This window comes from Cervus canadensis, chromosome 18 (genome assembly GCF_019320065.1).
Source record: "Cervus canadensis isolate Bull #8, Minnesota chromosome 18, ASM1932006v1, whole genome shotgun sequence".
NCBI lineage: Eukaryota > Metazoa > Chordata > Mammalia > Artiodactyla > Cervidae > Cervus > Cervus canadensis.
In genome coordinates this window covers 6,611,543-6,683,631 of record NC_057403.1, presented here as the reverse complement: position 1 = coordinate 6,683,631, position 72,089 = coordinate 6,611,543, and the positions used below count along the sequence as shown (strand labels likewise).

General features: G+C 43.8%; 1 protein-coding gene and 1 pseudogene across 1 annotated transcript in view; one reads left to right on the top strand and one right to left on the bottom strand.

The window, feature by feature from the left end:
- Nucleotides 1–4,413, bottom strand: part of LOC122420438 (zinc finger protein 501-like) — a 30,575-nt gene extending 26,162 nt beyond the window's left edge. Inside the window, 1 exon segment of the mRNA XM_043435576.1 lies at nucleotides 4,257–4,413. Coding sequence (XP_043291511.1) covers nucleotides 4,257–4,413 — 157 coding nt within the window.
- Nucleotides 4,414–35,381: 30,968 nt separating this feature from the next.
- Nucleotides 35,382–61,083, top strand: LOC122420437 (annotated as a pseudogene).
- Nucleotides 61,084–72,089: the final 11,006 nt, after the last annotated feature.

Genomic DNA, 72,089 nt, shown 5'->3' with positions numbered 1-72,089 from the left:
TAAACAAGTTATTGACGTGGTGTTATAGCCACGCTTTCCGGGAAACAGACTCACTCAGAAGGACAATGCAGATAGTGGAGTGCAGTTTATTACGCCGGCGGGCCCAAGGCAGAGTCTCCTCTTAGCCAAGGACCCCGTCCAGCATTTGTGAAAATCTTTTATACCCCATGTGTACGTGTCTAAACCCACCACCTACCCCATGTGTACGTGTCTAAACCCACCGCCTACCCCATGTGTACGTGTCCAAACAGTCAATAGTCAATAAGCCCGCATTTACATTCCAACCAGTTAATAATCGATAAGCCTGTGATTACATCCTGATAGATACGAAAAAAAGTTTATGACCTGTCTGGAGACAGGGGTGATTACGGTATGCTTCCTCTTAGGCAATGAGTAGCCTGGATGTGATCTTCAATATTCCCCTGTCTGGAGGGGGTCTTATCCTTCCATTGTCGTCCCCACAGGCACTAAGCAGAGAGTTCAGAGTCCGCTGGAGAGGCAGCCGAGCACGGCCAGCACGGACAGGCCTGAGATGGAGTCCAGGCCCTATGAATTCCTTCTTCAGTGGGAGTTTAGAACATTTCCCACAGTGCTTTTTTCTGATTGTTCTTCACTATTAAGCTTATAGATTATTTAGAGAAATCTTTTTTTCTTTCTTTTTTTAAAATTTATTTTATTTATTTTTTTTATTAGTTGGAGGCTAATTACTTCACAACATTTCAGTGGGTTTTGTCATACATTGATATGAATCAGCCATAGATTTACACGTATTCCCCATCCCGATCCCCCCTCCCACCTCCCTCTCCACCCGATTCCTCTGGGTCTTCCCAGTGCACCAGGCCCGAGCACTTGTCTCATGCATCCCACCTGGGCTGGTGATCTGTTTCACCATAGATAATATACATGCTGTTCTTTCGAAACATCCCACCCTCACCTTCTCCCACAGAGTTCAAAAGTCTGTTCTGTACTTCTGTGTCTCTTTTTCTGTTTTGCATATGGGGTTATCGTTACCATCTTTCTAAATTCCATATATATGTGTTAGTATGCTGTAATGTTCTTTATCTTTCTGGCTTACTTCACTTTGTATAATGGGCTGCAGTTTCATCCATCTCATTAGAACTGATTCAAATGAATTCTTTTTAACGGCTGAGTAATATTCCATGGTGTATATGTACCACAGCTTCCTTATCCATTCATCTGCTGATGGGCATCTAGGTTGCTTCCATGTCCTGGCTATTATAAACAGTGCTGCGATGAACATTGGGGTGCACGTGTCTCTTTCAGATCTGGTTTCCTCAGTGTGTATGCCCAGAAGTGGGATTGCTGGGTCATATGGCAGTTCTATTTCCAGTTTTTTAAGAAATCTCCACACTGTTTTCCATAGTGGCTGTACTAGTTTGCATTCCCACCAACAGTGTAAGAGGGTTCCCTTTTCTCCACACCCTCTCCAGCATTTATTGCTTGTAGACTTTTGGATAGCAGCCATCCTGACTGGCGTGTAATGGTACCTCATTGTGGTTTTGATTTGCATTTCTCTAATAATGAGTGATGTTGAGCATCTTTTCATGTGTTTGTTAGCCATCTGTATGTCTTCTTTGGAGAAATGTCTGTTTAGTTCTTTGGCCATTTTTTGATTGGGTCATTTATTTTTCTGGAATTGAGCTTCAGGAGTTGCTTGTATATTTTTGAGATTAATCCTTTGTCTGTTGCTTCATTTGCTATTATTTTCTCCCAATCTGAGGGCTGTCTTTTCACCTTACTTATAGTTTCCTTTGTAGTGCAAAAGCTTTTAAGTTTCATTAGGTCCCATTTGTTTAGTTTTGCTTTTATTTCCAATATTCTGGGAGGTGGGTCATAGAGGATCTTGCTGTGATTTATGTCGGAGAGTGTTTTGCCTATGTTCTCCTCTAGGAGTTTTATAGTTTCTGGTCTTACATTTAGATCTTTAATCCATTTTGAGTTTATTTTTGTGTATGGTGTTAGAAAGTGTTCTAGTTTCATTCTTTTACAAGTGGTTGACCAGTTTTCCCAGCACCACTTGTTAAAGAGGTTGTCTTTTTTCCATTGTATATCCTTGCCTCCTTTGTCAAAGATAAGGTGTCCATAGGTTCGTGGATTTATCTCTGGGATTTCTATTCTGTTCCATTGATCTATATTTCTGTCTTTGTGCCAGTACCATACTGTCTTGATGACTGTGTTTCACTTCTTCTTTTCCTATCTGGATTCCTTTTACTTCTTTTTCTGCTCTGATTGCTGTGGCCAAAACTTCCAACACTATGTTGAATAGTAGTGGTGAGAGTGGGCACCCTTGTCTTGTTCCTGATTTCAGGGGAAATGCTTTCAATTTTTCACCATTGAGGGTGATGCTTGCTGTGGGTTTGTCATATATAGCTTTTATTATGTTGAGGTATGTTCCTTCTATTCCTGCTTTTTGGAGAGTTTTAATCATAAATGAGTGTTGAATTTTGTCAAAGGCTTTCTCTGCATCTATTGAGATAATCATATGGTTTTTATCTTTCAATTTGTTAATGTGGTGTATTACATTGATTGATTTGCGGATATTAAAGAATCCTTGCATTCCTGGGATAAAGCCCACTTGGTCATGGTGTATGATTTTTTTAATATGTTGTTGGATTCTGTTTGCTAGAATTTTGTTAAGGATTTTTGCATCTATGTTCATCAGTGATATTGGCCTGTAGTTTTCTTTTTTTGTGGCATCTTTGTCTGGTTTTGGAATTAGGGTGATGGTGGCCTCATAGAATGAGTTTGGAAGTTTACCTTCTTCTGCAATTTTCTGGAAGAGTTTGAGTAAGATAGGTGTTAGCTCTTCTCTAAATTTTTGGTAGAATTCAGCTGTGAAGCCATCTGGTCCTGGGCTTTTGTTTGCTGGAAGATTTTTGATTACAGTTTCGATTTCCTTGCTTGTGATGGGTCTGTTAAGATCTTCTATTTCTTCCTGGTTCAGTTTTGGAAAGTTATACTTTTCTAAGAATTTGTCCATTTCATCCAAGTTGTTCATTTTATTGGCATAGAGCTGCTGGTAGTAGTCTCTTATGATCCTTTGTATTTCAGTGTTGTCTGTTGTGATCTCTCCATTTTCATTTCTAATTTTGTTAATTTGGTTCTTCTCTCTTTGTTTCTTTTTTTTTTTCTTCTTTTTTTATTTTTTTACTCCTTGTCTCTTTTAAATACAAAAGTGAACTTATAATGGAAGTATTCTCCCAAAGAATACACACGTGTGGCCTGTAAATACATAAAACTTACGGCACAGCATTTGTGTGTGTGAAGAAGTCATCATAACCAAATAAACATCATGGTCGTTGTCTTGACAACCTTTATTATAGAACCTTTTTAAAGTGTTTAACAGAAAATCTTACCCATATTTTTCAATGTTCTGTTTGCAAAGTACAGGTAAAGGTATTGATTAAACCACACTAGACTACTATTATGCTTACTTTTCCCTAATAAAGAATCTAAAGCTGGAGAAAACAGGCAACTCTTCAATAAAAGATATTTCTCCTGTTGATTAAACTTTTATCCGGAAAAAAACCCCCCACAAACTTCAGGACTTTTCCATCCCTATAGATCTATATAACTGCAACTAACTCGATTAAATTATTATAACTACAACTTGTCCTTATTTCCTCATCCATCAGGCAAAAAAAAAAGGCTGTTGCAAGTTTCACTACTTTTATAATACTTTTTATTTGCTTGAGGGGTAAAGTAAAATTCTGGATACCTAGAGAGATGTTTTCAAAAGAAAAAAAGTAAAGTAAACGGAAGTCTTGAAAGGGATACGCCTCACTGCTAAAGAATATAATACTTAAGGCAACTTTGAAAACCCAGTTTAACTCCCAGGGGAAGACGATTCGTCTTCTTTACTAAGACCTCACTGGTCTAACAGCGAGCATCTTCTAAGGCTGACCTGCCTTGCAACTTCCTAATTCCCTCCCTACGGCCCTTGAGAACAGGCTCAATGCCCTTCTCCGCGGCTCACGTTTTTCTTTAATTGCCCAACAGTCTGGTTTGTCCGGGAAGTGCCCGAAAAACTGGAGGTCAGAACCACGCTGCTGTCTTGACCATCTCTTTTACGGAACCGCCTCCTACGGCCACTAAAGACACCGCGGGGCCCCAGCCCGACGCCACTCTCCCGGCTCCGAGATGTAAACACTGCCCTTCTCTTCCCCGCCGGCTCCCGACTTCCCTCTCCCGACCCCGGCTTTGCGGGAGCTCAGTGCAAAGGGGAGACCACATACCCTCCGAAGTGAGGCGAGAAAAGGGCTTAAGCAACTCCGCGAAGCTAAGGTGATTGAGACGAGTAAGCCGCTCGGCTCCGTCGCTACACAGCGCGGCCACACAGGGGACGAAGGAGTCCGGGATGAGCTCCTGCACTGATTGTACACACTGGGCCATCACCGCGGCAGAGGCAGCGGCGGCGTCCGCCCTCCGGCCCACCCTCGGAGGCTGATCCTGCGGCTGCAGCAGCTACCGCCGCCGCCCGCCGGCCTGGCCCGGCCGGGCGGGGCCGGGCGCTGAAGCCTTGAGACCAATAGAACGAACAGACGCTGCCGCCTTGGCTCCCGGAGCACCCGCCACCGACCCCTCCCCGTCACCGCCGCTCCTCAGAGCTCGCCCCTGCGTCCTCGCATTCCACCCTGATAGGTGGAGAGGCCGGCAGTCGCCAGTTAGTCCTCTCGACAGCAAAGCCTTGGTCACTGCCAGACTGGGACCGCCATATTGAGGCCGAACCCTGACCCACCGGCGTACTTATCCCGGCAGCCCCCCTCTCTTTGTTTCTTAATGAGTCTTGCTAATGGTTTGTCAATTTTGTTTATTTTTTCAAAAAAACAGCTTTTAGCTTTGTTGATTTTTGCTATGGTCTCTTTAGTTTCTTTTGCATTTATTTCTGCCCTAATTTTTAAGATTTCTTTCCTTCTGCTAACCCTGGGGTTCTTCATTTCTTCCTTCTCTAATTGCTTTAGGTGTAGAGTTAGGTTATTTATTTGGCTTTTTTCTTGTTTCTTGAGGTAAGCCTGTAATGCTATGAACCTTCCCCTTAGCACTGCTTTTACAGTGTCCCATAGGTTTTGGATTGTTGTGTTTTCATTTTCATTCATTTCTATACATATTTTGATTTCTTTTTTGATTTCTTCTATGATTTGTTGGTTATTCAGAAGCGTGTTATTTAGCCTCCATATGTTTGAATTTTTAACAATTTTTTTTCCTGTAATTGAGATATAATCTTACTGCACTGTGGTCAGAAAAGATGACTGGAATGATTTCAATGTTTTTGAATTTTCCAAGACCAGAGTTATGGCCCAGGATGTGATCTATTCTGGAGAAGGTTCCGCGTGCACTTGAGAAAAAGGTGAAGTTGATTGTTTTGGGGTGAAATGTCCTATAGATATCAATTAGGTCTAGCTGGTCCATTGTGTCATTTAAGGTTTGTGTTTCCTTATTAATTTTCTGTTTAGTTGATCTACCCATAGTTGTGAGTGGGGTATTAAAGTCTCCCACTATTATTGTGTTACTATTAATTTCCTCTTTCATACTCGTTAGCGTTTGTCGTACATATTGTGGTGCTCCTATGTTGGGTGCATATATATTTATAATTGTTATATCTTCTTCTTGGGTTGATCCTTTGATCATTATGTAGTGTCCTTCTTTGTCTCTTTTCACATCCTTTATTTGAAAGTCTATTTTATCTGATATGAGTATTGCGATTCCTGCTTTCTTTTGGTCTCCGTTTGTGTGAAATATTTTTTTCCAGCCCTTCACTTTTAGTCTGTATGTGTCTCTTGTTTTGAGGTGGGTCTCTTGTAGACAGCATATATAGGGGTCTTGTTTTTGTATCCATTCAGCCAATCTTTGTCTTTTGGTTGGGGCATTCAACCCGTTTACATTTAAGGTAATTATTGATAGGTGTGGTCCCGCTGCCATTTACTTTGTTGTTTTGGGTTTACGTTTATACAACCTTTCTGCATTTCCTGTCTAGAGAAGATCCTTTAGCATTTGTTGAAGAGCTGGTTTGGTGGTGCTGAATTCTCTCAGCTTTTGCTTGTCTGTAAAGCTTTTGAATTCTCCTTCATATCTGAATGAGATCCTTGCTGGGTACAGTAATCTAGGTTGTAGGTTATTCTCTTTCATTACCTTCAGTATGTCCTGCCATTCCCTTCTGGCCTGGAGGGTTTCTGTTGATAGATCAGCTGTTATCCTTATGGGAATCCCTTCGTGTGTTCTTTGTTGTTTCTCCCTTGCTGCTTTTAGTATTTGTTCTTTGTGTTTGATCTTTGTTAATTTGATTAATATGTGTATTGGGCTGTTTCACCTTGGGTTTATCCTGTTTGGGACTCTCTGGGTTTCTTGGACTTGTGTGGCTATTTCCTTCCCCATTTTAGGGAAGTTTTCAGGTATTATCTCCTCGAGTATTTTCTCATGGCCTTTCTTTTTGTCTTCTTCTTCTGGGACTCCTATGATTTGAATGTTGGGGCGTTTCACATTGTCCCAGAGGTCCCTGAGGTTGTCCTCATTTCTTTTGATCCTTTTTTCTTTTTTCCTCGCTGCTTCATTTATTTCCACCATTTTATCTTCTACCTCACTTATCCTATCTTCTGTCTCTGTTATTCTACTCTTGGTTCCCTCCAGAGTGTTTTTGATCTCATTCATTGCATTATTCATTTTGAATTGACTCTTTTTTATTTCTTCTAGGTCTTTATTAAACATTTCTTGCATCTTTTCAATCTTTGTCTCCAGGCTATTTATCTGTAACTCCATTTTGTTTTCAAGATTTTGGATCATTTTTATTATCATTATTCTAAATTCTTTTTCAGGTAGATTCCCTATCTCCTCCTCTTTTGTTTGACTTGGTGGGCATTTTTCATGTTCCTTTACCTGTTGGGTATTTCTCTGCCTTTTCATCTTGTTTAGATTGCTGTGTCTGGAGTGGGCTTTCTGTATTCTGGAGGTCTGTGGTTCCTTTTTATTGTGGAGGTTTTACCCAGTGGGTGGGGTTAGATGATTGGCTTGTCAAGGTTTCCTGGTTAGGGAAGCTTGCATGGGTGTTCTGGTGCGTGGAACTTGATTTCTTCTCTTTGGAGAGCAGTGGAGTGCTCAGTAATGAGTTTTGAGATGGGTCTATGTGTTAGGTGTGACCTTGGGCAGCCTGTATGTTGACGTTCAGGGCTGTGTTCCTGCGTTGCTGGAGTATTTGTGTGGTATGTCTTGCTCTAAAACTTATTGGCTCTTGGGTGGTGGTTGGTTTCAGTGTAGGTATGGAGGCTTTTGGACGGTCACTTATTACTTAAAGTTCCATGTAGTCAGGAGTTTTCTGGTGTTCTCAGGTTTTGAGCTTAAGTCTCCTGCCTCTGGATTTCAGTTTTCTTCTTCCTGTAGTCTCAGGACTTCTCCAACTATACAGCACTGATAATAAAACTTCGAGGTTAATGGCGAAAAGATTCTCCCCCGTTAGGGACACCCAGAGAGGTTCACAGAGTTACATGAAGAAGAGGAGAGGGAGGAGGGAGATAGAGATGAGCAAGAGGAGAAAAAGGGGGACTCAAGAGGAGAGAGACAGATCTACGTAGTTGTCTGTTCCCAGAGTGTTCTCCGTAGCCCAGACACCCACAAAGATTCACAGAATTGGATTGGGAAGAGAAGGGGAAAGGAGGAAATAGAGGTGTTCTGAGGTAGAAAACAGAGAGTCAAGATTGGGAGAGAATAATCAACACACTCCTGAATGAAAATGGGAACTGAATATTGGATTCTTAAATGTTCACAATTTATATCATATACTGAAAAACAAAAATTAAAAATCTAGAGTAGAGGTTAGACTCTTAAAAATACTATATTAAAAACAAAAACCTAAACACACACAAAAAATTTTAGAAACATATATGAAGTTTGGTTTAAAAATAGGGCTTCTCTTTTTTTTTTTGTAAGGTTATAGTGTATTGAAAATGAAAATTAAGGAGTAGTAGAGGAGTACTACAGGACTTTAAAAGAAATAAGAGAAAAAGAAAAATAGAAAATAGAAGAGAAAAAGGAAAAAAAGAAAGAAAAAAAAATTTTCCCTAATTAAAAAAATCGTAAAAATCTATGAAAACGAAAGTTAAGGAGTAATGGGGGAGTAATAGGGAATTTTAGAGGAAAATAAAAGAGAAAAAATAAAAAAGAAAAAAAAAATAAATTTTTTTATTCTTTCTTACTTAAAAAAAAAAAAGTGAAAATATGTCTAGGAATTTCTCTGCAGCTGTTGCCGTCAGTGTGGGTTCGGCTCAGTTTCAGATAGCTCCTCGTTCCAGCTTACACTTCTCGATATCTACAGGCCCCTTCCGGTGTAGTCGATGTTTTCTACAGGGATTTTAATCTGTTGCACCGGTCCCTTCTGAAGCGGTTACCTTTGTTTATTTGGCTTCTGTTTACCGGTCTCTTCAGAGCCTCATTTCCGCTCTGACACAGGCAGGCGGAGGTGGTCTCTTATTCAGGTAGCTAGTTCCGTCGCGCTGCGGGGAGAGGCTGGCGCTGCCTTCTCCGTCTGCGCTGCTCGGGCTCCGAGCTGCTCTATATGGAGCGCGCCCCACGCTGTGCGCGGTTCCAGCCCTCGGGTGTTCCACAAAAGCGTGGAGCAAAAAGCTGCGCCTGCTCTTTGTGCCTTCCCCGTCAGAGCGGTCCAGGCAGCCAGGGGCTTGACGGGCGCACCCTTCCCGGGTGCGGCGCGCCCACTCCCTTCCGCGGTCCCAGTCTGTTTCCGCTGGCGCCAGTCGGGTGCATGCGCCTTCTGCCCTCCGCGTCCCCAGCGCCAGTCCCCGCCCGTGCAGGTCGGGTGCCTGCGCCCTGTGTCTCGCTGTGACCCTCCCGGCGGTTGTCGACCATCCAGAATCTCAGGAGGTCTTTGATTAGAAACTGGAGGCCTGTTTGCAGTGCGGCAGGGGATGCGGTCCTTGGGGCCGAGCCTGCCCCCTTCCCCTCCCCCCTGCCTCCTGCCTCCGGTGGGGCTGGGCCGGTCCGCAGCCTGCGTGCGAGCTCTTCTCTGGACTTTCTCGGTCCCTTTGTTCTGCGAACGGCCGGCAGTGTGTTCAGGCCGGTTAATTTTCTCTCTCTCTTTTGCTCTCCCACAGTTCAAGTTGGCAACTCACAAAAGCTCCCTCCGATTGTCCTCAGGGCACTCAGGCCCGGACCCTACCCCAAGCAATGCCTCCCGCCCCTCTCCGTTCCGCCCCCACTTGCTGGTGGCAGATGCGGGTGTCTGGGGTACTTTTCTGCTGGGAGTTGCTTTTAGGCTCGTAATCTGTGGGTTTTATTTATTGTTTACCTCCCAGTCAGGTTGCCCTCCGAGATTCAGACACTTCCCCCAGGCCCGCCAGTGCGAGGGTTTCCCGGTGTCTGGAAACGTCCTCTATTAAGACTCCCTTTCCGGGAGGGATCTCTGTCCTTAGCGCTTTTTTCTCACTTTTTATCTTTTATATTTTGTCCTAGGTCCTTTCGAAGACAATGGGCTGCTTTTCTGGGCGCCTGATGACCTCAGCTAGCAATCAGAAGTTGTTTTGTGAAGTTTGCTCGGGGTTCAGTTATTCTTTTGATGAATTTGTAGGAGAGAACATGGTCTCTCCGGCCTACTCCTCCAACATCTTGGCTCCTCCCGCTATAGAGAAATCTTTAAGAAGAAATTTTTCTGTTCCAATAATGCTATTTTACAATGTTATGTGAGTTTTGCTATACAGAAAGAATAAGTGATACATATACTCATTTCCCTTCTTGAGTAGATTTCCTTCCCATTTAGGTCACCACAGAGCATTGAGTAGAGTTCCCTGTGTTCTCACCATAGTTTTCAAGTCTCACTTCTCATTTGATTTGTTAAGAACTCTTACCTTATTAAATCTATCTTGCTTGTTATGAAACATCCCAGGACTTTATTGTTTATGCCATCTATTTCTGATTAGTTCTAGGTCAATAGCATTTACTATTTTAGACTCTATTAGAACATGCTCAGATAACAACATGAGCGGTAAGTGGGTTAAATAATAAGTAGGCATTAGCATTTGTGAAAACGATTTGTTTGTACATTTGATTACTTAAAACAAAAATTACTCATTACACTGCTCAACTGCTACTCGCTTCATTGTTCCTGTAGGTTTCTATCTTGACTTCTCCTCTGCACCATACTGCTTTGTCATCTCATCTTGTCCAATGTTTTGTGTTTGTGGTCTCTGTTCTGCAGGCTGCAGATCCTAGTTCCTCTTGCTCTGGTGTCTGCTCCCTGGTGGGTGAGGTGGCCCAGAGACTTGTGCCCTTATGCCCTTGAGAGGGGGTCGATTGTTACTATGGTGACCACAGCCTGCCCGGATCTTGAGGGCCGCTTCGCCTTTCCTCTGTGGCTGTCACTGTCTGTGGAGGGGTCTGCTTCCTGATTGGTGGAGCAGAGGCCCCAGATCTGAAATGAGCTCTGCTCTGGTCTGTGGTGCTTCTGATCTAGTGGGACTGGAACACACCCAGCAGGAGGGAAGCCACTGAGTGTTGCTCCTCTGGGGATGTTCTCCTCGGAGAGTGCTCTGCGTGTCATCTTTCATGTGCTGTGCGAGCTCTCATGTGACCCTGTGTTGCCATTGATCCTGGCCCCACCTGAACCATGGGTATGCTGGCACTTGACCCTGGTGTCTCTCAGATGTTGTTTTCACCAGATCACCAGCAGAGATCCACTGTAGTCATATCCCAGGTGTACATTCATTGTGGAGCTGGACCCGCTGCGGTGCTATGGGGGCAATGTAGACTGTGACCTGGCCCAAATGCCTCATGTGCATGCCTACAACGTCTACAGTTGCTAAAGCCAGACTGGTCTTGACTGCCAGAGACTCATTTCCATCCAGATGTTCTGTTGGGGCTGAGTTTACCAAGCCAGTTGTGGGGTGTAACACCATGGTTTGTACAGATGCAAGGAGAGATCTCAGCTCTTCTTGCTTAGTGGCAGGGCCTTGGGGCTCAGCTGTGGTTTCAGCACCACCTGTACATTGGGACCACCCACAGGCGTGTGCTCTGAAGGTGCCCCTGGAGCCCATGAGCCTACCCTGGTGGGGAGGAGGCTGGGGAGGAGGAAGCAGCTGTGGGGGTCGTGAGATCACCCACCTAGGTGGGAGCCATTCCTAGTGCCTGGAGAGGCAGGGACAGGCACAGGGGCAGAGAGGCTGCAAGGAGCTTCTTCCTTTCGGGCATCACTCAACAGCCCCGCTCTGCTTCCCTGGTGGTTCAGGCTTCCTCCACAAGCATCCCATTTGCAGAGCTCCTCCGTCCCTCCCGTCCACTCAGGATGTCTCCTCATGGCCAACCGCAGTCCTCTGCCTGGGTCTGCTCTCCGAACCCCGCGTTCCAGCACCCAGCCCTTGTCTGCAGCGGAGGACACCCTCTCAGGCTGGGTGGGCACGGCAGGGGTCAGTACCCTGCGTACAGGTCTCACTCTGTCCTGCACGCTGGTTGCCGTGTTCTCTTCCCACAGAGAACGAGGCTCCCCTTCTGTCCCAACTGAAGTCCCCCCAAGTGAGGGGCTTCCCTGGATGTGGAGACCTCTCCTCTCCTCAGATCCCCCCAGGGTTTTGTGGGTCCCATCCTGCTTCTTTTCCTCTCCCCTTTCCTCCATCTCTCCCTTGTCCTACCTGGCTCAGCAGGGATCTTTCTTGTCCTTTCAGGTGTCCAAGTTCCTCTGCCCGTGTTCCTCAGGGCTCTGTGAGAAGTTTTCCACTTCAAGATGTATTCTTGATGCTTTTGTGGAGAGAGATGAACTCCACGTCTTCCGAATCTTCTGCCATCTTGACTCCTTCTGTCTCGGTTTTAGGCTTAATCTAGCCAAGTGTATGCCAATTTTATGTAAATTGTAAACTCTATTCCCCAAGAATAGTAAGTAGAATAACTTATTATTTGATATCTTTCAGCTGTGTCTTCTCACGACGCCCAGGGTTTGAGGACCCAAAAGCCAGGCTTAGAAGATTTACTCCTAACAGCAAAGCTAGGAATATATGAGAGATTTCACCTTGGAAATTTACATTTAACAAATGACTGGGAATCTATGAGGGCATATAAAGAGCGGAGAGCGTGTTATGATGGACACAACCAAGTTGGTTCCGTTTCCCATGAAGTAAACATTACCACCGAAAGAAATCAAGGATGTGAATCAAATAAGGAAAAACCAATTTCGGATGACCAATTTCAGTCATCCACATCTGCAGTTAAGTGTATATTTGTCAGCAAAGATCCACTTCATCTCTTGAAACATACATGTTCTCTGAAGGGAAATGTGGAAAATCTGGAAAGTCATCTAGTCTCTACTGCAAATACTCATTCAAACCTATACTCTGAGCATAGCTGTCTATTAAATATACATTCAAACATGTCTGGAAACCAGAAACTTAAACATGAGGGGGAAAATTCCCAATACAATCAATTTGAGGGGTCTTTTAACAAGGGTTCCTTGTTCTTTAACCAACAACTATTTTCTCCTTGTTCCAAAATCTGTAATATTGATAATAATGGTAGAGACCTTATTCAACCATCATTGTTCAATACATATGGAGGTATAATTAGTGTGAAACAACATTCCAAGTGTAACAAAATGAGTAATACCTTAAGCAGGAGCTCTACCCCCAATAATTACAAGAGTATACATGATGGAATGAGAAGCTCTTCATGCAATGAAACTGGACATAATGTTGACCAAGACTCATATCTCGTGAAACAACAGGGACATCAATTTTCAGACAACAATTCTAAACATAATAAGTGTAGGAATGTATTTTATCAAAGCGCAAATCTTACTATTAATACTTATGAGTATGGATATTAGAGAGAAGACTTATAATTGTTATGATTATGGTAAAGTTTTTAAGCAGTCTTCAAAACTTATTCAACAGCAGAATATTCAGACTAAGCGGAAACATTGCAAGTGTAGTACATGTGGAAAAGTCTTTAGTAACTCACCAAATCTAAGTAGACATAGGAAAATTCATACAGGAAGGAAACCTTTCAAATGTATAGCATGTGGCCAAACCTTTAATCAGAGTTCATATTTAACTGAACATCTGTGAATCCATGCTGGGGAGAAACCATACAAATGTACAGAATGTGGCAAAGCCTGTATCTGCTCTTCATGTGTTACTCAAAATCAGCAAATTCATACTAGGGAGAGACCTTATAAATGTACAGCATGTGGCAAGGCTGTTAAGCAGAGTTCAACTTTGACTCAATATCAACGAATCCATACTGGGGGAGAGACCTTATAAATGTGGAGCATGTGGCAAGGCTTTTAAGCAGATTTCAACTTTAACTGAAGATCAGCGAATCCATACTGGGGGAGAGACCTTATAAATGTGGAGCATGTGGCAAGGCTTTTAAGCAGATTTCAACTTTAACTCAACATCAGCGAATCCATACTGGGGGAGAGACCTTATAAGTGTGGAGCATGTGGCAAGGCTTTTAAGCAGAATTCAAATTTAACTCAACATCAGCAAATCTTTTCCGGGGATAGACCTTATAAATATACAGCATGTGGCAAAGCCTTTATCAATTATTCACTTCTTACTCAACATCAATGAATCCATACTGGGGAGAGACCTTATAAATGTACAGACTTTGGCAAAGCCTTTTCCCAGAGTTCAGGTCTTTCTCGACATTAGAGAGTTCATACTGCAGAGAAATGTTAGAAATGTAAGGAATGTGGCAAAGGATTTCCTCACAGCCATCACCTCACTCACAATCAGAGAATTCATACTGCAGAGAAACCCTAGAAATGAATCAGTGATAAAAAATTTGGTCCTAAATATACAATTTTGAAAAAACGAGTGTTTTCTTTGGAAAGATACATGAATGAAATAAAAAAATGTAAAAACTGCTTAATCAAACATCAAAAGTAACTCAATACCAGAGAATTCATACTAGAAAGCATGTCATTAGTACCACTTTTGTTGAATTAGTCGAAGCAGAAGCACTGTAGGAAGTATTCCATAAGTAAAACACAAACAAAATTGATAAGTTAGTATGGATCACAAGATGAAGGGGTGGATATTTGCAGAGGTATAATAATTATTAATGTATCCCTGTTTATGCTAACGTTATTTGAGATTATTAAGGAACTGAAATGAATGTAATTCAACTCTCAAATTACTACATGCTGTGATTTGTTTCTACTGTATGTATGAACTTATGTTTTTGATGGTTGTTGCCCAATGGTAAGAGAAGCCCTTCTATGTTAAGTGGAAATCATTTACATTTATTCTCCAATTTATAAGAAAAAGAACACAGTCATGTTATATACACACTAAACCTCTGAATGGAGGTATTTGTCACTGATGTCAAACACCTCTGTGGTCACCATGATGTAAGTGTTCAGGGAATAGTTCAAAGTAAGACAGAAGTTTGCTCTAAGTTTTCAATAATTATGTCAGTTGCTTTTTAAGCATAAAACAAGGATAGTTCATGAAAATCTAAGGTATTTATAACATCAACATAGAGAAACCATGCATATTATCTGGCAGGCTTGAAGTAAGGACCCCTTCTCTTCTATCTGATGTAAGTATAGAAAACTCTTTCTGGAAAAGTCATATTAATATAATGAATGTCAAAAAAAAAAAAAAATAATGAATGTCCATCCATGTTTACTAAATTAGCCTCCATTTTGTAAACCATATAAATCACATTCTCAGATCATTTCATCAGAGAAACAGGAAAGATTTAGAAGTTTGTAATGTGTATTTTAATCAAGGATCAAACAAAAATTGTAAAAGGTTTTATTCCATCTGTGTAAAATTAATGTATCTTAATTAATAAAAGTGAATGGTTTTTCAGTGTTACAATTGATGTGGAATGAATGAAGGGTCAACGCACGACCAGCATTAACCTCTCCCACTTATTCAAGGTTGCAGGAAAGGTAACATAATAAACTATTTGTAGCACAGGGGGATGGCATCTGTAGAAATTAGTTCCTTACTGCCGTTAAATCTCTCATAACTTCATATATTTCCCACCATTTATATGTTGTATCTCCTCTCCCATTTTTATCTACTTGGACATCGTGGTGGTTCTAATAAGAAGGATCATACAGAGTACTGTTGAGAGCTCCCCTGAACTGCTCCACGCTGTTGCTGCCTCAACATCTGTCTGGGGAGCAGGCAGCCTGCAGGTCCTTGAATTCACACCAGCCAGTCCTGTGAGCACCTGCACTAGATGACCCCTTCCTTGGGACCAGCAGTCTTGCTGAACCCCAGGGTCTACTGCATAGGCCTCCCTTCACTGATACCCTCAGAGCTCACCAGAATCCTGCTCATCTTTCTTTGAATGGACCCCTCCACACTCAGCCTGTGGGACCCACAGCACTTCACCCAGCATCAGGTCTGAACCCCAAGTACTGGAATTTTCTCTGCCTGGTTCTAGCCTTGACCTTCCTCAGGGGCCCTCAAGGCTTGCTGTGAATTCTCTGAGGACCTAGAGTCATAAACTCACCCGCTGCAATTGTCCTTTGTTCTTCTGTTAGTTAAAACTTTTCAGGGGCTCATTTAAGCAAATGTAAGTTTAACAAAGTCACAAAAAGAATAATCAAAAGCCGTGATGGGAAAATTCTGAACCAAGATTTATAAAATCTTACCTTGTATCATTCTTAGCACATGTGTCTTGTAAGGCTTAAAGGAACTGTTTTCTCATGGCTTTGGCATACTTTGAATGCAATATATAAATATCTGAAGATATATACATAATATGATTTATATAACACAGATTGAATACAAGATATAAATATCTGAAGGTAAGCATGTTAGCAGTGAGAAAACCAAGAAGGAATATGTGAGTGTATGTGTATTCTTACACATTTAACTTAGAGAATTTAGAAATGCTAGATCAAAACTGGTCATTTCAGAATTGCAGATGATTTGCTAAAAAGTGTAAAACTTGTCAATTTGTTGATTAATCTGTTTTGTCTACTTTCCATGGTATTCATTTCCTTAAATGTCAGGAGGTTATGTTTTTTAAGGAACTTCCACACGGTCCACCCAAGTGACTGCACCAGCTTACATTCCCTCCAGCCATGTAGGAGGTTCCCTAATCTCCAAGCCCCTTCAGCGTTTATGATATTATTAGTGGGCTTTTTGCGCATTGTTATTCTGAATGGCATGCGGTGATACATACCTGTAGCTTTGTTCTGCATTTCTTATTATTTAGCGGTGGTGAGCGTCTTTCTTTTGCCTCCTGCCCATGGAAAAGAATAAGCTGCCCCGCCCAGCCTCAGCAGTTGTGGGGCATAGGCTTAGTCGCCCCACAGCACGTGGAGTATTCCTGGACCAGGGATGAGGCCCTTGTCCCCTGCACTGTCAGATGGATTCTCCACCACCGAGTGACCAGTCTGTTTAGCTTTTTTTCCTTTTGAAACATATATATATATTTAATATTTTATTTATTTATTTATTTATTGGAATATAATTGCTTTACAATGTTGTGCTAGTTTGTGCTGTATGACATCGTCAATCAGCAGTAAGTATACATAAATCTTCTCCCTCTTGGCCCTCCCTCCCGTGGTCTCCGTTTCACCCCTCTGCTCAGCACAGAGCGCCAAGCTGAGCTCCCTGAGGTAAATAGGAGCTTCCCACCAGCTACCTATTTTAATCATCAGTTCAGTTCAGTTGCTCAGTCGTGTCTGACTCTTTGTGACCCCATGGAGTGCTGCAGGCCAGGTCTCCCTGTCCATCACCAGCTCCTGGAGCTTGCTCAAACTCATGTCCATTGAGTCAGTGATGCCATCCAACCACCTCATCCTCTGTCGTCCCCTTCTCCTCCCCCTTTCAATCTTTCCCAGCGTCAGGGGCTCTTCAAATGAGTCAGTTCTTCACATCAGATGGCCAAAGTATTGAAGTTTCAGCTTCAACGTCAGTCCTTCTAATGAATATCAGGACTGATTTCCTTTAGGATGGACTGGTTGGATCACCCTGCAGTCCAAGCGACTCTCAAGAGTCTTTTCCAACATTTTACCCATGGTGGTGTATATATGTCAGTGGTACCCTTTCAATTGGTCCCCCTCTTCTTCTCTTGCTGTGTCCACGTCTGATCTCTATATTTGTGCAAATATTGTCTTAACAGATATGTATGGAGTTTCAAAAATGGTATTGATGAACTTATTTACTGAGCAGGAATATAGGCGCAGCGGTAGTTCTTAACCTTTTGCATGTTAAGCTTTCAAGGCATAAAATACATTGACAATCATTCCATGCATTTTACGGTTGTAGCCACGTGTTCTGGGAAACAAACTGACTCAGAAGGACAATACAGATAGTGGAGTGCAGTTTATTACACCGGCGGGGCCAAGGCAGAGTCTCCTCTTAGCCAGGGACGTGGAACAGTTTTTGTGAAAACTTTATATACCTTAAGTGTACTTGCTCAAGCCCACCTCCCCAAATTCCTTGAAACTAGCCTGGACAAGATAAAAGAGAGATACGATCAAAGTTAACCCATGATGCATGTGTCACAGGACTAAATAAACAGTGGATATTTATCAACAGGCCTGTGGTCATATCCCAATAAACAGAATGGAATTGACCACTTTGTTCTGTTAGAGAGATAATTAGCATATTCTTTTAGGCAACAGAGTCCAAGTCCAAGTCCTGAGGCTCTTTTACGGGGGCGGGGTGGGATCTGATTTTCCATTGGTTTGCCATTTCTATAGACCCTTGGTCGCAAAGTTCAGAGTCCACTGGGAGGGTGACCATGTGTTTAGCCTAATGCTCACAGCCTGGCCTAAGACGCAGGCCAGCTCTGTCTGTTTCCTCCTTCTTTCCTAAGGGAAAGAAACCCACTTGAAAATGCTACAAAAAGTAGGATTTTTACAATATGACTTTTTGGTGTAGGTAAATGTTCTTATGTGTGCTCAGTTGTGTCTGAGTATTTGTGATCCCAGGGGCTGTAGCCTGCCAGGCTCACCTCTTTCCATAGATTTCCCAGGAAAGGATACTGGAGTGTGTTGCCATCTCTTCCTCCAGGGGATCTTCCTGACCCAAGGATCGAACCCGCATCACGAGGATGTCCTGCATCGGCAGGCAAATTCCTTACCACTCCATCACCTGGGAATCTAGGAAGAAATATAGAAGAGATAAAAAATGTCCATGATTACCGTGGGTTTCAAAGGAGGGACTATGAATATCCTAAGTCTAGAGAACTTTCAGGACCATGAAATAATTTGTGCTAAACTGTCATGATGGACACATGTTATTAAACATTTATCTAGAGGTATGGAGTGCAGATTCTTAAAAGAGGAAACAGGGGTAAACTAGAGACTTGATCTATTTACTGCCCATGACGATTCATCACTGGTAACAAATGCCCACTCTGGTGGGGAAAGCTAAGTAGGGAGATTGTCCACATGTGGGAACAAGAGGTATATGGGAAATGCCTATACTTTATTCTCAATTCTGCTGTGAAATAAATCTTTTACAAAGTTGGTACTGGTGAATGCAGACTGAATATTTTTTAGAATACATAATATGAGAAAGATGAATATGCTTCTATCTTCAATTTTTCCTTGGTCATTATACTTTAAAGATGTGGGAAAATAGAGCTCTCTAAATGGAGCAGACAACGACCTGTAGCAGTTGATTCATAAAACCTAGAAAAACACACCCCGGAAGTAGAGCAACAACATTCTCAGGTGTTAATTCATGTGTGATGTAACTTATGACAACACGGATCATTACTTCTTGGTTGGTCATCAGATAGCATTTAGGGCATCGTTTTCAGAGGCATTTGACTCCGCCCATACGCACTGTGAACCTAGCGTGTCCTGCTCAGTTCAGTTCAGCTCAGTCACTCAGTCCCCGTGGACTGCAGCACGCCACGTCTCCTGCTGCCCCTGGTTTCTTCTCCAAGAAAGCGGGGATGGACATGCCTCCAGGCTCCTGGTCTCTGAAGTTGGAGATGCCACGCCTGCAGAGAGGTGGTCACAAAGCAAATCATTTTGTGAAAACCTATGTCCCCAGGCTGCAGAGGGGGGTGAAAAAAACTAAGGACGGGAGATATTTGGGAAGAATTCTGCAAGTCAAGCCTGGCAGGAACCCAAGACCCCCAGGTAATTCCCACCAAACACTCACCTCTCCCCTCCCAGCCCCCAAGGGTACAGGCAGGCTGTGGACCACCACACCCATCCTAGAAAGAGCCCCTCCCCAGGGAATCAGGTTGACCTTTGTTTCTAGAAGTTCCCTCCCTAAACCCTCCCTTCCTGAGGTCTCAGGTGTGAGGTTTCCCATCAGGGCTCTGAATGCGGGTCTTCCTCCTGCTTTTTTTTCAAAACCCTCAAGGCTGGGTCAGGTTGCCCAGAAGGAGGGCCCACTGTCTCTCGTGAACTGTTCTCTGTAACTCGAAAAGGAACTAGAAGAGCTAGCCCGGACGATCTGCAAATAGTGTAGAGCACCAGGATGTGATTAGCATTATCAGGTTAGTCTTGATTCCCCACTACAGATTGGGAACACAGAAAGTCGAGAACGAGCTCAGAAAACGGTAAGGGAAACAGGAAAACTTTTTCTTCTCTTTCCCTGCAACAGTTGCAGATTAAACAGCTGCATGGATGCCTTTGAAGGTATTTTCTCAAGATGCAGATGTGAGTTTGCGACGTAACATCCCCAGAGAAGACGCAGAGCAGGAGGAAGAAGAGGAGGAAATGGCAGCTTCTCAGGTACGAGTCCTGTCCCTGGTCTGAGGCTGTGTCTGCTTTTCTTCCTGAAATGCCTGGACTGAGAACCTGCAAACCTTTAGTTCTCTGCTTCTAACTTTTCTGCCTGGGTGTTTGTTATCAACTTCTTTATTTTTTCTTCTTATCATAGTGAAGCCTGGCTCTTTAGACCACTTCTCCCTTGTGTTCCAGAATCTTGTCTCCCTTGTCTGTATCCTGGCTTTCTACGGAGCATGATGAATTCTCAACTTATGAATTAGCGACTTTCAACGGGTGAATATATTCCCTTTGTGAGAGAGAAGCACAGAGAGGCACTGGTATCCGAGATTCCCACTGGGAAGTGGTTCGGTGTTGGGATCTTAGGGAACTAGGGGAAATGCCATGATGAGTTTACATGGGGATGCAATTTCAGCTCTTTAGGAGTTAGAAAATGCCCTTATATATTGAATAAACTCAGTGATCCAGAATTTTTCAGAAAATGCTCAGAAATAAAAAGAAAACTAGGAGATACTGTCCTCTGTAATGCTAAGACTTACTAGTGAAACACATTGTTAGGTAGTTAGAAGAGGGAAAAAGAGTCCAAAATGGCGGTGGCTAAAAGACCTGGAAGGGAAAGCCCGCGAAAATAGAACAAAGGAAGGTCCTGGGACTGGAGTGAGAACCTCATGTAAAACAAACAACGCGCCTGCCTAGGCCCGATTTACATAAGAGAGGCCCAGGGGCAGAGAAACAGATAAAAAGAGGAGCCAAAGCCCCCTTCCTTCTTCTCTCTCTCTCTCTCTCTCCCGCGCGATGGGGCGATCTTCTCTTTGTGCCTTGGGATCGAAATGTCCTCACAACTACAAGATGGATTTTCCGGCTATTATCTAAATAAATAGAGCTGTAACACTGATTTATTTAAGAGCTATAACAGGGTCTGTCCTCAGAGAGCTGTGACCCGCCAAGGGGCTTTAATGTCCGTCACTCCAAATTTTTGTTGTGATGAGACAAAGAACCGAGGAACATACACTCGCGTGACAACACTGTTAGGATACAAAACAGAGGAAGTTTATATGCAATGAATTTTGCATAAAACTGATATTTTTTATGTTGGGTTCAAGTTATAATTTCCTTATTTTTCCGAAGTGCCCAGGTTCTGATAGAACGTCTTCCGTGTGATCCATTTACACCATGACAGATGATGTCCACTGGCTCTGGTGATTTCTCTGAGATTATCAGGCTATAAAGTTCATTTTTTCCCCCCTCTGTCTTTAAACAAGGCTGTGGAAAAATGGGATGAGGATCAGGTGAAAACCCTCACACTTAATGGAGAAACTCCACATCTTCTTGGTTTCTCTTTGCTTCGGAGAATGAACACTTACTGTGTTGATGATACTGGGTTTTTGGAGTGGGAGTTTTCATCACTCAAGCCCAAGTGTGGTGTTTCCAGTACACTCCACGCTCATATCACAGACATAGTCTTCTTACTCACATTTTTACATTTTTTTTTACAGAATATTTGCAACAATCCTATTGGTGCTAGTCTGTTTCCACCTGTGTTGAATTTCTAAGATACAGCTCAACAAAATGATACAGTTTGTCAAGAAAATAAAGTTTCAGAACCAAGAGCTCTAATTTATCTTATACCATTGTATATGTTTGCACCCTAGTGTATTTAAAATATACAAAAAATATCATCCACAAGTAGATGTATATATTTTAACCCATTAAAAATAATCTCGATTTTATTGATATGAATATGAATGACTGAACTGAACTGAACATGAACTGATTTTATTGACATGAATGTGAATGAACTCAGCTGAACTGAACTGAACTGAACATGAATCAGTTCAGTTCAGTCGCTCATTCGTGTCTGACTCTTTGGGACCCCATGAACCGCAGCACTCCAGGTCTCCCTGTCCATCACCAACTCCTGGACTTTACCCAAACTCATGTCCATTGAGTCAGTGATGCCATCTAACCATCTCATCCTCTGTCGTCCCCTTCTCCTCCTCCCTTCAATCTTTCCCAGCATCAGGGTCTTTTCAAATGAGTCAGTTTTTCACATCAGATGGCCAAAATATTGGCGTTTCAGCTTGAACATCAGTCCTTCCAGTTAACATCCAGACTGATTTCCTTGAGGATGGATTGATTGCATCTCCTTGCAGTCCAAGGGACTCTCAAGAATCTTCTCCAACACCACAGTTCAAAAGCATCAATTCTTCTGTGCTCAGCTTTCTTTATAGTCCAACTCTCACATCCGTATATGACTACTGGAAAAACCATAGCCTTGACTAGACAGACTTTTGTGGACAGAGTAATGTTTCTGCTTTTTAATGTGCTGTCTAGGTTAGTCATAACTTCCCTTCCAAGGAGTAAGTGTCTTTTAATTTTGTGGCTGCAGTCACCATCTGCAGTGATTTTGGAGCCCCCCAAAATAAGTCAGCCACTGTTTCCACTCTTTCCCCATTTATTTGCCATGAAGTGATGGGACCGGATGCTGTGCTCTTAGTTTTGTGAATGTTAGCTTTTCCTTAATACTCTTAGTAAGTGTACAGTCTCATTGTAATATATGTCAATTGCAGGAAAATGTTAAAATATTTTTTTTCTTGTTTTGATATTCTCCCCAGTTATATAAAGTTCTTTTTAAAAAATACACGTATTTATGTTTGGCTGAGTTATGCCTTGGTTGTAGCCTGCAGAATCTTGGAGCCATGTGGGAGACTTTGTTGCAGCAGGCAAACTTTAGTTGTGGCGTGTGGGATCTAGTTCTCTAACAAGGGACTGAAACCAGCCTCCTGACTTGGGAGCTCAGACTACCAGGGAAGACCCTAGAAAAACTCCTATACACTTTCTTTAGTGTTGTCTCTGTGTATTTGTGTTTTACTAGGTAAATTTTAGTTCACATAAACTGAAGCAAATTCAAGATCTGTCACTTAATGAATGTTTGACAAAATATTTGCAAAACGGTGGAACAACAATGTTGTTGATTTTATATTATTTATGTGATGCATTCAAGACCCTGTAAAAACTTTTAGAAAGACATATAGTATATACTAATTAGTTCAAAGGATTATTGCTGCTATGGGTACTATTCTATCTGACCTGTCAATTTTGTAAAACACTTAAAATTCAAAGTTAAGTATCAATTCTTACCTTAGTGGTCTACCTCTTTGCTATACACAACGGTCATTCATGTATCAGAATTTTCAACTTTACTAGTTAAAATAAGCTTGTTAAAAATGCGGCATATTGGCCCCACTCCAGAACTCTTAGATCAGAGCATCATGCTTTTTAAAAATATTTCCTGGTTCCTTGATAGGGGGCTTCCCTGGTGGCTCAGATGGTGAAGAATCTGCCTGCAATGTGGGAGACCCGGGTCCGATCCCTTGGTGGGGAAGATTCCCCTGGAGAAGGAAATGGCAACTCACTCCAGAATTCTTGCCTGAAAAATCCCATGGACAGAGAAGCCTGGCATGCTACAGTCCATGGGGTCGGAAAGAATCAGACATGACTGAGTGACTAACATGATTTCGTTGATAGACAGTTTATCCTGTGTCACACGAGTACAACTCTCAAAAATAGATAGGTCAGTGTTGATGTGATTGTTTTATAATTTCTCTTCCAGATCAGAATAGTTTCTATAGTGGTCTGTGGATCATATCTCATTCTCTTTTCCTGGGGTTATAAATACTGTGGAAAATATAGCAGTATAAAAATTATATTCTTGTGTAACACCAGACATTCTCCTCAATCAAAACCATTTCTCTTGCTGGTTTCATCTTGGGTCACATTAGGAAGTCTTCCCAGGTCCACGTGGCTCATGTCCTTTATATTTCAGGGGCTGCTGACATTCCAGGATGTGACCATAGATTTCACGCAAGAGGAGTGGGAATGCCTGGACCTCGGTCAGCGGGAATTGTACAGGGACGTGATGTTAGAGAACTACGGGAATCTGGCCTGCTTGGGTGAGGATCACTTGCTTCCAGAATCCCTTATGTATCCTCAGGGTTTTGGTTCATTCATTCTAGAATGTCTCCTGGAATTTTCTGCTTTGTCCAGTAGAGGTTAAGATCCCTACTTTCCAGGGGAAAGTAACCTTCTTTCTTGATGCAACCTGCCTCCTTGTTGTTCAGTCGCTAAGTCATGTCCAACTCTTTGCGATCCCGTGGAATGCAGCAAGCCAGGCTTCCCTAGCCTTCTTTAACTCCCAGAAATTGCTCACATTCATATCCACTGAGTCAATACTGCTCTTCAACCATCTCATCTTCTGCCACTCCCTTCTCCTGCCCTCAATCTTTCCCAGCATCAGGGTCTTTTCCAATGAATTGGCTCTTCTCATCAGGTGGCCGAAGTATCGGAGCTTCAGCACCAGTCCTTCCAATGAATATTCAGGGTTGATTTCTTCAGGATTGAGTGGTGTGATCTCCTTGCTGACCAAGGGACTCTCAAGAGTCTTCTTCAGCACCACAGTTTGAAGGCATCAATTCTTTGGTGCTCAGCCTTCTTTATGTTCCAAATATCACATCCACACATGACTGCTGAAAAATCCATAGCTTTGACCTTTGTTGGCAAAGTGATGTCTCTGCTTTTTAATATGCTGTCTTTGTCATAGCTTTTCTTCCAAAGGGCAAGCATCTTTTAATTTCATGGCTGCAGTCACCATCTGCAGTAATTTTGAAGCCCACCCGCTTCCCAAAACTAAATCTGTCACTGTTTCCACTTTTCCCCTGTCTATTTTCCATGAAGTGATGAGACTGGATGCCATGATCTTAGTTTTCTGAATGTTGAGTTTTAAGCCAGCTTTTTCACTCTCCTCTTTCACCCCCATCAAGAGTCTTTTTAGTTCCTCTTCAAGTTCTACCATTAGAGTGATATCATCTGTATATCTGAGGTTGTTGATATCTCTCCTGGTAATCTTGATTCCAGGTTGTGATTCATCCAGCCCAGCATTTCACATGATGTACTCTGCATAGAAATTAAATAAATAGGGTGGTCATGTACAGCCTTGATGTACTCCTTTCTCAATCTGCCACCAGTCAACTGTTCCATGTTTGATTCTAACTGTTGCTTCTTGACATGCATATTCTTCATTCTAGGTTCATGATAATTCTGTAAGTTCTGTGTTATAAAATAGTGCCACTCTCCTCTTAAAACCGGAATTCCACTACCTGCTTTTGCCTTAGTAGTACTTGAGCATAATATCAGAATCTGATTTTGATGCATTTGTCTTTTAAAGATGCTTCCAATAAACTGGTGAAATCTTTTTTTTAATGCTATTTTAACTATCTGCCTTGACTTCTCTCTCACCTGAACACAAATTGGATTGGAAATTGATGAATATCTGAGAAAACACATATTCCTATTTCTGATGAACAGGTTTTGTGGTCTCTAAGCTGGACCTGGTCACGTTTCTGGAGCAAATGAAGGATCCCTGGGATGCAAGGAGAATGGAGACAGCCATACACCCAGGTATGTGTCTATGGATGAAGCAGATAAGTCAGGTGAGAGGGACAAGCATTGTGGAGGAAGTCATACTTTGTCGTGTGGTTTGAGAAGATCTGCTTCAGTGGAGACGATTTTGGATTAGCCTAGGTTTATTTCTGTCACTGTCATATAGCATCATCTCGTGACCCATTCCTGATTCTTTTTATCATTTGTGTATTTTTCTCCAGTGATTAATTTTCACATTTGCAGTTAGAACCAAAATATTTGTCTTGGCCTGGAACAACCTGCATGACCTGATAACTCGTCCATTTTGGGGAGGTTTTAGAAAATCTGTGCATATTTCTGAGTAACTATATTAAGCCCTTTTAAAAGTGCTGATTCTGTCTCTAGTCAGAAGTGTGTGGGTGGAGCTGTGAAAAAATTGCCAAACTTGTAGGAATACTGAGGACAGATGTTTTTTGTTTTCTACCATATAATTTCGAGTGCACTGGAAACTACACATATGACGTTAGAAATTTCATAATCAAATTCTTTCTTCACTGAATTGTTATAGCCACGCTTTCTGGGAAACAAACTCACTCAGAAGGACAATGGAGATAGTGGAGTGCAGTTTATTATACCCGCGGGCCCAAGGCAGAGTCTCCTCTTAGCCAAGGGCCCTGACCAGCATTTGTGAAAATCTTTTATACCCCATGTGGACGTGTCCAAACCCACCACCCCAATCCCTTGATGCTTACAAAGGAAGGGTAAATACAATCATAGTAACCCCATCATTCACGGGTTATGTGTTCAAACAGTTAATCATCAATAAGCCCAAGGTTACATTCCAACCAGTTAATAACCAATAAGCCTGTGCTTTCATTCTGATAGATAGTGTCCGGAGGCAGGGGTGATTAGTGTCTGTTTTCTCTTAGGTGATGAGGAACTGGATATGATCTTCAAGGTTCCCCTGTCCGGAGGGGGTCTTATCCTTCCATTGTCGTTCCCACAGGTACTAAGCAGAGAGTTCAGAGTCCACTGGAGAGGTGGCCGAGGACGATCAGCACAGACAGGCCTGAGATGGAGTCCAGGCCCTATGAATTCCTTTTTCATTTCCCCCCTCTTGATGCTCTTAAATCATATTATGAGCATCAGTCATAGGGATTTATTGCACCTTGGCTTTCCAACTGCTAATTAGGGAGAATGACATCAACCTTTGGGTTACAAAGTTCATAATACATTGTAAAAGTCAGGGTCCACAAAGCAGAACTATCAAGGCAACTATAACAGTGGTAAATATAGTTTTACACCAATTGCTCTTCACCCAAGATAGGACCGAAGTCCAGAAAGGAATGTTCTCATTTGACATTGCTTTTACCTAGTTTTTCATGTCATCTAAAGTAGTCGATACATTGTCAGAAAAGTCAGGAATGTATACACAACATTCAACCTTAATTATAGCACAGGTCCCTCCTTGAGCAGCTGTGAGTATGTCCAAAGCCATTTTATTATGAATTACTGCTTTTCTCATTTAGATTTGTGCTTCATTTAAGGCTTGGATGGCTTCTGTTCTATCTAGGAGGGACTGTTTGTGAAATTAGTCAAGGCCTCTACTTTAATCATAATATATTTGTTGTCCCTACAGAGGGCACGAAAAAGGCAGCAATATACTCATACCATTGAAACAGATCTTGTCCACCTAGCATGTAACTAAGGTGATTTACTGGGGCTTGTTATAGGTTAGGCTTTTGCTATACTAGCATTTATATCTAATGTAACCCCATGACCCAAGTCTACTGACTGTAGCTCTTACACCAAGAGAGCAAGGAGAGGTTATGATTGACAAGAGAGAGGAAAGTCTCTTTGTCATCCCAGAAAAGAGCAGAGTGGTTTAAAATCTGCCTGGCGGCGCGGTGACACCCACCAAGGAAGTCCATCCTTCACAGACAGAGGCATAGTCCTACATACCCAGAAGTTGTAGGTGTTGTGGAAGTCCGTGTAGGAATGTGCCCATGAGGTGTAAACATTGTCCTGAGCTGAGACAGAAGTTAAATTCAAAATCACGTTGATGAGGCCAAGAAGTAGGAGTTGATTGTGCGGCTTCATCCTGAAGGGGCTCGTCTGGGATCTTCTTTTGCTTCTTCTTAAGGATGGTCTTAGTCTCTCGAGGGTCAGTGGGGTCCCTCTGTGCAGTCCGCTCAGCGTTTTCTGGGTCTGCGTGGTATGCTCTCTTCACCCTCGTATGATGGATCAAGGGACAATACCTGCAACTTTAACTGCACTAGGGGTAGTTAGAATAACATAAGGGCCCTTTCACCAAGGGGCTAGCAAATCATGTTTCCAATCTTTGACCCATACTTGGTCACCAAGTGTAAACTCATGAATCTGTTCCCCAAGGGGGAACGGCACCCTTTCGTGTACAAACTTAGTTACCCTATTTATTACCTTACCCAGTTCCATCTGCTGTGAAATCCCATCCCCCCTTACCTGAGGCAAATTTGTTGACACCTGTTTTATTATGGGAGGAGGCCTCCCATACACAATTTCGTATGGAGAATAGCCTTGGGACTGTGGGGTCATCCTGAGTCTGAGCAGAGCCATTGGAAGCAAGTACACTCAGGAGCAGTCAGTCTCTCTGATCCACTTGGAGAGTCTCTCTAAGTGTCCGCTTGGCTCATTCCACCATCTCAGAACTCTGGGTCTATATGCAGTGTGCAGTTTCCATTTGATGTTTAAAGTTTTGCTTACTTGTTGTACTAAATCAGCTACAAAGGCCGGGCCATTGCCTGATCCAATGCTGGTAGGAAATCCAAATCTGGGAACCACTTCCCTAAGCAGGCACCGGGCTACTTCTGATGTTCTTTCAGTCCAGGTAGGAAAATCTTTTACCCATCTCGGGAATGTACATACCATGACCAGCAGATAATGGTAGTGTCGGTGAGGTTTCATTTCAGTGAAGTCCACTCCCAGGTGTTTAAGGGGCAGTGTGCCTTTCAGCTGAATACCCGGAGGATTTTGTCTGAATCCCCGAGAGGCAGCATTCACCTGTGAGCAGGCAGCATGGCCTAGGTGGATCGCCTGGTGTGTCTGGCTTACCAGACTGTGTGCCAGCTCCTCCAGTACCAATAATTTGCCACTTGGCAATTCCCACCATCCCTTTTCAGTCTTGATGGCCCCTTCCGCTTTGGCTAACCTGACAGCCATTGTCCTTGTTTTATCAGGCTAGTGCCATCAGTATATAGGACCCAATTAGGGTCTGGAACCTTGAGCCCTTCTTTAAAACAAGCCCCAGATACCTTACCTTCTCTTTGTAGAACTGTGCCTTCTTCTTCGACACCGGGTAACCTACTTCCATCAACAGCTGGAGCAATGCTTTTGTCCCTTTCCAGAATTTTTCCTCGGTCTCGGCAGCCAGCAGCAGGTCTTCCCTGTACTGTAGGAGCCAACATCCATACTCTTCCGGATGGAATGAGTCCAGGTCAGAAGCCAAGGCTTCCCCAAAGATGGCTGGGAAGTTTTTAACCCCTTGTGGGGGAGTCCAAATGAGCTGTTGTTTGGTGCTCCCGACTGGATCTTCCCATTCAAAGGCAAAGATGGGCTGTGACTCTGGGGCGAGGCATATGCAGAAGAAGGCATCCTTGAGATCTAGGCAAGTGTAAACTTTAGTCCTCGGTGGGAGGAGGCTAAGTAAGATGTAGGGGTTTGGAACAGTGGGGTGTAAAGTTACAGTAGCCTGGTTGACTAGCCTGAGATCATGTACAGGCCTATAGTCCTGTCCTCCTTCCCTTTTGACTGGCAGGATTGTCATATTCCAAGCCGACTGGCACTCTAGTAGAATGCCTGCTTGTTTCAATCTATTGATGTGGGGCAATATGCCGGTTCAGGCCTCCATCCATAGCGGGTACTGGCGGTCTCTAACCGGGATGGTACCTGGTTTGAGTTCCATTATCACTGGGGCATGATGTTTAGCCTGGGGGGCGGGGGGTTGTCTTCCGCCCAGACCTCGGAATAATTGAGTTAGCTCCCTCATGCTCTTCTGGCCCACCCGGTTCTGCCTTCAGAGGTTCATGCAACCTCCACTCATCTTGGGTTGGTATTGAGAGAGAGGGCAAATAAGTCATAGAGTCCGTCCAGAAGGTGGGCCTCTCCTCAGGGGAGAAAGTTACTTGTGCTCCTAGTTTGGAGAGCAAGTCTCTTCCCAACAGGGGTACTAGGCACTCAGGAATGTAGAGGAATTCAGGAATCACTTGGTGCCCACCCCCCACCCCCCATCTGACATTTTCTGGGCTGGCAAAGCGGTTTAATCATCTCTTCTCCCGATACCCCAGTAACAGCGGTAGTCTTTTTGGACAGTGGTGCCACAGGTTTTGTTACTACCGACAGTTCTCCTCCTGTATCCACCATGAAGTCAATGTTTTGGTCCCCCACTCTTAACGTCACCCTGGGCTCTCAGGGACCTGATATCTCTGAGCCCTAGCAGCCCTAGTTAATTTCCAAGTCAGCAAGCCCCACAACTGTGGGAGCTTCCCCTTCCTTCCTTGCCTTAGGGCATTCATTCTTCCAGTGGCCAAAAGCTCGGCACCGGGCACACTGGATTGGCTGTAACGGGTCCAGGGCCTCCCTTGGGACTGGCTGAAGGACTGTCCTGTCCCTGGGGCAGATGAGGTTTTCTGGAGGGCCCGAGATAGACTTTCCCAGAGCAGCAGCTTGCACTATAAGTCTCTTGTCTGTTCTCTTTCGTTCCCTCCAACTCTCTGGCAGAGCGCGGTCTCTGCTTAATTCCAACGTTTCCCTCCCCCTCTTGTCAATACTCACCAGGAGAGGCGGGTATAGCTTGGGCAGTTCGGTTGGAGCCGGATCCTGGAAGTGTTGGCCAGAGGCTTCTGTCACCGAGATCGGAGCCTGCCCAAACGGCGGCTCTACGAACTCCGGGAAAGCTGGCGGAGGAGCAGCGGCTGTTGCAGAAACTTCACCTGGCCCTGGATCAGGCATTAAGGCGGCCTCCGGTCCTGGTGAAGCACTGCAATGCAGGTGTGTCATTATCCAGCATGGGGGAGGGGTCAGGTCATCCCCGTCCAAATCCTGTAGAATTTCCTTTTTTATCATCAGTCAATTTTTGTGCCCTTCATATTTTTCCCTTTCCTTTCTGGATACAGAACCTTGTCCGAGTAGAAGGGTCTCAAGCTAACCCTAGCCATGAGTCAATAGATGGATATTGATCCAGGTGTCCTGGCTCTCCTGTGACTACTGTGTAGATTGCTTCCACTATTTTTAAGTTCACGGTGTTCTCTGGTGGCCATCCTGCTCCCAGAGGGGGCCTTTGGACCTCACAGAGTTTGTGGAGGCAGTTAGGCTTCATCTTCACCCCATAGTCTCCTCCTAATCCCTTCTTTAAAATTGTCACTCCAATACAGTTGCCTTAGATTCACTTCCCCCCATCTTGCTTACCTTCTCAGACTTCTTGGACTTTTCCTTTTCGTTCTGTCTATGAAGTTCTCAGTACCCTATGTACTTCTCATATTTCCACTCAGTGACACTTAAATTGCCATTCTGTCTCTTTCCTAATTGGGGTGAGAAGAGCCTTACCTGCCAGACCCCAGAGGGAGAAGGGGGATCGGCATGTCTTCACCTGCCGGTCAGCATAGCTGAACCAGAACATCACATGGTCCAAGACTGTTTCTCCCTTAAAGTCCATTCTGCCTTGGTGGGCTTGATCAGGTGCGAATGAAAACACAGATGGGTTAAATATCCCATGACCCAGGGCATCTCCGGAAAAGCCAATTCATACTCACTTCTGCATCCCCCTCCTTCTAGCCTAACAATTCCGAGGGGGTCAAGAATTCCACAGCAGACAGGACACCTCCTGGGGGAGGGCAGAATACAAGCATACAAGGACCAGTTTCCTATCCTAAAAATCCCCTGGCGATCACTTGGTAATAATTTTCCCCGAGACGGCGTGGACACACCTCCTAAATGACCATTACAAATTTCCTTCCTAACCCTAGCACGCTCGTCAACCTGTGTACCAAGCAATCGCCGCCTGCCTATTTCAGGCTCCTGTGGGTCCCCGCTCTTTCTAGTCCCTCCCAGAGGGGTGATCAGGCCCCCTCTTCCACCCTGCCGGGTGGGTTCCTCCTCACCTGAGCGTTCAGTTCCCCTGCTGCAGTCCACTACCTGCTGATGTGAAAGGTCCAGGCGTTGAAAACGAGAATCCTTCCGGAGGGGTGAGGCACCTTCCCCCCTCTAGGAGATTCAAGCCACAAAGCCTCGGGGTGGCCTCAAATGAGACCTGTCTCCTCAAAGTGAGGAGCTTCCGGGCCAATGCAGCAAATGTTATAGCCACTCTTTCCGGGAAACAAACTCACTCAGAAGGACAATGCAGATAGTAGAGTGCAGTTTATTACACCAGCGGGCCCAAGGCAGAGTCTCCTCTTAGCCAAGGGCCCTGACCAGCATTTGTGAAAATCTTTTATACCCCATGTGTACGTGTCCAAACCCACCACCCCAATCCCTTGATGCTTACAAAGGAAGGGTAAATACAATCACAATAACCCCATCATTCACGTGTTATGTGTTCAAACATTTAATAATCAATAAGCCCAAGGTTACATTCCAACCAGTTAATAACCAATAAGCCTGTGCTTACATTCTGATAGATAGTGTCCGGAGGCAGGGGTGATTAGTGTCTGCTTTCTCTTAGGTGATGAGGAACCTCGATATGATCTTCAAGGTTCCCCTGTCCGGAGGGGGTCTTATCCTTCCATTGTCGTTCCCACATGCACTAAGCAGAGAGTTCAGGGTCCACTGGAGAGGTGGCTGAGCACGATCAGCACAGACAGGCCTGAGATGGAGTCCAGGCCCTATGAATTCCTTCTTCACATAAGACACCTCACTAAAATGAGAAAATGCAAATCTGAATTTTATGTTAAACTTTCTCTTTTTTTATATGAACTAACATTAAATGTGTTAAGTATGTTTGTCCCAATTCATTAATGCTAAAATGCTTTAATATATTTATTTAACTCACAGAGCTTTTAAAGAAATTATTGACATGGTAGTTTAGAATATTTCCCACAGTGGTTTTTTCTGATTCTTCTTCACTATTAAACTTATAGATTATATAGAGAAATCTTTAAGAAGAAATTTTTCTGTTCCAATAATGCTATTTTACAATGTTATGTGAGTTTTGATATACAGAAAGAATAAGTGATACATATACACATTTCCCTTCTTGAGTAGATTTCCTTCCCATCTAGGTCACCACAGAGCATTGAGTAGAGTTCCCTGTGTTCTCACCATATTTTTCAAGTCTCACTTCTCATTTGATTTGTTAAGAACTCTTACCTTACTAAATCTATCTTGTTTGTTATGAAACATCCCAGGACTTTATCGTTCATGCCATCTATTTCTGATTAGTTCTAGGTCAATAGCATTTACTATTTCAGACTCCATTAGAACATGCTCAGATAACAACATGAGCGGTAAGTGGGTTAAATAATTAGTAGGCATTAGCATTTGTGAAAACGATTTGTTTGTATATTTGATTACTTAAAGCAAAAATTACTCATTACACTGCTCAACTGCTATTTGCTTCATTGTTCCTGTAGGTTTCTATCTTGACTTCTCCTCTGCACCATGCTCCTTTGTCATCTCATCTTGTCCAATGTTTTGTGCTTGTGGTCTCTGTTCTGCAGGCTGCAGATCCTAGTTCCTCTTGCTCTGGTGTCTGCTCCCTGGTGGGTGAGGTGGTCCAGAGACTTGTGCCCTTATGCCCTTGAGAGGGGGTCGATTGTTACTATGGTGACCACAGCCTGCCCGGATCTTGAGGGCCGCTTCGCCTTTCCTCTGTGGCTGTCACTGTCTGTGGAGGGGTCTGCTTCCTGATTGGTGGAGCAGAGGCCCCAGATCTGAAATGAGCTCTGCTCTGATCTGTGGTGCTTCTGATCTAGTGGGACTGGAGCACACCCACTGGGAGGGAAGCCACTGAGTGTTGCTCCTCTGGGGATGTTCTCCTCGGAGAGTGCTCTGCGTGTCATCTTTCATGTGCTGTGCGAGCTCTCGTGTGACCCTGTGTTGGCATTGATCTTGGCCCCACCTGAACCATGGGTATGCTGGCACTTGACCCTGGTGTCTCTCGGATGTTGTTTTCACCAGATCACCAGCAGAGATCCACTGTAGTCATATCCCAGGTGTACATTCATTGTGGAGCTGGACCCGCTGCGGTGCTATGGGGGCAATGTAGACTGTGACCTGGCCCAAATGCCTCATGTGCATGCCTACAACGTCTACAGTTGCTAAAGCCAGACTGGTCTTGACTGCCAGAGACTCATTTCCATCCAGATGTTCTGTTGGGGCTGAGTTTACCAAGCCAGTTGTGGGGTGTAACACCACGGTTTGTACAGATGCAAGGAGAGATCTCAGCTCTTCTTGCTTAGTGGCAGGGCCTTGGGGCTCAGCTGTGGTTTCAGCACCACCTGTACATTGGGACCACCCACAGGCGTGTGCTCTGAAGGTGCCCCTGGAGCCCATGAGCCTACCCTGGTGGGGAGGAGGCTGGGGAGGAGGAAGCAGCTGTGGGGGTCGTGAGATCACCCACCTAGGTGGGAGCCATTCCTAGTGCCTGGAGAGGCAGGGACAGGCACAGGGGCAGAGAGGCTGCAAGGAGCTTCTTCCTTTCGGGCATCACTCAACAGCCCCGCTCTGCTTCCCTGGTGGTTCAGGCTTCCTCCACAAGCATCCCATTTGCAGAGCTCCTCCGTCCCTCCCGTCCACTCAGGATGTCTCCTCATGGCCAACCGCAGTCCTCTGCCTGGGTCTGCTCTCCGAACCCCGCGTTCCAGCACCCAGCCCTTGTCTGCAGCGGAGGACACCCTCTCAGGCTGGGTGGGCAGGGCAGGGGTCAGTACCCTGCGTACAGGTTTCACTCTGTCCTGCACGCTGGTTGCCGTGTTCTCTTCCCACAGAGAACGAGGCTCCCCTTCTGTCCCAACTGAGCTCCCCCCAGTGAGGGGCTTCCTTGGATGTGGAGACCTCTCCTCTCTTCAGATCCCCCCAGGGTTTTGTGGGTCCCATCCTGCTTCTTTTCCTCTTCCCTTTCCTCCATCTCTCTCTTGTCCTACCGGGCTCAGCAGGGATCTTTCTTGTCCTTTCAGGTGTCCAAGTTCCTCTGCCCGTGTTCCTCAGGGCTCTGTGAGAAGTTTTCCACTTCAAGATGTATTCTTGATGCTTTTGTGGAGAGAGATGAACTCCACGTCTTCCGAATCCTCTGCCATCTTGACTCCTTCTGTCTCGGTTTTAGGCTTAATCTAGCCAAGTGTATGCCAATTTTATGTAAATTGTAAACTCTATTCCCCAAGAATAGTAAGTAGAATAACTTATTATTTGGTATCTTTCAGCTGTGTCTTCTCACGACGCCCAGGGTTTGAGGACCCAAAAGCCAGGCTTAGAAGATTTACTCCCAACAGCAAACCTAGGAATATATGAAAGCTTTCACCTTAGAAATTTACATTTAACCAGTGACTGGGAATCTATGAGGGCATATGAAGAGTGGAGAGCATGTTATGATGGACACAACCAAGTTGGTACCCTTTCCCATGAAGTAAACATTACCACCGAAAGAAATCAAGGATGTGAATCAAATAAGGAAAAACCAATTTCGGATGACCAATTTCAGTCATCCACATCTGCAGTTAAGTGTATATTTGTCAGCAAAGATCCACATCATCTCTTGAAACATACATGTTCTCTGACGGGAAATGTGGAAAATCTGGAAAGTCATCTAGTCTCTACTGCAAATACTCATTCAAACCTATACTCTGAGCATAGCTGTCTATTAAATATACATTCAAACATGTCTGGAAACCAGAAACTTAAACATGAAGGGGAAAATTCCCAATACAACCAATTTGAGGGATCCTTTAACAAGGGTGTATTGATCTTCAACCAACAACTATTTTCTCCTTGTTCCAAAATCTGTAATGTTGATAATAATGGTAGAGACCTTATTCAACCATCATTGTTCAATACATATGGAGGTATAATTAGTGTGGAACAACTTTACAAGTGTAACAAAATGAGTAATGGCTTAAGCAGGAGCTCCACCTCCAATAATTACAAGAGTATGCATGATGGAATGAGAAGCTCTTCATGCGATGAAACTGGGCACAATGTTGACCAAGACTCATATCTCGTGAAACAACAGGGACATCAATTTTCAGACAACAATTCTGAACATAATAAGTGTAGGAATGTATTTTATCAGAGCTCAAATCTTACTATTAATACTTATAAGAGTATGGATATTGGAGAGAAGACTTATAATTGCTATGATTATGGTAAAGTTTTTAACCAGTCTCCAAAGCTTGTTCAACAGCAGAATATTCAGAGTAAGTGGAAACTTTGCAAGTGTAATACATGTGGAAAAGTCTTTAGTAACTCACCAAATCTAGGTAGACATAGGAAAATTCATACAGGAAGGAAACATTTCAAAGGTACAGCATGTGGCCAAACCTTTAATCAGAGTTCATATTTAACTGAACATTTGCGAATCCATGCTGGGGAGAAACCATACCACTGTACAGAATGTGGCAAAGCCTTTATCTGCTGTTCATGCGTTACCCAACATAAGCAAATTCATACTAGGGAGAGACCTTATAAATGCACAGCATGTGGCAAGGCTTTTAAGCAGAGTTCAACTTTAACTCAACATCAACGAATCCATACTGGGGAGAGACCTTATAAATGTGGAGCATGTGGTAAGGCGTTTAAGCAGACTTCAGCTTTAACTGAACATCAGCGAATCCATACTGGGGAGAGACCTTATACATGTGCAGAATGTGGCAAAGCCTTTATCTGTCATTCATTTCTTACACGACATCAACGAATCCATACTGGGGAGAGACCTTATAAATGTACAGCATGTGGCAAGGCTTTTAACCAGAGTTCAAATTTAACTCAACATCAGCGAATCCATACCAGGGAAAGACCCTATAAATGTACAGAATGTGGCAAAGCCTTTACCAATTATTCAGTTCTTATTCGACATCAAAGAATCCATACTGGGGAGAGACCTTATAAATGTACAGCATGTGGCAAGGCTTTTAAGCAAAGTTCAGCTTTAACTGAACATCAGCGAATCCATACTGGGGAGAGACCTTATAAATGTACTGCATGTGGAAAAGCGTTTATCCATTATTCACTTCTTACTCGACATCAACGAATCCATACTGGGGAGAGACCTTATAAATGTACAGCATGTGGCAAGGCTTTTAGGCAAAGTTCAGCTTTAACTGAACATCAGCGAATCCATACTGGGGAGAGACCTTATACATGTATAGACTGTGGCAAAGCCTTTTCCCAGAGTTCAAGTCTTTCTCGACATCAGAGAGTTCATACTGCAGAGAAATGTTAGAAATGTAAGGAATGTGGCAAAGCATTTCCTCACAGCCATCACCTCACTCACAATCAGGGAATACATACTGCAGAGAAACCCTAGAAATGAATCAGGGCTAAAAAAAAGTTGCTCCTTAATATACAATTTTGAAAAAACGAGTGTTTTCTTTGGAAAGATACATGAATGAAATAAAAAAATGTAGAAAAGTGCTTAATCAACCATCAAAAGTAACTCAATACCAGAGAATTCATACTAGAAAGCATGTTATTAGTACCCCTTTTGCTCAGTTACTCTAAGCAGAAACACTGTAACAAGTATTCCATAAATAAAACACATACAAAATTGATATGTTAGTATGGATCACAAGATAATGGGGTGGATATTTGCAGAGGTATAATTATTATGAATGTATCCTTGTTTATGTTAACGTTATTTGAGATTATTAAGGAACCAAAATGAATGTAATTCAACTCTCAAATTACCACATGCTGTGATTTGTTTCTACTGTATATATGAATGTATGTTTTTGATGGTTGTTGCCCAATGGTAAGACAAGCACTTCTATATTGAGTGGGAATCACTTATATTTATTCTCCAATTTATAAGATTAAGAACACAGTCATGTTATATACACACTAAACCTCTGAATGGAGGTATTTGTCACTGATGTCAAGACCTCTGTGGTCACCATGATGTAAGTGTTCAGGGAATAGTTCAAAGTAAGACAGAAGTTTGCTCTAAGTTTTCAATAATTATGTCAGTTGCTTTTTAAGCATAAAGCAAGGATAGTTCATGAAAATCTAAGGTATTTTGATAACAGCAACATAGAGAAATCATGCATATTATCTGGCAGGCTTGAAGGAAGGACACCTCTCTGATGTAAGTATAGAAAACTCTTTCTGGAAAAGTCATTAGTATAATGAATGTCCATCCATGTTTACTAAATTAGCCTCCATTTTGTAAACCATATAAATCACATTCTCAGATCATTTCATCAGAGAAACAGGAAAGTTTTTAGAAGCTTGTAATGTGTATTTTAATCAAGGATCAGACAAAAATTGTAAAAGGTTTTATTCCATCTGTGTAAAATTAATGTATCTTAATTAATAAAAGTGAATGGTTTTTCAGTGTTACAATTGATGTGGAATGAATGAAGGGTTAACGCACCACCAGCATTAACCTCTCCCACCTATTTAAGGTTGCAGGAAAGGTAATGTCATGATAAACTATTTGAAGCACAGGGGGATGGCATCTGTAGAAATTAGTTCCTTACTGCCATTAAACCTGTCATAACTTCATATATTTCTCACCATTTATATGTTGTATCTCCTCTCCCATTTTTATCTACTTGGACATCGTGGTGGTTCTAATAAGAAGGATCATACAGAGTACTGTTGAGAGCTCCCCTGAACTGCTCCATGCTGTTGCTGCCTCAGCGTCTGTCTGGGGAGCAGGCAGCCTGCAGGTCCTTGAACTCACACCAGCCAGTCCTGTGAGCACCTGCACTAGATGACCCCTTCCTTGGGACCAGCAGTCTTCCTGAACCCCAGGGTCTACTGCACAGGCCCCCCTTCAGTGATAACCTCAGAGCTCACCAGAATCCTGCTCGTCTTTCTTTGAATGGACCCATCCACACTCGGCCTGTGGAACCCACAGCACTTCACCCAGGGTCAGGTCTGAACCCCAAGTACTGGGATTTTCTCAGCCTGGTTCTAGCCTTGACCTTCCTCAGGGGCCCTCAAGGCTTGCTGTGAATTCTCTGAGGACCTAAACTCAGAGTCATAAACTCAACTGCTGCAGTTGTTCTTTGTTCTCCTGTTAGCTAAAACTGTTCAGGGGCTCATTTAAGCAAATGTAAGTTTAACAAATTCACAAAAAGAATAATCAAAAGCCGTGATGGGAAAATTCTGAGCCAAGATTTATAAAATCTTACCCTGTATCATTCTTAGCACATGTGTCTTGTAAGGCTTAAAGGAACTGTTTTCTCATGGCTTTGGCATACTTTGAATGCAATATATAAATATCTGAAGATATATACATAATATAATTTATATAACACACATTGAATACAAGATATAAGTATCTGAAGGTATACATGTTAGCAGTGAGAAAACCAAGAAGGAATATGTGAGTGTATGTGTATCCTTACACATTTAACTTAGAGAATTTAGAAATGCTAGATCAAAACTGGTCATTTCAGAATTGCAGATGATTTACTAAAAACTATAAAACTTGTCAATTTGTTGATTAATCTGTTTTGTCTACTTTTCATGGAATTCATTTCCTTAAATGTCAGGAGGTTATGTTTTTTAAGGAACTTCCACACGGTCCACCCAAGTGACTGCACCAGCTTACATTCCCTCCAGCCATGTAGGAGGTTCCCTGATCTCCAAGCCCCTTCAGCATTTATGATATTATCAGTGGGCTTTTTGCTCATTATTATTGTGACTGGCATGCGGTGATACGTCTCTGTAGCTTTGCTCTGCATTTCTTATTGTTTAGCGGTGGTGAGCACCTTTCTTTTGCCTCCTGCCCATGGAAAAGAGCAAGCTGCCCACCCAGCCTCAGCAGTTGTGGGGCATAGGCTTAGTCGCCCCACAGCACGTGGAGTATTCCTGGACCAGGGATGAGGCCCTTGTCCCCTGCACTGTCAGATGGATTCTCCACCACTGGGTGACCAGTCTGTTTAGCTTTTTTTACTTTTGAGACATATATATATATATATATATATATTGGAATATAATTGCTTTACAATGTTGTGCTAGTTTGTGCTGTATGACATCGTCAATCAGCAGTAAGTATACATAAATCTTCTCCCTCTTGGCCTTCCCTCTCGTGGCCTCCGTTTCACCCCTCTGCTCAGCACAAAGCACCAAGCTGAGCTCCCTGAGGTAAACAGCAACTTCCCACCAGCTACCTAGTTTAACCATCAGTTCAGTTCAGTTGCTCAGTCGTGTCTGACTCTTTGAGACCCCATAGAGTGCTGCAGGCCAGGTCTCCCTGTCCATCACCAGCTCCTGGAGCTTGCTCAAACTTATGTCCATTGAGTCAGTGACGCCATCTAACCACCTCATCCTCTGTCGGCCACTTCTCCTCCCCCTTTCAATCTTTCCCAGCGTCAGGGGCTCTTCAAATGAGTCAGTTCTTCACATCAGATGGCCAAAGTATTGAAGTTTCAGCTTCAACGTCAGTCCTTCCAATGAATATCAGGACTGATTTCCTTTAGGATGGACTGGTTGGATCTCCTTGCAGTCCAAGGGACTCTCAGGAGTCTTCTCCAACGTTTTACCCATGGTGGTGTATATACGTCAATGGTACCCTTTCAATTGGTCCCCCTCTTCTTCTCTTGCTGTGTCCACGTCTGATCTCTATATTTGTGCAAATATTCTCTTAACAGATATGTATGGAATTTAAAAAACGGTATTGATGAACTTATTTACTGAGGAGGAATATAGGTGCAGAGGTAGTTCTTAAGCTTTTGCATGTTAAGCTTTCAAGGCATAAAATACATTGACAATCATTCCATGCATTTGACGGTTGTAGCCATGTGTTCTGGGAAACAAACTGACTCAGAAGGACAATGCAGATAGTGGGGTGCAGTTTATTACACCGGCGGGGCCAAGGCAGAGTCTCCTCTTAGCCAAGGACCCCGAACAGTTTTTGTGAAAACTTTATATACCCTAAGTGTACTTGCTCAAGCCCACCTCCCCAAATTCCTTGAAACTAGTCTGGACAAGGTAAAAGAGAGATACGATCAAAGTTAACCCATGATTCATGTGTCACAGGACTAAATAAACAGTGGATATTTATCAACAGGCCTGCGGTCATATCACAATAAACAGAATGGAATTTACCACTTTGTTCTGTTACAGAGATAATTAACATATTCTTTTAGGCAACAGAGTCCAAGTACAAGTCCTAAGGCTCTTTTATGGGGGGGGTGGGGGGGGCGGGGGCGGGGTGGGATCTGATTTTCCATTGGTATGCCACTTCTACAGACACCAGGGCGCAAAGTTCAGAGTCCACTGGGAGGGTGACCGTGCGTGTAGCCTAATGCTCACAGCCTGGCCTAAGATGGAGTCCAGCTCCGTCTGTTTCCTCCTTCATTACTAAGTGAAAGAAGCCATTTGAAAATGTTACAAAAAGTAGGATTTTTACAATATGACTTTTTGGTGTAGGTAAATGTTCATATGTCTGCTCAGTTGTGTCTGAGTATTTGTGATCCCAGGGGCTGTAGCCTGCCAGGCTCACCTCTGTCCATAGATTTCCCAGGAAAGGATACTGAAGTGTGTTGCCATCTCTTCCTCCAGGGGATCTTCCTGACCCAAGGATCGAACCCGCATCACCTGGATATCCTGCATCGGCAGGCAGATTCCTTACACTCAGTCACCTGGGTATCTATTAAGAAATATAGAAGAGATTAAAAAGGTCCATGATTACCGTGTGTTTCAAAGGAGGGACTATGAATATCCTAAGTCTAGAGAACTTTCAGGACCATGAAATAATTTGTGTTAAACTGTCACGGTGGTCACATGTTATTAAACATTTATCTAGAGGTATGGAGTGCACATTCCTAAAAGAGGAACACAGGGGTAAACTAGAGACTTTATCTATTTACTGCCCATGTAGATTCATCAGTGGTAACAAATGCTCACTGTGGTGGGGAAAGCTAAGTAGGGAGATTGCCCACATGTGGAAACAAGAGGTATATGGGAACTGTCTATACTTTATTCTCAATTCTGCTGTGAAACTAAATCTTGTACAAAGTTGGTACTGGTGAATGCAGACTGAATATATTTTAGATTATATAATATGAGAAAGATGAATATGCTTCTATCTTTAATTTTTCCTTGGTCATTATACTTTAAAGATGTGGGAAAATAGACCACTATGAATGGAGCAGAAAGCGAACTGTAGCACTTGATTCATAAAACCTAGAAAAACACACACAGGAAGTAGAGCAACAACATTCTCAGGTGTTAATTCATGTGTAATTTTACTTATGACAACACCGATCATTATTTCCTTGGTTGGTCATCAGATAGCATTTAGGGCATCATTTTCAGAGGCATTTGGCTCTGCCCATACGCACTGTGAACCTAGCGTGTCCTGCTCAGTTCAGTTCAGTTGTTTAGTCACCCTGGACTGCAGCACTCCAGGCCTCCTGCTGCCCCTGGTTTTGTCAGGAGAAGCACACTGATTGAAACTGCCCACCCTGGCCAGGCACCATAGTAACCATTTGCAAGAGTTGTTTTATGACAGGAGATCCTGATAAGGAATATGGAACTAATAAGCCACCACCAGCCGGAAGAGTTGGGGAAATGTCAAAAGGAGACACCGCGTGTCCGTCCACTTCCATCCACTTCCCAAAATCCCTCTTGCTAGCATCCATCTTGGCTGAGCGATGCGTGGGCCACCAGGAAAAACTCTGAATCCGAATGATTGGCCAAAGACCACCCAGAAACTAATCCCATCACCATAAAACCCAAGACTGCGAGCCACGCGGCAGAGCAGATCTCCTGGGTCCCCTTACACTTCTGCTCTCCCCCCGGGTGCCCTTTCCCAATAAAATCTCTTGCTTTGTCGGCACTTGTGTCTCCTCGGACAATTCATTTCCGAGTGTTAGACAAGAGCCCAGTTTCGGGCCCTGGAAGGGGTCCCCCTTCCTGCAACAGTTTCTTTTCCAAGAAAGCGGGGATGGAAATGCCTCCAGGCTCCTGGTCTCTGAAGTTGGAAGTGCCACGCCTGCAGAGAGGTGCTCACAAAGCAAATCATTTTGTGAAAACCTGTGTCCCCAGGCTGCAGAGGGGGGTGAAAAAAACTAAGGACAGGGGAGATCTTTGGGAAGAATTCTGCAAGTAAATCCTAGCAGGAACCCAAGACCCCCAGGTGATTCCCACCAAACACTCACCTCTCCCCTCCCAGCCCCCAAAGGGCACAGGCAGGCTGTGGACCACCACACCCATCCCAGAAAGAGCCCCTCTCCAGGGAATCAGGTTGGCCTTCTTTGTTTCTAGAAGTTCCCTCTTTAAATCCTCCCTTCCTGAGGTCTCAGGTGTGAGGTTTCCCATCAGGGCTCTGAATGCGGGTCTTGCTCTTGCATTTTTTTCAAAACCTTCAAGGCTGGGTCAGCTAGCCCAGAAGGAGGGTCCACTGTCTCTCGTGAACTGTTCTCTGTAACTCGAAAAGGAGCGAGAAGAACTAGCCCGGACGATCTGCAAATAGTGTAGAGCACCAGGATATGATTAGTATTATCAGGTTAGTCTTGATTCCCCACTACAGATTGGGAACACAGAAAGTCGAGGAGGAGCTCAGAAAAGGGTGAGGGAAACAGGAAAACTTTTTCTTCTCTTTCCCTGCAGCAGTTGCAGGTTAAACAGCTGCATGGATGCCTTTGAAGGTATTTTCTCAACATGCAGATGTGAGTTTGGTATGTAATATCCCCAGAGAAGACACACAGCAGGAGGAAGAAGAGGAGGAAATGGCAGCTTCTCAGGTATGTGTCCTGTCATAAGTCTGGGGCTGTGTCTGCTTTTCTTCCTGAAACGCCTGGACTGAGAATCTGCAAACCTTTAGTTCTCTGCTGCTAATTTTTCTGCTTAGGATGCTTGTTATCACCTTATTTTTTCCTTTTTTTTTTTTTTCAATAGTGAAAACCAGCTCTTCAGGTTGCATCTCCCTGATGTCCCAGAGCCTTTTCTCCATTGTCTGTATCCCGGCTATAGAGCATGATGAATTCTCAGCATGAAATAGTGACTTTCAGTGTTGAATACATTCACTTTGTGAGAGATGAACACGGGGAGGCTGTAAGGCATAGTTCCGGCGAGGCAGAAAAGGAAAGACGACCTCAACAGAAGTAGGTTACCTTTATTTAGGCAAGGAGGGGCGACAGTCGGCCTAACCACCAGGCTGAGTGCCGAAAGGGATCAGGGAGGCTTCATACTTATAGGGAGGTTTGTGGAAGCGATAAGGGAAACGTCAATCAGGCGGGATATTTTGAGTATTCTTTTGTTGAGATGACACTTGTAGTTGGGCAGGGGGTGATAAGTCTTCTGGGCGGGTGTAGGGGGTGGTAGGTTTCCGGACAGGGGGTGATAAGTCCTAGATAGATGCAACTGGCCTGGAGCATCAGGATAGATCTAAAGTTATGCTTTGTTTTCTCCGAAGTTAGATGATTCAGCAAGGGGCCTTTGAGACTGTTGTTCTCTTTTCTAGGCCCAAAAGACTCCTTCATTCCAGACCCTGAAATCATTAAAAAAAAAAAAAAAAAAAAGGAAAAAGGGCGCCGTATCTCTCTGGCTACTTCCTGCTGGATAGGGGCGACGGTTTTGGGTCTGGAATGGAGGATCGTCCTAGGGCCCACAGTCTCCTTTTTCTGAGCTTGAGGTGAGGCTCTCGAGAAGAAGAATGGTCTTGACCTGATCTCGAGAGATGGCCCGGATCCGTTCTTGGAGAAACCTTTGAAAGAGATTAAAGAGACAGGGTCCAAATAAGAGGAATAGAATGATAAGTACCAACGGTCCCAGGAAAGGGAGCAACCAAGGGAGTATCTGTTGGAACAGGTTTTGGGGAGTGTAAAGGTTTTGTAACTCTTTCCTGCGGCGCTCAATTCTGTCTCTAAGTTCTTTGACTCGGCCCTGGACTATGCCCGTTTCATTAACAAAGTAGCAGCAGTCCTCTCCCAGGAAAAGGCAGGTCCCTCCCTTTTCTGCGGTGAGAAGGTCCAGGGCTCCCCGATTTTGTAGGGACACAGAAGCAAATGAGTTACTTTGTTTTGGGATTGAAACGAAGGACTCTACTACCTGCTCCATGTCTTCATTAAGTTCTTGGGACAGCTTGTAATAGAAATGAGCAGAGGTCGAGATGCCTCCAATCCTGGTGCCTAGGGCTGCTGCTATGCCAGTCTCAATCAGGAGGGGGGCTATGACAGCTCGTCTTTTTCTGTGGGACAGTTCCCCTTGGGGGTAAACTATTTGTTCTATCTCTTCCTCTTTGAGGAATGTTAGGCCTGGGGTCAGGAAGACCAAGATGCAGGGTCCAGGGGAGGCATGAATATGCATAGGTCCCACAGAGAATGAAGATTCCTGGATTGGTGCAATTATTTGTGCTGTTCCAGAGAACCCAAGTGGAACAGAAGGAGGGAGCGGAGTTTGTAAGACCAGTGTAGTTGGGACTAGAGTAGTTAATACAGGTTAGGTTTGAAGAGGCTGAGAGTAGGACATTGTCAGAGACTGGTCCAATGAGTTGTGTAGTTTTCTGTTGGGAAGGGGAGGTATAGTTGCCCTGTGACAGCCAGGTTGAGGGTAAGGGAATTGCTATGTGTGGTGAGGGAGACAGTGACATGCATATTCAACACTGGGATGTGTGTTGTGTGTACTGGAAGAATTGGAAGGAAGAGTTGAGAAGGCGGGTAAGGTGTTGGTTGCCAGAGGGAGGTTTTAGGAGAGGCCGTAATTGGGAAAGGAGGTTTAGGCGTTTGTAAGGCTCAGGGGTCGCCTGTAACTGGGGAATTATGTTCTTTATAACTTATTCTTGTTTCTTTTCCCGATTTTGATCTAGTACCCCACCCCCGTCTGAGTATCCCCAGTGGGTAATGGGATAAAAACATATGTTTCTTCCATTTGGCTTATGGCAGGTACTCACGAAACTCCCTCTCTTTTGTACTTTGACAGTGAGTAGGGATTTGGACTTCCCGCCCCTGAGGTTCATGGTGCATGGTTTTGGAGCTGTATTATAACATGAGGAATGTACGTAGGAATAAATGTCTGAGCAGGGGCAGGGAGTAGACAGAAGGCTGGGGAGTGCAGCAAGGATAAGGAGCAGAGGAGTCATGGGCTGTTAGTTAGGCAGTTCAGAGGAAATAGCGCCCTAGGAGCAGAGCACAGCCAGCAACGTAGGCGATACCCACGGAAAGACGAAGGATAGGCGGCCAGTCCTGAGGGGAGACAGTTACTAGGCCTATAGCAAGGATTAAGATCAGGAGTGCAGTTATGGTGAGAGAGACAGGGAGAGGCCAGTCAGGGTGAGGGGCAGAAGGCCCCAAGTTGGTGGTTGTTTGAATCTGAGGAGGAACAGTGCTCATTAGGATGTAGAATGATGTAGAGAATGAGAGTAAAGAAATCGATTTCGTCTGGAGTCAGGTTGTAGAAGGTTCCCTGGAGCCACAGTTGAGACACCAGTGTAGTCAGGTCTTTGAAGGAGGTTCCTGTTGGGGCGCTTATCCAGAGGTCTTGTAGTAGTTGGGTCAGGAACAGTTGTAGGTTGAAGAGAGTCCAGGTCATTCAGTGTCCTCTCCGATGGTTGACAGGGGTTGTCGCCGGGTGAATTTTAAGGAGGTGGGTCCTGTGAGGGAGACCTGATAGGTGTCATTTAAGGAGGGCAGCGCAGGATTGGAGGTGACTCGTTTTAGACGAGAGAGGTGTACCCAGGAAGTGACCTTTTCGAGTTTAGCTGCAGTTGGGGTAAGGAGGATGACTTTGAATGGTCCCTGCCACTTTGGGGTTAGGTCACCCTGGGGATTATCAGACAGATAGACCATGTCCCCAATTTGTAAAGGGGGCAGGGAGGCTTGGGGGTCAGGGGCACGCAGATTGTGGTTGACGTATCTCCAGAGGGCATTGCGGAGTTGTGCCAGCAGAGGGGAGTGTAGGAAGCTTGGTATGGGAGGAGGTTTAGGGGGGAGTCCAGGAGGGAGCATGGGCCGTCCATACATCACCTCAAAGGGGCTCAGCCCCAGGGGCTTTCTGGGCAAAGCCTGTATTCTGAGGAGAACAGTTGGTAAAAGTTTAGTCCAATCCAGATGTACCTCGAGGGTTAATTTGGTAAGGGTTTCTTTGATTATTCTATTCATCCTTTCTACCTTTCCTGAGGACTGGGGACGGTATGGAATGTGAAATTTCCAGGGTATCTGTAAGAATTGGACAAGTTGTTGGGTGACCTTGGATGTAAATTCTGGGCCATTATCAGACTGTAGGGATGAAGGCAGCCCAAACCTGGGGTTAATTTCTGTGAGGAGGATTTGGGCCACTGTGTGGGCTCTTTTGTTTGTAGTGGGAAATGCTTCTACCCATCCCGAAAAGGTGTCTATAAGGACTAGTACGTATCTGACTCTCCGGACCCGGGGCATATGAGTAAAGTCTATCTGCCAATCCTGTGCTGGGAGGCTGCCTCGCATTTGATGGGTTGGAAAGGATGTTGGTTTAAGGTTGGAATTGGGGTTAGTACGTTGACATGTTTGACAGGAGTGGGTAAGGTTATCTAAATATTGTTGGTCAGCATTGGATATGGGGAAGTGGTTACGGAGGAACTGCTGGAGTGTCTTGGATGAGGGATGAAAAAGTGAGTGTAGATAAGAGAGGATTTCTCTGGTGGTGGGAGGGTCGGGTGGAGTCAAAGATAAGATGACAGGGGACTGGAGGGAAGGATGGGACAGGGCTATCTCTTTTGCCTTCTGGTCTGCAGCATTGTTGTAGGCTGGTATGAGACTTCCCTTTTGATGTCCCCTACAGTGGAGGACTGCGACTTTGTTTGGTAAGAGTGCTGCCTCTAGAAGTTTGTGAATCAGGTCTGAATTAATAGTAGAGGATCCCTTTTGGGTTAGGAAACCTCTTTCTCTCCATATTAGGATGTTTGAGTGACGTTATGTTATAGGCATAGTTGGAGTCTGTGTGGATGTTAACCCTTAGATTTTTTAGCCAGAGTTAAAGCTCTGGTGAGAGCTATCAGTTCTGCCTGTTGGGAGGTGGTGTGAGGTGGCAGCGGTGTAGCTTCAATTGTCTGGGTTTTATGATTGTGACAAAGGTCTCCCTGGATGATGGCATATCCTGCTGTAAACGGTGGGGATTTTTGAGAGCTGCCATCAACGAACCAGTGTGGGGTGTCTGGGTCTAGGATGGGTGTTGGAAGGGGTTTTGGGTAAGATCTACTGTTAGGCTGCAGCTATGTAAGAGGGAGTCTGTTGTAGGGGACATGGGTAATAAGCTGGCGGGGTTAAGGGGAGAGCAGGGGGAGAATGAGAGCTGAGGGTCGAGGAGAAAGGCATGTAGGACCTGTACCCTGGAAGGGGGAAGGGAGAGGAAAGCCCGATGTGACAGCAAGTCTCGGAAGGTGTGTGGAGAACAGACTGTTAAAGGGGCATGTCTAGAGAGTTTATTTGCTTCAGGTATGAGGGCTGCGATAGCAGCCATGGCCTGTATGCAGGGAGGCCACCACTTGGTCGCCATGTTCAGCTGTTTTGATAGATGGGCTATGGGAGCCTAGGTGTCTCCAGCCCGCTGACATAGAAGCCCCAGGGCCTGTCCTTGGTTGGGATGTGCAAAGAGAAAGAATGGTCTGGTGTGATCTGGCAGGTGGAGAGTTGGCACTCGGAGGAGGCTCTGGGTGAGTTGGCGAAGAAGATTGGCCAGCGAGGAGTGATTAAAGGGGGGCTCATCCAGACATCCTTTAGTTGCCTCATAGAGCGGCTTTGCAATGAGGGAGAAGTTGAGGATCCAGATACGGAAAAAATTTAGGAAGCCGAGGATAGACAGGAGTTCCCTTTTTGTTATTGGAAGTGGACAGTTAATTAAGGCCTGGATTCTATCTGGGGGAATAGTTCTTTGTTGATGGGATATGGAAAGTCCCAGGTAGGTGACTTTTGTCTGGACTGTTCGGGCCTTAGATTGGGATACCCGATAACCCCAGGATCCCAGGGCCCCAAGGAGTTTGGCAGTATGTTGGAGGCAGAGTTTTCGGGTTGAGCTACAAAGGAAGAGGTCATCTACGTATTGGAGGAGATGACTCGGGGCTAGGTTGAGAGCCTGTAGGTCCTTTTGTAAAGCCTGTCCAAAAAAGTGGGGACTGTCTCTAAACCCCTGGGGGAGAACTGTCCATGTTAGCTGTTGGGAAACGTGAGCCTCGGGGTCTTGCCAGGTGAAGGCGAAAAGAGGTTGGGAGAGGGGGTGGAGGGGGATGGTGAAAAAAGCATCTTTGAGATCTAATACTGTGAAGTGGGTTGCAGTTGGGGGTATGGTAGACAGAAGGGTGTAAGGGTTAGGGACTACTGGAAATGTCGGCATAATAGCCTCATTGATTTTTCTCAGGTCCTGGACCAGTCTCCAAGAGTTTGGTCCCTTTCTTACTGCCAGAATAGGGGTGTTGTGTGGTGAATGGGTAGGAATTAGGATAGAGGCTTGAAGAAGACGGTCTATGATAGGCTTAAGTCCCTTGTGGGCCTCTGGGGTGAGAGAATACTGTTGTTGGGTGATTATAGTCGAGGGGTCTTTTAGGATAATGTGGACTGGGGGATGATGTTTGGCTATTGATGGGTGATCAGTGTCCCAGACTTGGGGGTCTAAGGCAGGTAGATCTAAGGGAAGGTCAGGGGTGAGGGATAGGGACTGTCCAGTGCCATTTGCATGCAGAATATAGAGACTGTATCGAGGGGGTTATGGTAATAAAGACCCCCAATTTGGATAACAAATCTCTCCCTAGAAGTGCCATTGGGCACTGAGGCATTATGAGGAATGAGTGTATAAGGGTTGATTTTCCAAATTGACAGAGTAATGGAGGGCTGATTTTTGGCCTTAGGGGAACTCCAGAGACCCCCTTGATTGTGATTTCTGAATCTTGAGTTGGGCCAGAGTAGGAAGTTAAGAGAGAGAAAGTGGCTCCAGTGTCTATTATAAAAGAGGTCTTTTTTCCAGCCACTACCCCATCTACCCTAAGTTTCGAGCCCGTGTTCAGGACACGGGCTGGGGGGCTGGAACCCGGGCCCCATCATTGGAACAATTCTTGTAGAGTTGGGCTGGGGTTCCGGGGAGAAGTGGGGATCTCCTCAGGTGCACCAGGGCTGCGTCCCTGTGGACATTCCACTCTCCAGGTCTGGGAGGTGGGGACCTCCCCAGGGGTGCCAGGGCACCCCCGGGGACAGTCCATCTTTCAGTGTCCCCATTGGCCACAGGTTGGGCATGCTTTTGTGGGGGGCCGCGGGTTTGGGCATGCCTTTGCCCAGTGTCCTGAATGGTTGCATCGGAAGCATGGTCCGGGGGGAGTCTTAAGCCCCGTTCTGGGATGACTTGGGCCAGGCTGATCTCTTTCTTTCATTGCTGCTGCCAAAAGGGCATATTTAGCTTTTCTCTCACAGCCTCCTCCTCTCTATTATTGAACACCTTGAAGGCTACTTCTAGAAGGTCTCTCTGGGGGGTCTCAGGGCCCTTTTCTAGTTGGCGAAGCTTGCGTCTGATGTCGGGGCGGATTGGCTGATGAAGTGAACGTGAAGGTACCCAGCAGGGGTAGTGATATCTAGGTTGGTATACTTCTGGACTGCCTCTGTGAGGCGTGCCAAGAATAAGGCTGGATTTTCATCTGCCCCTTGGGTGACTTCTCTGACTCTATCATAATTGACATGGATATGAGTATTTTTCTGCATTTCTTCTAGAATGCAGGTGATCATATGATTGAGTCTCCTGATACCTGGGTCACTGGGCTGGTAAGTCCAGTGGGGATCTAACTGAGGCACCGCCTCATCAGCAACTGGGCTGTCCCGGTCTTGGTTATGTAAATGATCAGCATGGGCTTCTGCGGCTTGCCAGATACGGTCTTTTTCATCTGGGGTGAGAGTGGCATTTAGGATATAATATAAGTCACTCCATGTGAGGTTATAGGCCTGAGAGAGTCTCAGGAATTCTTTTCTGTATCTGGTAGGATTTTCAGAAAATGATCTTAACTTTTCTTCTATCTGGCTCATATCTGACAATGAAAATGGCACATGGACTCGGGTGGGGCCCTCTGGTCCTGCCACCTCTCTCAGGGGAAACGTGCTGGGTACGTGACCTTGTGGCAGGTGGGGAAGGAAGGGGGGAGGGGGAGTCGGGGAGATGGGATAGCGGGGCTGAGGGGGAGTCAGGAGAGGTTTCAGTGCCAGTAGGTGAGTTGGATGAAGGGGAAGGAGAGGGGAGATGGGGTGGCGGGTAGGGAGGGGGCTCGTCCACGGGGTCAAACTCTGGGGGTGCAGAAGGTTGCGGTCTGCGGTTAGTTGAGGAAGAAGAGCCCTTTTGCTTGGGAGGCAAGGTGCATAGAAGGACCTCATGGGTGGAGCAGTCCTGGCATAGGGAGGGCCTGCTCCGAACGGCCCAAAAGGCTTGGGCATAGGGGATCTCCGACCACTTGCCATTCCGTTTAAGGAAGTCAGTGAGATTTTGGAGAATGTTAAAGTCAAATGTGCCGACCTCAGGCCAGCGGTCTTGATTGTCTAATTGGTATTGAGGCCAAATCTGTGTACAGAGTTGCTTTAAGCGGTTAGCTTTGAGTTCAGTGAGTGAGAGTGGTTTGAGATTTTTGAGAACACAGGCCAGAGGGGAATCTTTTGGGACAGATTGGCCAGACCCCATAATTGAAAGGCAAGCAGAGGCTCCTATTGGGAACTCGAGTCGTCACCTGCAGTCGCAATAGGAGTTATGAGAAGAGAGCTCTGTGTCGAGGTGGAGCGTCCCCCACCATCGCCTACAGAGTGGCCCTAAGCCAGGGGTCCCTGGGACCCTGAGAGGACTGAATTCTAGGGCGCCTCTAGAACTCCGTCCGGATCGGATCTTACCTTAATCTAGGGGCCGGCTTGAGTGGAGTGTTGCATGTAGAGCTGTCGAATGGCAAGAGGTCCCTATTCTGGAGGTCGTCAGAGAGAGAGAGAAAAGGGGGTAAAGCCGAGGCCTGGGGGTACGCAAATCATCAATAAAGCCTTAGCACAAGACTTGCACCGCTCACGAAGGCACTAGGCGTCCCCGAGGGGAACTTAAGAGCCCTGGCAGAGAAGTGAGTTCGAAGGATGTTTGCGCTCCCAGACTCCAGGGAAAAGGGGAAAACAGTGAGAGGGAGGGAGAGTGAGAGAGAGTGAGACGAGTGCCTCGCCCCCTCCCGGCTTTCGGCACCAAAAATGTTAGGCATAGTTCCGGTGAGGCAGAAAAGGAAAGACGACCTCAACAGAAGTAGGTTACCTTTATTTAGGCAAGGAGGGGCGACAGTCGGCCTAACCACCAGGCTGAGTGCCGAAAGGGATCAGGGAGGCTTCATACTTATAGGGAGGTTTGTGGAAGCGATAAGGGAAACGTCAATCAGGCGGGATATTTTGAGTATTCTTTTGTTGAGATGACACTTGTAGTTGGGCAGGGGGTGACAAGTCTTCTGGGCGGGTGTAGGGGGTGGTAGGTTTCCGGACAGGGGGTGATAAGTCCCAGATAGATGCAACTGGCCTGGAGCATCAGGATAGATCTAAAGTTATGCTTTGTCTTCTCCGAAGTTAGATGATTCAACAAGTGGCCTTTGAAACTGTTGTTCTCTTTTCTAGGCCCAAAAGACTCCTTCAGAGGCACTGGTATCTGAGATTCCCATTGGGATGTGGTTCGGTGTTGGGATCTTAGGGAAGTCGGGGAAATGCCGTGATGAATTTACATGTGAATGCAATTCAGCTCTTTAGAACAGGAAGAACAGGAGTAAGAAAATGTCCTTGTTAGTAGAATGAACTCAGCATTCCAGAACTTGTCAGAAGTTAAAGTAGCATAGACAATCCTCTATACCGATAAGAAATATGAACTAAGAAAATGAACTATTAAGCTACAGATCATGGGAGGTATATAGGAGGCGGAATTTGCAGAAAACTGACATTTTTCTTGATAGATTGAGATCTTGGTTTTCCTAATATTGCCAAAATACCTGGCAGTGATAATGCATTTTTTCATGTACCCTATGACCTCTGATGTTCACTGGTTCAGGTGCTTCTGTGAGATTTCCACGCTATGAAATTCATTTTTTTTTTTTTTCCTGTCTTGAACAAGGGTCTTGGAAAGAAAAAGTGATGGATATGCCTATCACAGTTAATGAGGAAACGCCGTATCTTCTTAGTCGCTCTTTGCTTTGAAAAATGATCACTGTCAGCTAAAACAGATGCACAATTTGAGAGATGTGAATTAAGTTTTATTTGGGGCAAAATGAGGACAGCCGCCCAGGATACAGCACTTCAGATAGCTCTGAGAGACTGCTCCAAAGAGACAGTGGGGGAAGGTCAGTATGTGATTTTGGTGAAGGGGGAGTTCAGTGCAGTCAAGCGCTTACTTTACAAAAGGTTTTCTGCCAGTCGTGGGGAGCTGATATCATCATTTAGTGGTTTAGTGCTTTTCGAGATATGAAGAGATGCAAGGATTGGGATCATGAAAGCAGTTCTTGAAAATATCTAACTCTCTAAAGACCTGAGCCACCAGATTTTGCTGGAGCAGAGTGCTTCAATCCACCCTGAACTCCTTCGAGGGGATTGAAGTCAACAGTTATAGCCCTAAAGGGTTCATTCTCCCCAGAGGCAGATGGCACACGTCCTTGTTTTTGTTGTTGAGTCACTGGCAACTGACAACACTCAGGTGTGTTTAGTAGAGATGCTGGGGTTTAGGAGTGGGGGTTTTCATCACTCAAGCCCAGGCCTGATCATTTCCAGTACACTCCACCCTCACATCACAGATATAGTCTCATCACATTTCTGTATTTTCCAAAATGTTTACAAGAATCATATTAGTGCTAATCTATGTTCAACTGTGTTAAATTTTAAAATATAGCTCCATGCAAATGATACAGACTTTGCAGGACGTTAAAAGACTCAGAACCAGAGCTCTCTAATTTTTTGTCATTGTATATGTCTGCACCCTGGTCTGTTTTAAAAAAATTAAAATAATATCATCCTCAAATATTTATGTACACTTTCAGTTAAAAATTATCCTGATTTTATTGACATGACATTTTTTTTCTATCACTGTTAATAAGTATCCCATTTTAGTGTACGTCTGTATGAATGAACATGTTAATATCATTTGATTGATTTTTTTCTTTTTCTTTTTTGAAGATTCCCTGAAGCAGGGAATAGCTACCCACTCCAGTATTCGTGCCTTGAGAATCCCATGGACAGAGAAGCCTGGCAGGCTACAGGCCCTGGGGTTGCAAAGAGTAGGACACAACTGAGTGACTAACACTTTTCTTGTTTTTAGTATTATTTACAAATACAGGAATTTCTATAAACTTTCATTAGAATTAGCTCTGTGCATTTGTCTCTGTTTTATTAAAGTCTAGAGTCATAAACTGAAGTAAAAGTTAAGCTGTCATTTAAAGAATGTTTGTTAAAATATTTGCCAAAAGATGCAACAGCAACATTATTGATTTTAAATTATTTCTCTTATACATTCAAGACTCTGAGAAACTGTCAGAAAGACATATAGTATATACCAGATCATTAAAATGATTCTTGCAACCGAAGTTGCTATCCTATCAGACCTGTAAAATCTGTAAAGCACTTTAAAGTTCAAAGTTAAATATGAATTCTTTCCTTACTATTCTGCTTCATTGCTGTTCAAACATTGTCACTCATGGAGCAGAATTTTTAACATTACTAGATCAAATAAGCTTGTTAAAAATGTGACATACTGAGCCCACTCCAGAACATTTGGATCAGGAAGTGCTTTTTAAAAATATTTCCTGTTTCTTTCGATAGACGGTTTATCCTCTGTCAACTGAGTACAACACTCAAAAATAAATATGCCAATGTTGATCTGATTATTTTGTAATTTCTCTTCCAAATCAGAAGAATTTCTGTAGTGGTTGATGGATCATATCTCATCCTCTTTTCTTGGGGTTAAAAATGTGGTAGAAAATATTACTGTGTAAAAATTATATTATGTAATACCAGCCACTCTCCTCAATCAAAACCATTTCTCTTGCTGGTTTCATCTTGGGTCACATTAGGAAGTCTTCCCACAGCCCCATGGCATCTGTACTTTGTATTTCAGGGACGGCTGACGTTCCAGGATGTGGCCATAGACTTCACTCAAGAGGAGTGGGAATGCCTGGACCTCGGTCAGCGGGAATTTTACAGGGACGTGATGTTAGAGAACTACAGGAAGCTGGCCTCGTTGGGTGAGGATAACTTCTTTCCAGAATCCCTTATCTACCCACTGGGTTTTGGTTCCTGTATTTCTAGAATGTCTCCTGGAATCTTCCGCTTCTTACAATAGTTTTAGATCCCTGCTTTCTATGGGAAAATGGGTATTTCTGAGTTGAGAAAGAAGACTGCATGATGATTCATTATGATTCTGACTTTTCCTTGATGTGATCTGCCTCCTTCTTCTAGGTTAGTGGTAATTCTCTAGGTTCTGTGGTATAAGAGGGTGCCACTCTCCTTTTCAAATCAGATTTCTAGTACTTACTTACTTTGGCCTTAGTAGTACTTGACTAGAATCTCAAGATCTTTTCTTTATGTATTTGTTAGTGTTATAAAAGTGCTTTCGATAAAGTGTTTGGGGATGTAATTTTCTAGGCTATATTAACATTCAACCATGCCTTCACTAGAGTGTTAATATAATGAGCAAGATTACAGTTGTGTCCGACTCCTTACGACCCCATGGAATAGTCCATGGAATTCTCTAGGCCAGAATACTGGAGTGGGTAGCCTTTCCCTTCTCCAGAGGATCTTCCCAACCCAGGCATCAAAACATAGGTCTCCCACATTGCAGGTGGTTTCGTTACCAGCTGAGCCACCAGAGAATGTTAATACAGCCTAGGAAATGATGTCCCCAAATACTTTATTTCTAGGCTGTTTTAATATTCTACCATGCCTTCTCTGGGCTTCCCAGGTGGCACCAGTGGTAAAGAACCTGCCTGCCAATGCAGGAGATGTAAAAGAAGTAGGTTCGATCCCTCAGTTGGGAAGATCTCCTGGAGGAGGACATGGCAACCCACTCCAGTATTCTTGCCTGGAGAATCCCATGGACAGAGGAGCCTGGTGGGTTATAGTCCATAGGGTGGCAAAGAGTCAGACATGACTGGAGCGACTTAGCACACGTGCCTTCTCTTCTCACCTGAATACATATTAGAGTGGAAATTGATGAATCTCTAGCAAAACAAACACTCCTTTTCCTGATAGCAGGTCTTGTGGTCTCTAAGCCAGACCTGATCACCTTTCTGGAGCAAATGAAGAATCCCTGGGATGTAAGGAGACTGGAGATGCCAGCCACATACACAGATAGGTGTGAATGGCTGGAGCCGATGACTCAATGACAGGTCCAAGGGTCAGTGAGGAATTCATCCTCTGTCATGTGGTTTGGGAAGATCTGCTTCAGTGGAAATGATTTTAGAGAAGGCTGGGTTTCTTTCTGCTGCTGTCATAGGCGGATATCACGTGCCCAATTCTGTCTCTGAAGTCATTCCTGAATTCATCTCCACTGATTACTTTTCTCAATCACAGTGAGAACTGAAAATCTCCTCTTGGCTTGTGACAACCTGCATGAATCGGTTACTATTGCATTTCCTGGGGGCCCTAGGAAAACTGTGCACATTTCTGAATAACTCTAAGACGCTCCTATTAAAATTTGTTTCTACTGCTAGATGGTAGTTTGTGAGTGGAATTGTAGACATACTGCCAAAGTTGTAGGAATACTGTGGACAGAGGGTTTTTTTTCTGACTTATAATTTCTAAAACACTGGAAGCTACAAATATGATCTTATACATTTTAAATTTAAGTAATTTCTTCACTGCATAAACCAAAACCTCCCTAAAGAGAAAGAATGCAAATCTCAGTGTTACTTCAAAGTTTCTGTTTTCTTCATATGAACTCATATGAAATGTTAAGTGTATTTGGTGCAATTCCTCAATGCTAAAAGACTTAAATATATTCAATTAGCTCAAAGAATTTTCAAATAAATTGGCATAAGAGCTTAAAACATTTTCCACTATATTTTTTAATGGTTTCAAACTATTACAATTTTAGATAATATAATCTTTAAAAAACATTCTCATTGGAGTATAACTGGTTTACAGTGTTGTACAGCAAAGAGAATCGGTTTTAGTATATACCTACTCTTTTAGATTTCCTTCCCAACTAGATCTCCACAGAGCATTGATAGTTTCCCCTGTGTTCCCACCATATTTTAAAAGTCTCATTTCTTATTTAATTTCTCAAGAACTACTTCTTTATTAAATAATCTTGTTATCAGCTTCCCCAGACTTTGTCCTATGTGTCCTCACTTTCTGATTAGACCTACGTCAGTATCATTTATGATGTTTAGGTTGAAACATCTAATGCTACTGCTGCTGCTGCTGCTAAGTCGCTTCAGTCGTGTCCGACTCTGTGCGACCCCATAGACAGAAGCCCACCAGGCTCCCCCGTCCCTGGGATTCTCCAGGCAAGAACAGTGGAGTGGGTTGCCATTTCCTTCTCCAATGCATGAAAGTGAAAAGTGAAAGTGAGGTTGCTCAGTCGCGTCCAACCCTTAGCGACCCCATGAACTGCAGCCTACTAGGCTCCTCCGTCCATGGGATTTTCCAGGCAAGAGTACTGGAGTGGGGCGCCATTGCCTTCTCCGAGACATCTAATAGGACACGCTAAAATAAGAAGTGGGTTAAAGAGTTAGAAGGCACCTAGCGGCGTCTCCATTTAAGATGACTTAAGTCAGAAAGTAATCATTAGACTGCCTGTCTCCTCTTCATTTAGTGGCTCTTGTAGCTTTTTGTCTTGCTCCTTCCTCTACACCATACTTCTTTGTCCTCTCATTTTGTCACATTTTCTGGGTTTGTGATCTGTTCTGCAGGCTGCTGAATCCTAGCTCCTCTTGCTCTGTTGTCTTCCCCCTGTGGGGTGAAGTTGGTCCACAGGCTTGTGCTCTTCTCCCCTTGATCTGGGCTTTGATTGCTGTTATTGTGACCCAAGCCTGCCCTGGATATTGAGGGGAGCTTCCCCGTGGCTCTGTGGCTGTCACCGCCCTGTCTGTGGTGGGTCTGCTCCCTGGTTGGTGGAGTAGAAGCCCCCAGATCTGTTTCTTTGCTGTGATTCTGATCTGTGGTGGAGGCAGGTGGGATTGGACCACAACTCCAGGAGAGAAGCCCCTGAGGACTGCTGCTCTGGGGATGTTCCCCTCGGGGTGTGCTCACGCCTTGTGTGAGTCTCATGTGACCCTGGTCGGAACTGCACTTGGCCCCACCTCAACAGTGGGTATCTCTGCACATGGCCCTGGTGTCTCTCAGATGTTTTCACCAAGTCACCAGCATAGATCCAGTGAAATCAGGGCCCAGAATTGCTTTCATGGAGCTGGATCCACTGTGGTGCTATGGGGCAGCTCAGACTGTGGCCTGGCCCCACCCCCTCATGTACATCCCCACAAAGTCTACAGTGGCTAAAGCTACACCTCCATGATTGGGGGAGCCCTGGCTGTCCATTCAGATGCTCTATGGGGGCTGAGTTGACAAGGTCCGTGACGGGTGTGAAAACATGGTTTGTGCAGCTGTGAGGAGAGATTTCAGCTTTTCTTCCTTAACCCTGGGGCTCAGCTGTGCTTTCGGCTCCATTTGTGTGTGTGGCCCACTCATAAGTGTCTGCTCCAGAGGCTGCCCCAGACCACAGGGGTCTGCTGATTGTGGAGGAGGGGCATGGGGGAGGCCGTGGCTGGGGCTCAATAGAGCCCACCCAGGTGGCAGCCCTACCTAGTGCCAGGAACGAAGGGCCAGCACAGCGGGAGAGAGGCTGCAGTGGGGTTCTTCCCTTCGGACATCACTCAACAATGGTGCTCTGCTCTATGGTGGTTCAGGCTTCCTCCACAAGCATCCCATTTATAGAGCTCCTCCCTCCCTCCCGTCCCCTCATGATGTCTCCTCACAGCCAACAGCAGTCCTCTGCCTGGGTCTGCTCTCCACATCCCACGTTCCAGCACCCAGCCCTTGTCTGCAGCAGTGGACACCCTCTCAGGCTGGGTGGGCAGGGCAGGGGTCAGTACCACATGTACAGGTCTCCTCTGCCACAGTCTGTTGTGGCACACTCTGCCACAGGTGTCCTGCTGCCACAGACTGTTGCAGTGTTCTCTTCCCACAGAGGATGAGGCTCCCCTTCTGTCCCAACTGGGCTCCCCTAGTGAGGGGCTTCTCCGGACATGGAGACCTCCACTCTTCAGATCCCCCCAGGGTTGCAGGTCCCATCCCACTTCCTGTCCTCTTCCTTCTTCTTTCTTTGGTCCTACCTGGCTAAGTGGGAATCTTTCTTGTCCTTTTAGGTGTTGTAGGTCCTCTGCTAGTGTTCAGAGGGGCCTCTGTGAGAGTTGTTCCATTTCTGATGTATGCTTGATGCATTTGTGGAGAGAGATGAACTCCAAGTCTGCCTAATCCTCTTGCATCTTGATTCTTGTGTCTCTATTTTCTCTACATCTTTAAGGATATTCACTGAGAATAGTACATTTGATATTTTTTACTTTGATAAACTTTTATTTGGTATCTTTCAGCTGTGTCTTCTCACAGCACCCGTGCTTTGATGTCAAAGAATCCAAGGTTAGAAAATTTAATCCAAAAGGCAAACCTAGGAACATATGAAAGAGCTCACCTTGGAAATGAACATTTAGTGAAAGACCAGGAATATACGGGGCTTTGTAAAAGACCTAGAAGATGTTTATATGGACATAAAGGAACTGAGACAGTTTCACATAATGCAGACATTACTGCCAAAAGAAATGAGCAATGTAAGTCAAATTGGGGAAAACACCCATTTCAGTTATCAACATCTGCAGAGAAGCGTATCTTTTCAAGCAAAGGCTTAAGTCACTTTTTGAAACATACACGTTCTCTGAAGGGAAATGTGGAAAATCTGGAAAGTCATCCAGTCTCTACTGCAAATACTCATTCAAACCACTCTGAACACAGGCTTCGATTACACATACATTCAAGCACATCTGAAAACCAGAAATTTAAAAATGATGGGGAAAACTCACAATATAATCAATTTGAGGGATCTGTGAGCAAGGGGTCATTATTCTTCCACCAACAGACAATTTCTCTCTGTTCCAAAATGTGTAATGTTGATAATAATGGAAAAGAGTTAATCCCACCATCATTGTTCAATACACATCATGATATGGTTAATATGGAACAACTTCTCACATGTAATAACATGAATCAGGCCTTAAGCAAGAGCTCTACCCCCAATAATTACAAGAATATTTACGATGGATTGAGAAGCTATTCATGCAATGAAACTGGGTCTAAAACTGAACAAGACTCTAACCCTATGAAACATCAGGGACCTCAATCTTCAGACAAGGATTCTAAAAATAGTACATGTAGGAATATCTTTTATCAAACATCAGGTCTTCCACTAAATAAGAGTACACATACAGGAGAGAAGACTCATAGACTTATAATTGTGAATATAGTGATATTTCTAATCAGTCTTCAAATCTTACTCAACAGCAGAATATTCAGGATCTGCAGAAAAGTTACAAGTGTAAGAAATATGAGAAGGCCTTTACTAACTCATCCAGCCTAAGTAGACACAGGAAAATTCATTCAGGATGGAAACCTTTCAAAGGTACAGAGTGTGGCAATGCTTCTAATCAGAATTCAAAGCTTAGTCAAGATCGGCAAATCCACACTGGCAAGAAACCTTATGAATGTAAGGAATGTGGAAAAGCATTTATGTCTTGCTCAATCTTAGTCAACATCAGCGAATTCATACTGGGGAGGAGCATTATAAATGTACAAAGTGTGGCAAAGCCTTTAATCAGAACTCAAAGCTTACTCAACATCAGCGAATCCATACAGAGCAGAAACCTTACAAAGGTAAGGAAAGTGGCAAAGCCATTTTTAGGTGTTCACATTTCAGTCTGCATCAGCAAGTTCATGCCAGGGAGAAACCAAACAAATGTAAAGAATGTGGCAAAGTGTTTCCTTGTAGCTCATATCTTACTCAACATCAGGTAATTCATATGCAGCAGAAATCACACAATTGTATGAAGTGTGGCAAAGCCTTTAATCAGAAGTCAAATCTTACTCAACACCAGAGAATTCATACTGAAGAGAAGCCTTATAAATGTAAGGATTGTGGCAAAGAATTTAACCAGTGCTCAGGTCTCACTTACCATCAGAAAATTCATACTGGAGAGAAGCCTTATAAATGTAAGGATTGTAGCAAAGCATTTAGACAGCACTCATGTCTTAATAAACATCAAGTAATCCATACTGGAGAGAAATCTTATAAATGTAAAGAATGCGGAAAAGCCTTCAGTCACTACTCAACTCTTACTAAACACCAGCGAATTCATACTGGAGAGAAGCCTTATAAATGTAAGGACTGTGGCAAAGAATTTAACCAGTGCTCCGGTCTTACTTACCATCAGAGAATTCATACTGGAGAGAAACCTTATAAAAGTACAGAATGTGGGAAATCCTTCAGTCAGAACTCAACTCTTATTCAACACCAGCGAATTCATACTGCGGAGAGGCCTTATAAATGTAAGGATTGTGGCAAAGACTTTAGCAAGCACTCAGGTCTTACTTACCATCAGAGAATTCATACTGGAGAGAAACCTTATAAATGTAAAGAATGTGGAAAAGCCTTCGGTCACCACTCAAGTCTTATTCAACACCAGTGAATTCATACTGGAAAGAAACCTTGCAAATGTAAAGAATGTGGAAGAGCCTTTATCAAGAACTCATATCTTACTCAACATCAGAGAATTCATACTGGAGGAAAAACCTTATAACTGTAAGGAAAGTGGCAAAGGCTTTAATCAGAGCTCTCACCTTACTAAACATCAGAAAGCATGTACTGGAGAGAAACTCTAGTAATAAAATAAGTGATGGAAGAGGTTTGTCCTAAACATAAGAAATGACATAAAACAATGTAGAAAAGTATTTAATGAAAATTAAATCTAAATAAATACCAGAAATTGCACGCTAGAAAAAGTGAAAGTTGCTCAGTCGTGTCCAACTCTTTGCAACTTCATGAACTGTGTCCATGGAATTCTCCAGGCCAGAATACTGGAGTGGGAGGCGGATTCTTTACCAACTGAGCTATCAGGGAAGCCCGCACACTAGAAAGCATTTCATCAATCCTGTTTTTTGAAGTTCTCTTCAGGAGAAGTATTGTAGATAGTAATCCATAGTTAAAACAGATAGAAATTGATATGTTAGTATGGATCACAAGACGAAGGGTTGGTATTTAGAAATGTACAATTATTAGCAATATATCTTTGCTTATATTGACACGATTTCTGATTATTTGAAAACCAAGATATGTTATTGAACTCTCAAGTGACTCCATGCTGCTATGCTTCATTTTTAGTGTGTATGCAAAGTTATGTTTTTGATGATTGCTACTCAAAGATGAGACAAGGCCTTCTATCCTAGAGAGAAATCATTTATATTTATTCTCCATTAGGAGATTAAGGACCCAGTGATGTAGCATGTACACTGAACATTTAAATGGAGGTGTTAGTCATTCATGCCAAACATCCCTATAGGTCACCATGAAGTAAGTGTTCAGGGAGTAATTCCACATATTAAAGTAAGATGCACATTTTCAATAGTTATGTCACTTGCATTTTAAGGAAAATACAAGTTCACTGAACTCTTGATGTATCTTTATAATATCAACAGATGTCATGAATATTAGTTGACATGTTTCAAATAAAGATACCTCTGATACCCTAGAAATGTATGGAAACCCTTCTCAGAAAAGGCATGTAATTAGTGTACATCTTGTTTCATTCGTAAATGATTAGCCTCCATTTTGTAACCGTAGAAATCACAGTTCTGAGATCATTGTATCAGAGGAATGAATATCATTGTTTATGCTTGTAATCTGTATTTAATCAGTTACACAGTAGATTGGAAAAGGTTTTATTCTTTCTATGTGTGATAGTACATGTTAATAAAACTGATGGTTTCTTGTGATAAAGCTGGAATGTAATGAATGAAGTGTCAACCTACCGATTTAAGGTTGCAGGGAAGAATACCTAACAATAAACTCTTTGTTAGCACAGAGGGATGATATCTGTAACAGTTAGTTTCCTTACTGCCTTTAAGCCTCAAATATTTGGATATTTCCCATCATTTCTCCATTGTACTTTCCCCTCCTCTCTGTAACTGCTGGGACATTGTGATGGTTCCAATAAGGATTATACAGAGTACTGTTGAGAGCTTACCTGAACTGCTCCATGCTGTTGCTGCCTCAGCATCTGTCTGGGGAGCAGCATCTGCAGGTCCTTGAACTCACGCCAGCCAGTCCTGTGAGCACCTGCTCTAGACAACCACCCACCTCTGATCAGCAGCCTTGCTGAACCCTAGGTTCTACTTCACAGGTGCCCCCCCCCACCCCGCCTTCAATGACACCCTCACAGTGCTCACCAGATTCCTGCTCCCCTTGGTTTGAATAGACCCATCCACACTCAGCCTGGGGAGCCCACAGCACTTCACCCAGGGTCTCTTATAAAGGCCTGAACACCAAGTACTGCAGCATTCTCTGCTTGGTCCTAACCTTGACCTAAGAAATTCCTGCCCTAAACCGTCCTCTCCTGAGAGGTCTCCAGGTGTGCTGAGTGTGAGGGCTGAAGCTCAGGGCTCCTGAGTGTGGGTCTTGGGGGAGAAGCATCAGAACAAACAGAATTTGCTAAAGACTCATTTCATGGCCCCACGTCGGACCTGAAGATTCATAACTTCTTAGGGTGGGGACCTGACCTTGAGGGGTTCATATTCACTGAAATGGTTCAGAAAGATTCCCTTAAGTGGTTTCAACCTGGTTTCCTATCAAGATCACATGACCAGTGTTAAGTGATAACCTCCCCTGTGCCCTCCCCACAGAGTTCTCTCGGTCCTGTGGGAGCATCAGTGTGGTGTGTAGGAAGTGCTCCAGGGGATTCTAAGGGGAGGCCCGGGTTAAGGAGGCGGCTCGTGGTCCATTTATGAGACCTGAGGCCCGGCGTCAGTCCGCGGAGAGGCCGCAAGGTTGGTCTAGCTGGATTTGGACCGGGAAGTCAGTCAGCTCACATCCTCTGTGTGAACAGTGTTAGGAACACTCTCTGAGCAGAGAACAATCAAGAAATTAGTTCACAGACTGGTCTCCAGGTAGGAAGTGATTGTTCCTGAATCTCTCCTGAGACAGAGGACAGGAGAGGTGAGTCTTTTCAGCTTTTCAAGGTCCTTCTGTCTGTAGTGGTGAAGTAGTTGCAGGTTAAAGAGCTGTGCGGGTGCCTTTGAAGGTATTTTCTCAAGATGCAGAGATACGTTCGCTGTGTAACATCCCCAGAGAAGACGCAGAGCAGGAGGAAGAAGAGGAGGAAACGGCAGCTTCTCAGGTACATGTCCTGTCCCGGGTCTGGGGCTGTGTCTGCTTTTCCTCCTGAAATGCCTGGACGGAGGGAACCTGCAAACCTTTAGTTCTCGGCTTCTAATTTTTCTGCCTGGGGTGTTTGTTATCAACTTCTTAATTTTTCCTTTTCTTATCATAGTGAGGACTGGCTCTTTAGACCACTTCTCCCTTGTGTCCCAGAACCTTGTCTCCCATGACTGTAGGGAGCATGATGAATTCTGGCCTTCTATAGAGCATGATGAATTCTCAACCTGAATTAGTGACTTTCAACTAGTGAAAATATTCCCTTTGTGAGAAATAAACATGGGGAGGCATAGGTTCTGAGATTCCCATTGGCATGTGGTTCAGTCTTGGGATCTTAGAGAAGTAGGGGAAATTAGTGATGAATTTACATGTATATGCAACTTCAGACATTTAGAACAGGATTAAGAAATTGTCCTTATGAACAGAATTACCCCAGTGGTCCAGAGTTCCACAGGAAGTTTGGGGAAAAGAAGGAGAAAAGTATGAGAGACCCTTCTCCATGTTGGCAGGAAGGACTCACTCTTAAGTGTAGCCTTAGGATACAGAACATGGAATTTATATAAAGTGAATTTTGTATAAACCTGATATTTTTCAGGATTCAGATCACTGCTAGCATCTATCCCATCACCCCTCACGCTTTCTGGTTCAAGCGCTTCTGTGATTTTGCAACTGTGCTGTTCCTGCTTTCTGTCTCTAAAAAGGATTTTTGAAAGGTTTAGTGAGGGATGTGTATAAGCTGACAAAATTAGTGTGGCAAACCATGCCTTCTTAGCTCTGTTTGCTTTGGAAAATAAACACTCACCTGTGTTTAGTAAGGTTCTTGCATTTGGGGAATGGAGGTTTTCATCACTCAAGCCCAGGTCTGATCATTTCCGTTAATAATATACTCTGCACTCATTTTCCAGACAGAATTCTTATCACATCTTTGTGTTTTCTACAATATTTACAAGAATGTTGTTACTTATGTATGTTTAACTGTTAAATCTAAAAGATAATTCAACACAAATGATAGAGATTTTCAAAGGAATAAAAGATTCAGAACCAAGAGCTCTGATTTATTTTATGTCATTATGTGTTTTTGCACCCTAGTGTATTTAAAAAAATAGAAAATGTCGCCACAAATAAATTATAAGATTTAAGCGCAGAAAACTATTCCTGATTTTATAAACATGAATAATTTTTCTCCCAATTAGTTTATGTTTGTATGCGTGAAAATGTTAACAGTATATGACATTTTTTCTGTTTTTCATATTTTTGCCAGTTACCTCAACTGGTAAAACATCCATTAGAGTGGTCTGTGCATTCAGTTCAGTTCAGTCGCTCAGTCAGGTCTCTGTGTTGACTTAATTCTTTTTACATAAAATTGAGCTCAGATCCATTGAAGTAAATCCTAAGCTCTACTATTTTCTAAATATTTGATCAAATATTCCAAACCATTTTGAAGAGCAATATTTTTTATCTAAAATTATTTATATGGCTCATTCAAGGTTAAAAAAATAAAAAACCGTTAGAAAGTTCTATAGTTCAAAAATAGGCAAAAAGATTGATTTCTCTGCTTACTAATCTATTAAACCTGTAAAATCTGTAAAGTGCATAAAGTTCAATAATAACTATGAATTCTTATCTGGCTCTTTTCAGTTCAGTTCAGTTGCTCAGTTGTGTCCGACTCTCTGCAACCCCATGGACTGCAGCACATCTGACAATCACCAACTCCCGGAGCTTACTCAACCATATGTCCGTTGAGTCAGTGATGCCATCTAACCATCTCATCCTCTGTCATCCCCTTCTCCTCCCGCCTTCAACCTTTCCCAGCATCAGGGTCTTTTCAAATGAGTCCGTTCTTCACATCAGGTGGCCAAGGTATTGGAGTTTCAGCTTCAGCATCAATCCTTCCAATGAATATTCAGGACTGATTTCCTTTAGGATGGACTGGTTGGATGTCCTTGCAGTCCAAGGGACTCCCAAGAGTCTTCTCCAACACCACCATTCAAAAGCATCAATTCTTTTGCACTCAGGTTTCTTTATAGTCCAAATCTCACATCCATGTATGACTACTAGAAAAAACATAGCTTTGACTAGACAGACCTTTGCTGACAAAGTAATGTCTCTGCTTTTTTATATGCTGTCTAAGTTGGTCATAGTTTTTCTTCCAAGGAGTAAGCATTTTAATTTCATGGCTGCAGTCACCATCTGCAGTGATTTTGGAGCCCAAAACAATAAAGTCTCTCACTGTTTCCATTGTTCCCCCATCTATTTGCCATGACGTGATGAGACTGGATGCCATGGCTATCGGCCATGGCTCTTTGACCTCCGTGCTATTCACAATGGCCATTTATCAACCAGACATTTAGTTAAAACTAAGCTTGTTCAAGATGAAAAACTGTGGCCCCACCCTAGAATTCTTGAATCACAATGTGCTTTTTATTTTTATTTTTTTTTCACAATGTGCTTTTAAAAAAATTCCTGCTTTGACTGATATTTATCCTGTGGAACACAAGGGAAATCCTCAAAAGTAAATATGCCTCTGTTGATCACATTTAATAATTTTTCTCCCAGATGAATGAATGAATCATAGTCTCTCAGTCATGTCCCACTCTTCGTGACCCCATGGACTATATAGCCTGCCAGGTTCCTCTCTCCATAAGATTCTCCAGGCAAGAATACTGGAGTGTGTTGCCATTTCCTTCTCCAGGTATCTTCCCAACCCAGGGATCGAATCCAGGTCACCCGCATTGTGGACAGATTCTTTACCGTCTGAGCCAGCAGGGAAGTCCAAGTGGCTTTGTGGATCATATGTCATCCTGTTTTCTTCGGGTTAGAAATATGGTAGCTCATATTGCTATCTAAAAAAGTATACTATTGCATAACATCAGACACTCTTCTCATTGAAAAACTAGTTCTCTGAACTTGCTGTTTTCATCTTGGGTCACATAAGGAAGTCTTCCCACAGTCACATGGCATATGTACTTTGTATTTCTGGGACGGCTGACATTCCAGGGTCTGGCCATAGACTTCACTCAAGAGTGAGAGGCAGTTCCAAAAGAAAAAAAAAAGAGAGAGAGTCAGTTCCTAGGTAGGTCGATAAGAAGTCCGGGGTTCCCCAAGGAGAGAGGGGTCTGGAATTCTCAAGGAGGAGGAAAGGACAAACTTTTTTGTCTATATTCCTTAGTCTTCATCAATTACATAACTCAGTTTAAACTGTACTAGGGCTTATACAACAACACTGTATCCTGCTTGAGGACAGTTTCTCTTTCCTGAAAAGCCTTCTGGCTAATCCTGTTATCTTAAAATGTAAATTATGGGAGTGGGTCTAGTAAGATCTTTACAACCTCCAGACATTCTTTTGATTCATTGTGATGACTAATTAAAAGGTATATAACTTCCTTGCCAACACCAGCGAGTGGGCACTCTTTCTGCCCCCTTCTGATGTCTATTTCAGATGCTTTCTCTACCTCTTTTATACTTTAATAAAACTCTATTACACAAAAGCTCTGAGTGATCAAGCCTCATCTCTGGCCCCGGATAGAATTCTTCTTCGGAGGCCAAGAATCCTGGCATCTTCTGTGGTTCGGCAACAACCTTTCAAGAGGAGCGGGAATGCCTGGACCTCGGTCAGTGGAAATTGTCCAGGGATGTGATGTTACAGAACTACTGGAACCTGGCCTGCTTGGGTGAGGATAGCTTCCTTCCAGAATCCCTTATCTACCCTCAGGGTTTGGGGTCCTTCACTTGTGGAATGTCTCCTGGAGTCTCCTGCATCCCACGATCTCTGCTATTGAGGAATAAATGGGAGTTTGTGAGTACAGACAGAAAGCTTCATGATGATTCACATGATTCTAACGTTCTTCTTTCCTGAGTTCTCTGCCTGCTTCGCTCTAGACTAGTGGTCACTCTCTAACTTTACTGGTATAAAGTCATGCTGCCCTCCTCATAAAGACAGAGGTCCACTCTTATTTTTGGCTGAGTGTTATTCTGATGGAGATCTCAGGATCTGGGTTTTAACTATTGCCTACTACAGTAAAGGTGCTTTCTATAAAGCTTTTTGGGAAGTCACATTCTAAACTCTTTACACATTCTACAATGCCTTCCTCTCTCACGAGACCGCAATGTTGTTCAGTCGCTCAGTCGTGTCCGACTCTTTGTGACCCCATGGACTGCAGCCCGTCAGGCCTCCCTGTCCATCACCCACTCCCAGAGCTTGCTCAAACTCATGTCCATTGAGTTGATGATGCCCACTAACCATCTCATGCTCTGTCGTCCCCTTCTCCTCCTGCCCTCAATCTTTCCCAGCATCAGGGTCTTTTCCAATGAGTTGGCTCTTAGCATCAGGTGGCCAAAGTACTGGAGTTTCAGCTTCAGCATCAGCCCTTCCAATGAATATTCAGCACTGATTTCCTTTAGGACGGACTAGTTTGATCTCCTGGCTGTTCGAGGGACTCCCAAGAGTCTTCTCCAACACCACAGTTTAAAAGCATCAGTTCTCCAGCGTTCAGCCTTCTTTATGGTCCAAATCTCACATCCACACATGACTACTCGAAAAACCATAGCTTTGACTAGACAGACCTTTGTTGGCAAAGTGATGTCTCTGCTTTTTAACATGCTGTCTAGGTTTGTCACAGCTTTTCTTCCAAGGAGCAAGCATCTTTTAATTTCATGGCTGCAGTCACCCCTTCAATGATTTTGGAGTCCAAGGAAATAAAGTCTCTCACTGTTACCATTATTTCCCCATCTATTTGCCATGAACTGATGGGTCCGGATGCCATTATCTTAGTTTTCCAAATTTTGAGTGTCACTTTCCTTTTTCACCTTCATCAAGAGGCCCTTTAGTTCTTCTTTGCTTTCCGCCATAAGGGTGGTGTCATCTGCATATCTGAGGTTATTGATATTTCTCCAGGCAATCTTGAGTCCAGCTTGAGACTCATCCAACCCAGCATTTTGCATAATGTTATCCGCATATAAGTTAAATAAGCAGGTGACAATATACAGCCTTGATGTACTTCTTTCCCAATTTGGAACCAGTTCATTGTTCCATGTTCAGTTCTAACTGTTTCTTCTTGACCTGCATGCCAGTTTCTCATGAAGCAGAGCAGGTGGTCTGGTATTCCCATCTCTTTCAGAATTTTCCACAGTTTGTTGTGATCCACACAAAGCCTTTAGCATAATCAATGAAGCAGAAGTAGATGTTTTCTGGAATTCTCTTGCTTTTTCTATGATCCAATGGATGTTGGCAATTTCATCTCTGACTCATCTGCCTTTTCTAAATTCAGCTTGTACATCTGGACATTCTCAGTTCACATACTGTTGCAGCCTAGCTTGAAGGATTTTGAGCATTACCTTGCTGGCAAGTAAAATGAGTGCAATTGTGCAGAAGTTTGAACATTCTTTGGCACTGATCTTCTTTGGGATTGGAATGAAAGCTGATCTTTCCCAACCTGTGGCCACTGCTGTGTTTTCCAAATCTGCTGGCATACTGCGTGCAGCTCTGTCACAGCATCGTCTTTTAGGATTTGAAATAGCTCGGCTGGAATTCCATCATCTCCAATAGCTCTGTTTATAGTGATGCTTCCTAAGACCCACTTGACTTCTCACTCCAGGATTTCTGACGCTAGGTGAGTGATCACACCATCAGCTTATCTGATGTGACAAGATCTTTTTAGTTTAGTTCATCTGTGTATTTTCACCACCTCTCCTTAATAGTCATGTCCAACTCTTTGTGACCCCATGGACTATACAGTCTGTCGAATTCTCGAGGCCAGAATACTGGAGTGGGTAGCCTTTCCTTCTCCAGGGAACCTTCCCAACCCAGGGTTCGAACCTAGGTCTCCCACATTGCAGGAGGATTCTTTACCCGCTGAGCCACTGGGGACGCCCAGTATAGTTCATCTCTGTATCCTTGCCACTTCTCCTCATTATCTTCTGCTTTTGTTAGGGCCATACTGTTTCTGTCCTTTATTGTGCCCATCTTTGCAAGAAGTGTTCCCTTGATATCTCTCTTTCTCTTTTTTTATTTTTTGGTTAATTTTTATTTTCTATTGGAGTAGAGTTGATTTCTGTTGTGTTTGTTTTAGGTTTACAAGAACGTGGTTCGGTTATACACAGATGTATATCTCTTCTGTTCATTTTGGGGTCTTTTCCCATATAGGTTCTTCCAGTGTATCCGGCGACTTCCCCGTGCTATGTGGTAGGTCCACTGGCATTATCTATATGATAAAAAGTAGTGAGTTTTTGTTAATCGCAATCTCTAAATGTCTCCCTGCCACTACATTTTTTTAAAAAGTCGTAAGTTGGGTTTCTACGTCTGTGAGTCTGTTTCTGTTTATAGTTAATTTGTATAAATTTATAGATTCCCCCTCTAAGTGATACTTCTTTCATCTCTGACTTCACTGAGTATGATAAATTCTCAGTCCATCCATGCTCCTGAAAATGTCATTCATTCATTCTTTTGGAGTGTATTCCAGTGTTTAGATGGACACAAGACTCTTCATTTCTCTATAGATGGAACTTTGGTTGATGCTCTGTCTTAGATATTGTCAGTAGTGCTGCCCTGAAAATAGAGGTGCAACTATCATTTTAAATCATGATTTTCTATGGGTCTAAGGCAAGGGGTGGGCTTGCCGGATCGTGTGGTATGTCTATATTTAGTGTTTTAAGGAATTTCTACACTCTTTTCCTTGTGGCTTCACCCACTCAATTACACTCCCACCCACAATGTAGGAGGATTCTCCATGACCCTTGCCCTCAGCAGCAATTAACCTTTGAAGACCTTTTGGAAGATGGATGTTCTGCGGGGTGTGAGGTGATACCTCACTGCAGTTTTGATTAGCGTTTCTCTAAAAGTGATCCTGAGCATCTTTTCATATGTTTTATGGCCATCTGGATGCCTTCCTTGGAGAAATATCCATTTAGATCGTTGCCGGTTTTTCTATTGGACTGATAAGGGTTTTATTTTGCAGCTTTATCATGAGCTGCGTGAGCAGTTTGCATGTTGGAAGATGAATTCATTATTTTAAACACCTGTTGCAAACATTTATTTTCCCATTCTGAGGGTTGTCTTTTTCTTTCCTTTAGGGTTGCCCTTGCAGTGCAAAAGCTTTTTAGGTGATGAGGTGTCTTTTTAAAGTTTTGTTTTAGTTTTAATTATTCTAAACATAGATTCCAAAAGAACGTGTTGTGATTCATGTCAAAGTGTGTTTGCCTATATTTCCCTCAAGAGGATTAGAGTGATCTTCCGTCCATTTAATCTTCAAGCAATTTGGATTTTTCCTTCTGTAAGCAGTTAGGGAGAGAGTAAATTCCTTCCCTTTGCCCTTGTTTAAGGAAGCCCCTCCCTGTCCTCCACCCTGACTGCTAACAGCTCACTGCCAGCATCAGTGCAGGAGCATCCCGTGTCTCCACGTCCTCTCTGCCATTTTGTTAGTAAACGTTAAGACATAGGCCATTCTGAGCTGTGTGAGGTGATATGTTCTTGTAGTTTTGATTTTAATTTCTTTAATAACTAGTGATGTGAGCATCTTTTCATGTGCTTTATAGGCACCTGGATGTCTTCTGGGGAGAAATATCCATTTAGATCTTTGCCCTCTTCCACTTTTTCTATTGAACAGCATGGGTTGTTTGCATGTTCTTAGGATGAGTTCCTTATTTTCACCTTGGTTGTAACATTTTTTTATCCTGAGGATTATTTTGTTTTTCCTTTAGGGCTCCCCTCCTTTTAATCTCTGGTTCCTCTGCCTTTTCTAAATACAACTTGAACATCTGGAAGTTCTCGATTCATATACTGTTAAAGCCTCACTTGGAGAATTTTGAGCATTACTTTACTGGTATGTGAAAGAAAGTGAAAGTGAAGTCGCTCAGTTGTGTCCAACTCTTTGGGACCCCGTGGACTGTAGCCTACCAGGCTCCTCCATCCATGGGATTCTCCAGCAAGAATACTGGAGTGGGTTGCCATTTCCTTCTCCAGGACATCTTCCCTACCCAGGGGTCGAACCTGGGTCTCCCGCATTGCGGGCAGACAGTTTAACCTCTGAGCCACCAGGGAAGCCCAGTGTGAGATGAGTGCAATTGTGCTGTAGTCTGAGCATTCTTTGACATTGCCTTTCTTTCAGATTGGAATGAAAACTGACCTCTTCCAGTCCTGTGGCCACTGCTGAGTTTTCCAAATTTCCCTGCATATTGAGTGGAGGACTTTAACAGCATCATCTTTTAGGATTTGAAATAGCTCAGCTGGAATTCCATCACCTCCACTAGTTTGTTCATAGTGATGCTTCTTAAGGCCCACTTGACTTCACATTCCAGGATGTCTGGCTCTAGGTGAGTGATCACACCATTGTGGTTATCTTGGTCATTAAGATCTTTCTTGTATAGTTCTTCTGTGTATTCTTGCCACCTCCTCTTAATAGCTTCTGCATCTGTTAGATCCATACCATTTCTGTCCTTTATTGTGCCCATTTCTGCATGAAAT